The sequence below is a fragment of the Quercus robur genome, chromosome 3 (assembly GCF_932294415.1).
Source record: "Quercus robur chromosome 3, dhQueRobu3.1, whole genome shotgun sequence".
Taxonomy (NCBI): Eukaryota; Viridiplantae; Streptophyta; class Magnoliopsida; order Fagales; family Fagaceae; genus Quercus; species Quercus robur.
This window is the reverse complement of record NC_065536.1, coordinates 65598857-65670945: the sequence shown is the minus strand read 5'-3', so window position 1 is coordinate 65670945 and position 72089 is coordinate 65598857. Positions and strand designations below refer to the sequence as shown.

At 33.4% G+C, this 72089-nt stretch overlaps 4 protein-coding genes across 6 annotated transcripts in view; 2 read left to right on the top strand and 2 right to left on the bottom strand.

Moving 5' to 3' along the window:
• The first annotated feature begins 32946 nt into the window (after positions 1–32946).
• LOC126718944 (uncharacterized) lies at positions 32947–43843 on the top strand. Of its 3 annotated transcripts, none has more exons than XM_050421363.1 (16): positions 32947–33118; positions 33706–34169; positions 35053–35130; positions 35485–35540; positions 36417–36536; positions 36652–36722; positions 37856–37949; positions 38127–38348; positions 40152–40403; positions 40962–41070; positions 41295–41362; positions 41518–41559; positions 42470–42539; positions 42622–42696; positions 42808–42899; positions 43471–43843. In XM_050421363.1, the coding sequence occupies exons 2-16, from the start codon at positions 33855–33857 to the stop codon at positions 43544–43546; spliced, it is 1740 nt and encodes a 579-aa protein (XP_050277320.1). In that variant the 5' UTR covers positions 32947–33118; positions 33706–33854; the 3' UTR covers positions 43547–43843. The 3 variants fall into 3 exon arrangements, with proteins under 3 accessions (XP_050277320.1, XP_050277322.1, XP_050277321.1); XM_050421364.1 differs by having other exon boundaries at positions 32966–33226; XM_050421365.1 differs by lacking the exon at positions 41518–41559.
• A 5271-nt stretch (positions 43844–49114) lies between these two features.
• On the bottom strand, positions 49115–50230 carry LOC126719955 (uncharacterized). The gene has a single exon (XM_050422451.1). It carries the CDS (start codon positions 50228–50230, stop codon positions 49115–49117), a length of 1116 nt encoding a protein of 371 aa, XP_050278408.1.
• Positions 50231–50263: 33 nt separating this feature from the next.
• On the bottom strand, positions 50264–56728 carry LOC126719954 (uncharacterized). The gene is made up of 3 exons (XM_050422450.1): positions 56680–56728; positions 51620–53388; positions 50264–51538 (listed from the first exon to the last, which is right to left on the bottom strand). The coding sequence occupies exons 1-3, from the start codon at positions 56726–56728 to the stop codon at positions 50264–50266; spliced, it is 3093 nt and encodes a 1030-aa protein (XP_050278407.1).
• A 14334-nt stretch (positions 56729–71062) lies between these two features.
• Positions 71063–72089, top strand: part of LOC126718943 (clp protease adapter protein ClpF, chloroplastic) — a 4560-nt gene continuing 3533 nt past the window's right edge. The window contains exon 1 of the mRNA XM_050421362.1: positions 71063–71213. The gene's annotated coding sequence lies outside the window, so the exon portion shown is untranslated. The remainder of the gene's footprint in view (positions 71214–72089) is intronic.

Here is a 72089-nt window from a genome sequence, read left to right as displayed (position 1 = left end):
TGCCAAACAAACTTTTTTTTTAGAATTGAGATGGGTCCCACCATTTTTGAAAATTGAGTTATGAAAACTGAGAATTGAATGATGAGAATTGCCAATCCAAACAGCCCCTAAACTTCACAAAGTCCAACATCGTAGGCAATTGTATGAAAGCATACTTTTGCCAGTGCATGAAAATGGTGTGAAAAAGCTTTTCATGAGAGGTGTTTGACCTGTTTTTTTTTTTTTATGTTTTTATGTTAAAATGTGTTTTTCTAACGCCAAGGGAAAAGGTTGATAAAGGTTGTCCAATGAAAACCACATTAAGTGGACAGAGTAACAATTTTCAAACCACATATAGCAAAATCAAAACAAAAAAACAAGCCTAACCACATATATCTTAAGTCTAATTTTCCTTTTTTAATAAAAAAATATTAAATATTAAATTATTTATTAATAGTGTGTTTTTTTCTTTTTCATAACAAATAGGATGGAGGGATTCCATTCAAAAACATATTCTCCCTTTGGGTGAGACCAACTTGAGCCACATGGCTTTTAGCATCAATAAAGCCAATTAATAGAACTTTGTTAGAAACTTTAGTATCCATTTGAAAATATCTTATTTAGTTTTTTATTAAAAGTGTGCTAAAATATACTTATTCTTTAAAAATGTGAAGAAGAAAAAAAAAAGTTGTATATAAAAACTAAAAAACTAAAAACTAACTTATAAACTGGCCCTAAACACAAAGTTGTGAGCCACATCGTCATGTAATCCAGACAACAGATAGGTCCACACAGTGTCCTAGCCCAGATAGGTCCATCACAATAATAGCTGGCTCTAGTACTACATGCGTGACTAGCGCATCACCATCCCCTTCGTCGCATGAAAGAAACAAAACGAGTACAACAATTCATGCAGCAGTACCATCTTTATAATGGTCCATTTGTCCAGAAAAATAAACATCTTCACAATCTGCAAATCCATCCTTTACACAAAGATCCAAGTAACTCTGAAAAGGTTTAATCTAACTGTTAAAAGAGAACAATTAAAGAGCAGAAAAAACATTCTATGTTGTTCTTTTCTCAAATACACTTTGGGACCAGAAGCAGATTACAAATGAAAGATAAAATGAAGAAAATCCAGTCATAGGATGAAACATTCTACATATATGTTAATTTGGATAAGACTCTTGGATAGGTTGGTTCAGATCAATATAAAACATGACGAGTCTTAGAATCTGAGAAAAGAAATCAACATGACCTGCTCCATTCATGATAAGAATCTGACCAGAATATTGGAAAACCAGTCAGAGCTACTAGTCTCACAAACTACCACTCGAGGCACTTCACAATCCCCATCTGCCCAATTGGAAGAGTATAAGAGCAGAAATGATAAAAATATATCATCCACATACAGACCATACCATTGGACTTGAATTTTATGTATTAAATATGTTCCAGTCATGGTCAGTCGGTAGATTTTCCTTTTCTTCTCAAGCCTCTTGAGGATGTCTAGGAAAGGAGGTCTTCGGTTCATGTCATGGGCCCAACATTGCTCTGTTAATCTAAAACCATTGAATATGAAAAGAGATTAGCAATATGATTGTTCAAGTTCTAGTGTGCATATCTAGGATAATATTTACAAAAGTTTTTTATTCATTTAGCAATAGTGATTTTCTTCTAAACAATAACAGAGTATCCAATTGTAAATCAGCATCCTAGTGCATGTTGAACAACATGACATGGTTTTGGTTGAATAGATTACATAAATGCTGACAGTTAATCCTGTTTCTAACCCCCACAACCCTCCAGGCAGGGTGAAGAACATTAGATTCCAATCTGCCAAATTGGTTATCTCATGGTCATTAGTTATATTACCTTCATAAAATAATTATCTACGCCAAATGAGAGATCAAAGAGGCGCAGTTCATACAAATAGACGTCAAGAGAAAAGAATGAGCAATTGCACATAGCTGAAACACATATGGCAAATTGGGATTGAGAAAACAAGGACAGTAAGAGATGAAAGCAATCGGGACTTAGTGACAGTACCAATACAACACAAGATCAGCTACAACGGTTTTCTCAAGCAACAAAATCAGCCGATGGACCAATTAGAAGAGATTGGTTGTGTTGATGGTGTTGCAGGAACAACAGGGAGATGAAAAAGAACACGAGACAAGGCTGTAAGGAAGACAAGACAGCTGACAATTTTTTTTTTGGGCAAAAAAGTGGCTGATAATTTAAACAGTTCATGTACCAAAGACCACAGGAAAAGAGGAAATGCTTGTACCTAGACAGAATAGAATGACAACAACAATTTGTGCAGCTAAAAATTAGTTTGGGTAAAGCTTTGTTGAGTCAACTTATTAATGATTATACAGCTGAGAAATCTTAGATTCATTTATTAGGAAAAAAAAAACACGATTCATAGTTGGGCCGTGCATGCACGACAAGAGAAGCAACTTTGTGGTTGATAAAATTTTTACAACAAACTTAATCTCTCAGTTCAGGGACATATCCTTTTGAGCGAAATGTAGGCCTGTTTCCCTCACATATTTTGCTGCTTCATAAGGCTCAAGGTTTGCAAGTGGTGGGTCCCCTTCAAGCATCTGGATTAGTTGGGAACATTATGAATTAGAACTAATTTTCAAGTACTTTGAGATCTTATCTCAAATGCTTACAAAAGCAAGCATTACCTCATAAAGTATCATTGCGAAAGAGAAGACATCAACCTTCTTGTCATATCTCCGGTGCTTGAAAACTTCAGGAGCCATATACCGGTCTTTTGTTTCATTTCCACGCCCATAAGAAGGGAAAAAATAATTAAGTTTTCAGTATTATAAATCGTATTTCAATATACAGAAGTTATCAGAGACACTCACAACTTCCAGTCTCTCCAGTCATTTTGTAAACGTCATGAGTATTCTGAACCTTGATGAGCTTGCTTAAGGTCCGTGAAAACTGAAAACTTAAACTAAAAACTGAAAAATAATTAAGTTTTCAGTATTATAAATCGTATTTCAATATACAGAAGTTATCAGAGACACTCACAACTTCCAGTCTCTCCAGTCATTTTGTAAACGTCATGAGTATTCTGAACCTTGATGAGCTTGCTTAAGGTCCGTGAAAACTGAAAATTTAAACTAAAAACTGAAAAATACTGTAGCAAAATAATTTTTAAATATGTAAATAGTATCGTGGGACCTATTTTTAATGAAAAAGTTGCTAAAAAGTGTATTTTGTGGGATCCATAAACAGTGCATCAAAACATTGTTCACAAAAGAAAAGTCAAAAAGTGACGGCTTGACAAAAAAAAAATAATAAATAATTTCTGAAACGTAAACGTGAGTCTGGGAAGCGCAAAACGCGCTTCCCAAACGCACTCTTAGTCCAAAATCTCCAACTTTTAAATGGTCTGCACTGGAATTGACCAGAAGAACATTCCTGAAATTTATAAACATATTCCATCAGGTAAAATAAATTGAAGGTACAGAGGCCAGCTACATGTTCTTGATGATGAAAACCAGAACAAAAGAAATAAAATCTAACCATTTCAATTGGGGAAAACAGCATTTCATCCTATAAAGATTAATAATCTCCTAATTACAAGGATATGTTAGTATACTGATTAGAGCATGACATCAGTAGTTACCAGTAAAATATAAAGAAGTTAATATGCCCACCAAAATATGAAACAGAATAAACTCACCTTGGTTTTAGGTCCCGGTGAATTATGACGTTTGGCTCATTGTGAAGATAAGCCATGCCTCTGCCCACATAAGATATTAGAAATCAGATTAGCATAACAATTGAACTCACTTGAGTTTGCAAATTCTTTTTTTTTTTTTAAATAACAAACGATAGATTGAGTTTGTTAATTGATCTTTGGTGATGTGTTTATTTGGTCTTCATTGGGTTATGCCACATAAGGTAGTTGAGTTGTTTGAGTCTTGGCAAGGAAAATTCAGGCAACGTCACAATATAGATCTTTGGAGACTTGTGCCGCATTGCGTGATGTGATGTATTTGGAGAGAAATGAGTGCTAGGAGCTTTGAGGGTTGTGAGCAATCCTTGCTAGAGATTAAGTCTTTTTTCTTACATACTCTCCTTGCTTGGAGTGTGGCTTTATCGCATTTTTCTTGTTTTTCCCTTCCTGTTTTACTTGATCATTGTAATTCTGATTCTTGATTTTTGCCCCCACAGTACATCTCCAATGTACTTGGGTTGGCTATTTTTTCTTAATAAAAATTTTTCATTACCTATCCAAAAAAAAAAATTAACGTAATAGAGGGTTATGCAAATGCCATTGATTTATATATATATATATATATATATATATATATATATATAAACTCAAACTGCGGATTCAGCAGTATGCAATTAATTCATTTTAATTGATGCAAAAATTAACCAATGGAGCCTAATCTTGATTCCTGAGGTAATACACAAACAGATGTCCAAAAGAAAAGGATGATCTAAGCAGAAGCAGAATTCCAATCAATGCAACTGATACACATGCACATGTGCGTGCGTGCGCATGCATGTATAATTTTTTTCCACATTTCTCCCCTTGCCTTTAGTTGATGAGGATCCATAGCAGCCCAATTAATTGTGATTAACAAATGTAGCTTTGGATATCTATCTCTCTGTACAAAATTAGTTTATAAAACCTCAAAAAAAAGAGTGAAACTTAAATGAACTTTTCTACTTAAGTACAACAATTATTTACAAACACAGATGCAATAGTTGTTGGGTGTACACGTGTGAGTGAAGTCTCACATTGAATAATGATGAGAAGAATGAGTAGTTAATATAATATAATAGAGCTCATACCCATTGGGTTCAAGCCTTTTAAGTAAAGTGTCTCTATATTTTATATTAAATACTCAAGAAGTCTCCCTAAGGTGTTTATCTCCCCAAAAATAACCAACAATCAATAATGATGGGGTTCAGGCATGGCATTCTTCCAGAAGTAGTTAGAACTTGAAGTACCTGGCAATGTCCAATTCAAAGTTGATAGCTGTTGAAGGACTAAGTGAACCTTTTTCCTTGAGTTACTGATGGAGATCACCCTAAAACAGCAGATGAATGCAACAAATAAGGAAGGTGTCTCTACAAGTACATTCTTTAAATCGCTAGCAAGAACTTCAAACCGCACAATTATAATTTTATGACCCTAACCCTTTTTTTTTATCTTTTAAAAAAAAAAAAAAAAAAAAAAAAAAAAAAAAAGCATTTATAGACCCCTCATTTTTTTTGATACAAGATAAAATTCTACTCTAGCCTAATCTAAGTGTATATGTGTGTGAAACTCCCTCCTGGAGATTTGAACCCCGGCCCTTGCCCCCCACAGCTCACAAGCACTTATACCTGTGGAGTGACCATCGCACCAAGGGTGTGCGGTGGTATTTATAGACCCCTCATAAGTACTCGGTAATTAACATCAGGGGATTCTTCTCCGTGACAGCTCCAAGAAATTGGACCATATTAGGGGGACGAAGCTTCACTAGAAAATTAACCTCATGCTTGAAGTCCTGACTCCTGACTGAATCAGGAAAGCAAAGAACAGGTAAGCAATTTACATTTTTGATAAACAAGAAACTGGATCAGAAAGAAAAATTGATTATAGGAAACAAGGAAGGATTAATTGTTTTCTTAAAGTGAAGGTCCATTTTAATTTCAATACAGTCACTCTGGAAAAGAATGCTGAGTGAATCATTTAAAAAAAAAAATCTTTTTGGTCCAATTAAAATATAAACCTCATCCTTTACTTTGGTTTTGATCACATTTCCCATTAGATTAGTTCATAAAATGAGCCATAAGTACAAACTAAGCCCTAATCGACTGATACATGGATCCTTTTACACCACTTGGTCCTATCTAGGGCCATATCCCTAGCTACCTCTTGAAGAATCACGTCTTACCTTAAAACTTTGTCACTAGCTGGGAACTACCCAGCTCATATATAAATAAGATTCATGTTCATAACAATGCCTATCAACCTACCAAACCCTCCTTCTTTACCCAGGCTTGAGATTGGCTATGCGAAAGGATATAATAATAGAGTACGACATTGGTGGAGTTAGGACATAATATATAAACCACAAAAAAAAAAAAAGGAAAATAATATACTATTTATTGAAAACAATCAACTTATACTGTTGTAAATAAAAAGGCAAACAAATAGCAGAACCCCTAAATGGAATTTCATAAGAAAATGTATCTTATATCACCAATCTGTCATCTGAAAGTGATGGAAGAATGCGTTTGACAGCTACAGGTGTTCCACACCAACAGGCTTTTAAAATCTAACCAAAAGACCCCTGCCAGCATCAGCTATCATCAGTGAAAGTACATCTAATACACACCAAGTTCTGTGTGTTGATATCCAGGTTTAAAGCAGCATATGAATTATTTAAGTTGCAAACTAAATTAAAGAACTAAAAGGCACCACAGACCCACAGCATGAAACAAATAAGGGAAATTACTGAGTAAGGATGGAACTATATAAGCATAAAGAAACTACCCACTCTTACAATCAAAGCTACATTATATTTTATTTCGGTGAAGATAATCATCTCAGCACTTTACCTAGCCAGGGGAAATAAAATACAAGTATAGGGCATAGGTGGCATCTTGTAATGGGGAATGAAAGCATGTGATAAGAAGTAACATGATCCCTAAAAAAAAGTAATAAATTATCCATTAATTCTTTCATAGGAACTCCTGAAGATAACCTAGTATGGGTTTTTTTTTTAATTTTTTTTTTGTATTGGTTCCAAATGACTTCCATTTTGGCCCTGCAGAACACTTGAACTTAGAGCTCGCACAAGAAAACAAAACACAAAATCCACAAGATATAAAAGAGTCTTCATGCAGTATTCAGGCATACCTAGCTTTATTATGCCAAATGGAAGGAATTTGATGCTAAAGCATTTAGCACAAACAAGAGATAGGCAGATAGCATTTCCATTTTGAAGCAAACTGGTAATATATGACTTGTAAACTGTTTCCATATCTATAAGAAAACACAAATTCATGCAGCCAACAAAGAGTTCAATGAAAAACAAGATTTAATTCTAAAAGATTCAAGAATTGTGGTCTAGTTTCAATGTGGCGCCTTCTTGGCTCCTTTCATAACCTAATTTAGTTATTATTGAGTCTTAATATTAAGTTTATTTAGGTTAGAAAGCTGTTGCTTTTCTTCAGTTTTAATATAATATGTGCAATCTGGTAATCTCAAGATTTTCTGGAATGGGTTGTAATGGGCTGTATCCAAGGCCCATAAGTCCTATTTTATATTTTGAGTCCTTTTTTCTAACAGTTGTAGAAATTCTTAATTACTTTTCCTTGTTATTGGGAGTTTTACTGTTTATAGGAAAATTTTATTCAGGATTTCCTAGTCTTTCCGGGAACAGGTTCTGCAAAAACCTATATGTAGGCCTCTATGTCAATAACTTTAAAATAAAGAGATTAAAGTCAATAAAATTTCAGCAGCTTATTTAAATTTTGAGTGATTGCTATACCTTACACATGTTAGAATACAATAGAATACCTTAGACACGTTATCCATCTTGTGATCAAGAATTAGTTAAACATACAAAAAAAGTAGCCTCATGAGAGCTTAGTACACCATATATTTCATAGGTAGCACCCCCTAGGTGTTTTCAATAATACAAGTTTCAGAAGCAGCTAGGAACTCAAAGTGCGAGCAAGACTACAAATCAACCATGATGTTTAGGGGTTCAAATCCACCATTAGATATTATTACATGCTCATTCTGAAAAAAAAAAAAAAAAAACAAAAGACTCATTCCATCCAAAGTTAAATATTGTGAACCCAGTGCCCAGGCAGAGTCGCTTTCAAAATCCCAAAGGCTACATGCCAATTTAGCCTAAAGTCAGCTTGATTAGCAGGTATAATAAGTGATACACCAAACTCTAAGTTCTTTTTCCACTCTTTTTTCCTTTTTTGGTTAAAGGGATATCACATGTTAACTTCTCTCTTCTTAGATGGCCGAGAGTAGAAGGGGGAGATTTGCTGTAGCAGCTGCCATGGCTGCAAAGTAAAGGCAGTTGCTAGGTTATGGTAGGTAATTCAAAGATCTTTTCTTTCAATTTTCATTGATAAATTTGATTCCCACTTATCAACCCCCAGAAAATGTCTAATATCCTAGTAATCATACTTCAATTTGTTGAAATATGTACGATGATGGCCAAGAGCCTTGTAGTTCAACCGATACCTCTTAATGTTTCAGCAGAGATGTCCTAAGTTCATATCCCCCTCCCCAATTGTAAAATATTGAGTTATCAAAAAGAAAATGGAAAAAAATAAATAAATTTACGATGATGTCATATCACATTACATGGGGTCAATTGAAGATAAAATCCCTAAAACTTATGACTTCAGTTTATCCTTGATGGCAAACAAAATGCAACAACAGAACAATAGTTTCCAGTGATGCACCTCAAAAGAAACCACTGCTAAAAAGTTACCCAATAAGATGTTGTCTGAGTTTCTCTAACTGAAGAGCAGTAGTCTCTGAAAACATAAAGTGTCAACTAGTTCCTTAAGAAGCAGAGTTTTTTTTTATCACTCAACAACCAGACAATATAAAAGAGGCCCTTGGTAAGCATCTCTTAGAACCTTACTTAAACAGTTACACCATTTTAATAACAGTGATAGACATTCAAACTCTTATTCAAAGTCCAGGTTAAAGAAAGATAGTGAGTGAATTCCCATGTTTTTTCTTTTCCAATTATTCCATAAAATAACAAGTCCCCATTTCTTTTATTGAAAGCAAATACCAACTATTTTCTTTAAGAAGACTTTATTATCACGTTATCATTTTCTAGTTCGAATCGTAAGTGAAGAAGGCCATGTATATTATCTTATATAATGGTCAGTGATATAACAGAATGAAAAGCATCTTCTATTACAATATTGATAAAAACAGATTCATCTCTTGTATTAATGAATTCTGAACTAAACCCTAGTACCAATACACAAGGGTCAACAGATTATTAACATTCGGAAGATACATTCTAGTAAATGTGGTTTTTATTTATTTATTTATTTATTTATTTATTGGCAAGTTATACAAGCACCTAGTGGATTTCAAACTCTCTAACTTACCCTCCAACTATTCTAATTGGAGAAGTACCAATTGAGCCAAAATTAATTGACTCTACCAGGCGCAGTTTTTAAGAAGCAATCCACTATATCAACTAGGATTTTACTAACGGATTAGGGCATCCATAAATAAACCATTTTAGGAAATTTTTATGGGAAATTGAAAATGCTGTAAAAAAAAAAAAAAAAATCAGTTACTTTTTCAAATTCTCATAAAAAGTTTCCTAAAATGGTTGATTAATGGATTCCCTAAGGGCACCCATTAACCAAACCCTAGTAATTGTAGACTCAACAACTCAATGAGATAGGACTAGAAAAAGAAGCTGACTAACCATTTGCAAGCAGATGACATTAAATAATGAAAGGAAAGACATGAAGACAAAAATTAAAGCCAGAGCCAGAGACTTACATAAGATAAGCCACCGTATGATTTTAACAACTCGATCATGCTATACTTTTTAGCTCCCTCAGCATCGGCTAAAGTCTGTCACAAGAGAAACTCCAAATAGTTATTAGCTGATTACAGTTCTACATTAAATTTAAGCCCCCCAAAAAAAAAAATTAAAATAAAAAATGACTTTTACTTCTAATGCATATCGAAACATTACATTTGAACTGCAAGATTTACTACCCTTTTTATTTAATTATAGTGCACTCGCAATATCCCTCCTAAGCTTCAAAACCAAGCAATGTACCCCTTAACCCCGGCCCTTACTTCCACACCTCACAAACTCTTATACTTTTAGAGTAACCATCACATTAAAGATATGCGGTGGTATAAAACCGAAAAATTGTTCATAACTTCTCACAATGTGACCGAATATAATTGATGAAGTAAAAATTGTGATTCTATGCACAAGTGATGGCTAACCATTCATAATTTACCACGTTAAAATGGTAAAATAATGACATCGTCTATCAGCAAGTACTCCATTTTGCTTGTAACAGTGACATGCAGATGGGAAAAGAATTGAAGCATAAATAACGGAATTATCCCACTTAAAATTATCGCTAAACCAAAATACTGACTCGAACATTGCAATCCAAGAGTTCTTCAAGGTGTGCGGTTGTCAACAGTTTTCTCTTTAATTTATTAATTTATTTTTGTTTATGATTTTTAAAGCCTTCGGTTGTCAACAGTTTTCTCCTTAATTTATTAATTTATTTTTGTTTATGATTTTTAAAGCCTTCCTTTTTGTAAAATGTAGAATTACATTTTAAGCAATTTTCAATAAACAAATTTTTAGCAAAAAATTTCATCCAAAGTCCAAACAGACACGATGTTACCATGTCATTCACCTTGATATTTAGAGGCTCAAATATGAAATTCTAAATAAAACATTTTGCTGTATTCTTTATTCATATAAATATATATATATATATATATTAAATTCAGATCTTGTATTAAAGAATCAAAAGGGTAATCCATCTTGGCCAATCATTTTTTTAAATTCTCCTTTCTTTTCGTTTCCACACAATTTTTCAACCTTTTTTTAAAATTTTCTGGGAAAATCAGACTTAAGATACATAGGGTTAGGTCTCTTTTCTTTTACATTTTGGTGTTAAAATGTGTTTTTTTAATGGCAAGTGGAGAGAGGGGTAATGGCTCTCTAACAGAGACTACTTCAAGCGGATAAAATGACAATTTTCAAACCATAAATAACAAAGTCAAAACAGACGTAGCTACAAGTAGGTTAAGTCTAATTTCCCGTAAGTTATAATATCTTTAACCAATTAGCTCTCAGTTCCGAGCCAACGTTTACACACACTTTAAATTTGCTTTGGAGAACTAGGTTACTAGGATGCCAACTAAAAAGCTTGTGTTACACGACTGTGAAACAAAGTGTGTTTCTTAACTTTTAGAACTCTGTAGCAACAACAAGACATCATAAAGATCAACCACCAAGAGTCCCTCACAAAATTAAATATCAATTATTGTTAATGACCAAAAGTTCCATGGATCTTCTATTTTATATTTTATATATAAATATAGATATATATATATAGATATATATATATATATATATATATATATATATATAAACTAACTGACGTGAGTCCATTATTAAGTTATCTTTTATTTTATTTTTTTCAAATAATATGTTAATACTTATCACATGGTAAGGAAAGAGCAAACTAATTTATACAATCAAATTATAAAATAAAATAAAAAAAGAAAGATATATGTAGTTTTTTTTTTTTTTTTAATAATACGGACCAAGAAATACCAGCCCATTCCTGAGTTGCAAGCCCACTCTTTGAATGGTCTCGGCCTATCTCAACCCACTTAATCAAGCCAAGATAGGCCTCGCCGAACATTTAGCCTATGTATCCCATGATATGTTGTGAACAAGAGATAATGCCTTGGGGAAATCTATCTGTCAAGTAACAACTGACATCAGGCACAAGTTTCTAGGAAATCATATCAACTGTAAGAGGTAGGTCCCCTCTAGTCATGAATATGGTGCAGAGGGACCCACTGACATGGGGAAAATCCCTTCATCATGATAACCCCACTAAGGGGAGGCTATAAATAAGGGAGAAGAGGCAGGAATTAGGGGTTGGGAAAATTTCAGAAGTGTGACACAAGTGTAGTGACGAAAAATATATCCTAGAAAGAAGGAAATCTTGTTCGGATCTTAGGGAAAGACCTCGGCTGTCTAGTAAACATCTTAAGGAAATATTTTATTCTCGTTTTTCTTCTTATTATTCTTCAGATTCAAGAATCAGTTTAACTGTAGCAATTCTCGGTTTTCCCGATTGAACCATCAATTTTCGATTTTCCTTGATTTTTCTTCAATTTTGGTTTTTAATGATAATCAAACTGGATTGGTATCTAATTCCTAGTTGAACCAGCAGATCTAGTCTAGTTTATAAAAACCATGATATAGACTTGTAACAATAAATTTACTTACTTGTAACAACCTACCACTAATGATAAAAATATGGGAAATGTTAACCAGGGTATCGGTTTAAGAGCTATTTTTCGAAACATTTTATTGAAAAAATGATAAAACAATAAATTTTGTTAACAGCTTTTTTATATCTCCCATAAAAGTTGTGCCAAAACTTTGCTATTATGGTTTATTAACAATTACCCTAAGAGCATCCGTTAACATGACCTTAAAAACATTGTAGACAAAACATTTTCCAATAGAAAGGTGGGCCCAGCAGAAATACAATCCATCGTTTTTATCAATTCTTCCCTTCCATCGTTGTAACCAAACAGCAAAAATAGGATCCTTTCCTATCTAATCCTTTCTCTTCTCCCCCGTATCCAAACAAAGTGTAACTAATTTCCCTTCTTTCTTCTTTTAAAAAAAAAAAAAAAACCTAATTTCCCTTCGCATCATTCATCAATTAGCAGGCACCCAATAGGGCCAATTCCGTTCTACCTACCTGCACTGTAATGTAAGTCACTTATCATGCTACTGTTGAGTCCCTATCATGCTTCCCTACTTGACTTATCATTCTTCACTATAATTAGTTATTACCTACTGCACTTATCATCTCTACTTATTATTCTTCACAATTATTTCCCAAACACTAAAGGTTAAAAGATGAAGTTAACCATTAAATGGCGAAGGTAAACTGAGTAAAATCCAGCACTGCATTGACCAAATCATGCTAACATCCGCTCTGGCTTGTACCACCTTATACCTCCATGAATTCTTTCGTCCCAGACCTTGCAATCGAACCCAAATTGTTCACCAAATCTATAACTAATAATAATAATAATAATAATAATAATAATCCCAAATTTTCCCTCACATGTAGTAGGTAAACATTATCTGGTTTTGTTTTTAATTAGTGAAGTGTTTGATTTAAATTCCAAGAGATTGGAGCTCTCAAGTCTGAAATCTCAATAGAGCCAAATCCAGCAAGTGTGGCTGGATCTAGCCCCGTCCAACCTAAACCCGACGAAATCGATCTCGAATACCTTCAATTCCGCTAGAAAATCCATCGGCTCATGACCTTATTGCCAGAGGACGTGAGATGCTTCATGATGACTCAGGCCATACAATTCCTCCACTCGCATTTACGAAGGATCTCACTCTGGCAACGGCTACAAACCCATGTCCCCTTCACCATCGGCAATCTGACCTTAGCAACAAAAACCCCCCACATAGATTTTGAGATCCTGATTGATTTAGGATTTACCATAATTTGGCGTCTTCCTTAAGCTAGGTTTGGTTTGTTTTGTTTCTTGTTTTTTATTTTTTATTAGTATTATGCTCATGCAATGCACGGCTTAATAAAAATAATTATATATAAATTTTAAAATATATATATTTTGATAATATAATATTTTTACTCGCTCCTCCTAAGAAAAAAAATTCTAGAGCCGCCACTGGATACAATTATTTAAAAATAAATAAAAATCAATATTTATTACAAAACATAAATATTATGTCTTGGAAAATAACCATAATGTATCATTTTTATAAGATTAAACAAAAGCACATTACTTATGTTTCTACTTTCTACCAATTTATTTCCACAAAACAATTGACAGGCATTCACAAACATGAGGGTAGGCATGACCAAATGACTTAAACCAACTAAACATAGGATCTTGTTTTAACATAAAAAGCAAAGACAAAGCTATTACAATTTATCTTTTAAGAACTCCAAAGATCTTATTTTATTTTTCTCTAAAAGAAACTTGTAGAGGTAAAAGAGAAAAGAGACTACATCTCCAAGATCATTTTAATGGTGAAAAGAGCAACACCAACACACAAAGGATTTCATAATTTCCAATATATAAACTTTAGTTTAGTTTTTGTAGCGATAGAGTGAGAGTAATCCTTGTGACAAAGAAAAGACAACTCAAAGTAATACTTTATTTTGTGTTTTTGATAGAACAAACAACATGTACCGAATTGATATAAAATATGGTTGTTAATTGTTACTCCAATGTCACCCACCACAGCAATATAAAGAGAAGTATATAGTTAGCAAATTTGAGAATACTATGTTATCCATTAGAAACTGGTGGTAGAAATAAAAATAGCTATCATTAGAAGCTTAATAACACATTAATAACATAAATCCTTGCAATATGTTATTTTTCAAGAATTAGTAGTTTCTTTTTATGTGAAGAAGTTAGCAGTTACTGCAAATGTTAATGGCCTATCAAAACATTTATGTAAAGTTTTCTTTTTGCTTCTTTCTTTTCATTTTTTTTATTCAAAATGAAAAAAAAAAAAAAAATTGGTATATCATTGATCTAAAAGATATGGTTGTTACCCAACATTACCAACCACAGCAATTCAAAGAGAAATATGGTTGTTACTCCACAAAAAAAAAAAAAAAAAAAAAAAAAAAAAAAAAAAAAAAGAAGAAGAGAGAGAGAGAGAGAGAAATATATAGGTTGCTAATTGGAGAATGTTATGTTGTTCATTAGAGCATTAGCATTGATGGAGGTATATTATTAAATTGCTATTTTTAGCACCACAAATAACAAAAACAAAGCTATATCAATGGTGCCATTGCTAAAAAATTTAACAAACTTACTACAATAAACTGTCATTTTTGGCAGTTTATTGTAGCAACATATGTAATAAAAACGTATCAAAAAAAAATGTAATAAAAAAATGTTTATTCTTCCATCTCTCTTCTCTCATTAAAAAACGATTCTCTCTCTCTCTCTCTCTCTCTCTCTCTCTCTCTCTCTCTCTCTCTCCTTTTTTTTTCTCTTCAGTGCCTCCCTCTTCTCCTTCTCGTCGATGGGTTCGTGGTGGTGGGTCGATGTAGGTTCGTGGGTTTGTTGCTAGGTTGATGTGGGTTCGTTGCTGGGTTTGTGAGTCAGTGAGAAAGTGTTTGGTTTAGCCAAAACCCTAACTCAAAACTCAGTTTCCATCACTCAAATATCAAAATTCATGAGTCCCACCTCAAAATTATGTGTTTGGTATAATTTTTGTTTTTAGTTTTCATAACTTAAAAAATTGAGTTAGAGTCTGTTTGGATACTACTTATTTGCTGAAAACTTAAAACTTATTACTGAAAACACTGTAGCAAAATAATTTTTAAAGGTGTAAATAGTATTGTGGGACCCAAAAATGTAAGGGTATGCATGTTTTGCTGAGTTTGGTAGTCCCATAAACAGTGTCGTGAGACCCCCAAAAAAATGCCTAACGCAACTGAAACGATAGGCAAATGCACACTTAGAGTTATGAAAATTGAAAACAAGTTTTTGGTGTTTTCAAGTTATGAAAACTGACTTTTTACGTGACGTATGCATGTTTTGTGTTTTTTTTCCTTGCTTTATTCATTATACGCTATTATTTAAACATAAATTGGCGAGGTTGATTTGTTATTTTTTATTTTTTAATTGTAATTTTATTTATGGTTTTGAGGGGCTTCAGATTGGAGGCGATGTTGCATCAAGGCCCTTTCCATTGTCAATTATCTTTTGCAGTTCTATTGGGTATATGTATTTGATAAAAACTATTTTGCTACTTAGTGAAACTTCTCTTTTCTTTCCCTCTATCTTGCCTAAATTTGGTACTTGAATATAAATAGTTACATCTTTACAATGTAATTCTTGAGATGTTGAGTTCCTTATTATTTGATAAAGAAATAAAAATAGTGTAACCCAAAACTCCACAGCAAATCAGAGGAATTTATTGTACTCTTTCATTGTAAAGATTCATACAGAGGATTGTACTCACATATATACAAATCAAATACAAATTGATTATTTGTTACACTATTTCGTGATCGTGTGATTTATCTTTTACACTATGTTCCAAGGAAACTCCGTCGAACTTCTCAATTAGTCGCGTAGCCATCTGAAAGTAAGGAATCAAACCCTCATGTTTAACTTCATAGTGTGTCAAAAGTTGATTAATTACCAACTTGGAATCGCCATAGACTTCTAAGTATGAGATCTTCATATCGAGGGCCATTTGGAGGCCGGCAATAAGGGCTTGATACTCAGCAACGTTGTTTGAACATGGTTCACTAAGCACAAAGGCCAATGGTAGCACTTGTTTCTGTGGCGACACGAAAACAACCCCGCACCAGATTCTTCTTGTCGCGCGGCCCCAACAAAGAACATCATCCAAGATGGGAGGACTTTAGTGTTCAATACATCTTCATCTGGAAAATCATCTGAGAGCTCCCAATCAACAGGAATAGGATGATCAGCAAGGAAATTTGCTAGTGTTTGCCCCTTGATGGCCTTTTGGGGCACATACACGATTTCAAACTCTTGAAAGGCCACAGCCCATTTTGCCAACCGACCAGACATGATTGCCCTAGACAAGACGTATTTTACTGGATCTATCTTTGCAACCAAGTGTATTACATGTGCTTACATGTAATACCTTAATTTTTGAATGGAGAAGAAAAGCGCAAGACACATCTTCTCTATTGGAGAATACCACAATTCTACCCCAGTTAGCTTTCGACTAAGGTAATACAATGCTTTCTCTTTCTCTTCTTCATTTTTCTGAGCTAAGAGGGCCCCAAGTGATTGTTCTTGTGCAGCGATGTAGAGCACTAAAGGTTTTCCTGGCATAGGCACTCCTAAGACAAGTGGGTTAAGCAGATACCTTTTAATGCTTTCAAACGCATTCCTGTAAACCTCATTCCATTCAAAGGTGGCATCTTTCCTCATCAATCGACTGAATGGTTGACACCGTCCTGCTATATTCGATATGAAACGTCGAATGTATGCAAGATGGCCTTGTAAGCTTCGGAGCTCTCATAAGTTCTTTGGTTTGGGCATCCTTTGGATAGCGTCTATTTTGGATTGATCCACTTCGATACCTCGATGTCGAACAATAAAGCCTAGAAACTTCCTAGACGTGACGCCAAACGCGCATTTAAGAGGGTTCATTCTGAGTTGATATTTCCTTAGTCGATTAAATACAATACGCAAGTCCCGCAAATGATCCCCTCTTTTCTTTGTCTTAACAACTAGATCGTCAACATAACATTGAACAATTTTGTGGAGTATGTCATCGAAAATTTGTTGCATTGCACGTTGATATGTTGCGCCAGCATTCTTGAGCCCAAAAGGCATCACCCTATAACAGTAGATCCCCTTTGGAGTTCGAAAAGCAGTGAGCTCTTCATCCTCGGGTGCCATTCAAATTTGGTTGTGTCCTGATGAGCCATCCATGAATGATACTACTTCATGACCAATAGTCGGATCAACCATAAGCTCTGTATTTGAAAGTGGGAAGTCATCCTTTGGGCACGCTCTATTCAAGTCCTGAAAATTAACACAAACTCAAATTTTTCCATTTTTCTTTTTGACAGGGACAATGTTTGCAATCCACTTTGGGAATTGTACTTCCCTGATGAATCCTGCCTGCTCGAGTTTGTTAACTTCTGCCTCAATTTGTGGGAGGAGTTCGAGTCGAAAGCGGCGTTGGGCCTGCTTAATTGGGCGCACTCCTTGCTTTATTGCTACCAGTGAACTACAATTATTGGGTCTAAATCTGGCATCTCCTTGTATGTCCAGGCAAACACATCTTTGTACTCCATTAAAAGCTCAAAGTATTTGCTTTCTTCATCCGGTGTCAAAAGCGAACTCACGTAGATTGGGCGAGGTTCCTTGTCAATCCCTAAGTTTAATTCTTTAAGCTCATCTACAATTGCTTGCCCCCCGTCTTCTATTGCCCGAGGGGCTTCATTTGGTTCATCATCTGATGCGTCTGATTCGAAATCGGTTTCCGCTATCACGTGGCAAGAAGGAAGGACTAGTGTCTCGTGATCCTCCTCCCCATCGTCAACTTGCTTCTCGAGCTCTCGTGTGTGCACAATAGTCCGCCACTTTACTTTAAGGGAGTTTCCTGTACTAACTTCTACAATCAACTCATGTTTCATGCGCAAAGGGATAAGGCTGTAGGCTTCAGTGCCATTTCTCTTTTGTAGGCCACTTTTCCCTTCCTTGGGTTATGGGGTGTTAGTTGAGCTACTTGTAGACCCAAGCCTATCAAATGCCGACCTACGTGTACATAAGGTTCCTTCCTTTGTAGGGAGAGAAATGCTTAATCTATAAAATACTGACTTTCGAGGAGCAGATGTTCCTAGACGGTCAAATACAGAAGATCTTGACACGGGCTTCGGCTTCCCCTCCTCCTCAACTTCAAAGGTGATGTGTTGTGATGTTGCCTTTTTTCCTTTCCCTTTGGCCGAGATTCGAACTGGCTCTTGTGACAAATACCTTAACCCGATTATAGGAATCTCGATCGCATAGCCTTGTTGCTTCAATTTGCTTTGGGTCGAGTTATGCCCATGTGACTTCTCTTCCACGTAATCTGAATAAAGTTGCCCTAATTGTGGAGGGTTTTTGAAATCGTAGCCTGATTTTTCCAAGAGTTTATACGCTTTAGGGTCAAAACCCTCTTCTGTTCTTTTGACTGGCAACGAATCTTCTTTAACAAGGTTATGCGTGGCTCTAGTGAAACCCATGAGTGGGGGTTTTGTTGAAGTCACTTGGTCTAACTTTGGTAATGGCAAGGTGAAATCACTTTTAAGGATAGCGATATCTTCCTCTTGAAGAGGCTTTTTGCACTTATCCTTAGTCTCCATCATCAACCTAAATGGGGATTGCCCTTCCTTCCGTTTAGATGCGGGTACATATCGTAAGACCATGGGTGCCTCTTTCTTCTCTTCACGAAACTTCTGTCTCACTTCAAAGTTAGGTTGGGGACCTTCCGTGAGGGGCTCGCCTCCTTCCATACATTTTGCCTTCTTCTTTTCCATTAACTCTTCTTGTGGTACATTGGAAGTTGTGTCGCAATCAAAGTAAAACTTGGCGTCTGCAAAGTGAGATTCTGCCGCTGTAAATGGTTGCAAATCTGCTATCACCACTTTTATTTGCTTGTCGTTGCAATACTTGAAGCATTGATGTAATGTGGAAGGTACAACACCATTCCCATGAATCCACGGTCGTCCTAACAACAAGTTATAAGAAGTCTTTGAATCGATCACATGGAAGAGAGGTCTTGCTTTCAACTCATCAACAATCACATCTAACCAAATCATGCCGATTGCCCTTTGACCTTCTTGGTTGAAGCCTTGGATGACGAGTCGACTTTTTGATAACTCTTTCACGGATATGCCTAGACGTCTCATTGTTCCTTTAGGCATTATGTTGACGGCAGACCCGTCGTCTATGAGGATGCGGCTTACTCTTTCCCCTTATGTGTAACCTGAGACAAAAAGTGGTCAATTGTGTGGTTTGGAGCCCAATAGAAGATCCTCATCGGCGAACGTCATCTTGTTGTGGCAGTGAGCACATAAAGCAACCGCTTCTTCTGAGGCATGGGTTTCACTTCCCTCTTCCTTGGTTACTTTGGTTTCTTCAAGGTTCACTTTTCCTCCTTTTCAGCGAGGTCTTCTTGGTCATTAGCATCATGGCAAGAGACCATGTAAGTGGTTGTCATTAGGCCCTCTGTAAGAAAGCCTCTAGGGAAAAACTCATGCTGCGTGACCGACAGGGGACCTTCATTTTGCAATAACTCATTCAAACGACCTCCCTTTCTTTGTTTCTTCAGACCATTTGCTCCCTTTCCCTTGGGAGCAACTTTTGAATCGCTTGCTTTAAGCTCCTTTTTCTTGTAAGGAACATGGGGTTTTGGGTTACGTTATTTTCAAAGTCTCTTGTAGGTCACAAAAGTCCAACCCTCTTCGTCGCCCACCAATTCGTCGTCAACTCTATCATCATCTTGAGGGCTGAAGCATGACATACACATAGGCTCAAGTGTTCCAAATTGGATGTGCTTGTAATAGGCCTTTGATGTTGATGGCAAGGTGGACCGCACTTCCGTTGGAGTTGGTGACTTCACAGAAATTGGGGATCCAATAGCGAACATAGCATGATTTGCCTCAGCAGTTTCATCTAGGTCTAAAAGAATTTTACCCTCCTTTGCAAGCCTTAGGATAAGGTCTTTCAAAAAATAAATAAATAAATAAATTTCCACAGGGTGACTCACAACTTGATGGTATACGCAGTATTTTGGGTAGTTGGTACGCCCCATTTCCTTCAAACGCTTGCATTCTGGAAGCTTTATCATATTCTTCTCTAATAAGTCCTCGAGCATGCCTTGGACATCAGCATCTGGAAAAGGATATGTCTTTTCTTCCATCTCTTTCAAAGTCAATCGATGTTTTTCCCGCTCTTGCATTGGACCGACCCTTTTCTCCATTTTCTTATTCTCTTTACTGGAGATCTTCATAGGCTCCACAGCAATGGCCATAGATTCCTTAACCGTGGATCTGGAAGACTTATCCCCCTTCCTCGTATCTTTCTTCTCTTTATGCTGCATATCAACAGGTAAGCCCTTTTCTCCATGGCTAGACAGGCTACGCTCCATGTCATGGGCTCAGGTAGCAAGTTCTTCAAAGGTGTGAGGTTTGATTCCTTGGAGGATGTAAAGCAACCCCCAGTGCATACCTTGGATGCACATCGCCACTCCTGAAGACTCAGAAAGGCGATCTTTGCAGTCGAGACTCAATGAGCGCCAATGATTGATGTAGTCTACCACTGGTTCATCTTTCCATTGTTTCGTGTTGGTTAATTCCAGTATACTTACGCTACGTCGGGTACTATAGAAACGGTTCAAGAATTCCCTTTCCATTTGCTCCCAGCTATCAATGAACTTGGGCTCAAGATCCGTGTACTAATCAAAGGCATTTCCTCGAAGAGTACGCACAAATTGCTTCTTGAGCAAGTCCCCATCCGTACCAGCGTTATTGCAAGTCTCGATGAAATGAGCGATATGTTGCTTCGGATTCCCTTTCCCATTGAATTGTTGAAACTTAGGAGGTTGATAACCCGCAGGCATCTATAACATGTCAATCCTCTTGGTGTATGGTTTTGAATACATCAGAGAGTTTTGTGGTGCCCCACCATATTGAGCTCGAATGGTGTTCGTTATCATGTCCTGTAACTGCTGGACCGATAGAGATGAAATTGAGGTAGAGCTCCCTTATGGACCATCAGCCTTCTTTGGAGAAGATGTATGAGCTCCTTGGGATGTAAGCTGATGCATGTGAGAATGACCTTTGTTGGACTCCCCTCGATTTTGAACCTCAAGCTTGTTCATAAGTGTGGCAATTTGAAGGTCTTTCTCCTCCACGATCTTGGTAAGCTTGGCTATGGCATGTCCCATTTCAGCAATCTTTTTGTCAATGGTGGCACTCTTCGTCACCATGGCCGCCATGGCTATTGTACGAGAAGAATTCTCCAAGAAGATAGATGAAGTAACTTCTTGGGGGGATCCTTGGGAAGAACCTAACTGTGAAGCAGTACTCGACTCAGCACCTGATGCAGAATAGTGATATTCACTCCCTATCGTTGAGTCCTCTGGAGTGAATGCTGAATCTCCCCTCCTAGAGGAAGTGTGCTTGCTTGTCCTCAAAGTGCTCAAGGAGATCACAGTCTTTGGCTGGGCTAGGGCACTTATAAGTTTGGTCACAGGAGCCTTTCCCTCAACTTCTTGTGATGTGATGAGCCTTATTGCCTTAGCTTTGTTTCGGGTCATGGGACCTATGGAAGTACTGTTGCTTGTTGACCCTCCAATGCTTTTGGTAGCATTCTTAGGCGTCTGAGACTTCTTCGAGGCCATTGATCTTGGTAGATTGGAGACTTGAAGATTTCTAGGATGGAGAAAGAGATGAGAGACAGAGAGGTCCCACTGGGTGTGCCAGAAATTTGTACACACAATTTTTTGTAAAAGAAGAATCACACGATCACGAAATAGTGTAACAAAGTATCAATTGTATTGATTTGTATATATGTGAGTACAATCCTATGTATGACTCTTTATAATGAAAGAATACAATAAAACTCCTATAATTCGATCTCCAAGTAACTTTACGATCCAAAGGGCTATGAAGTTTGATCTTGAATTGTACTTTGATGTCTCCGAGTTGGATGTGTGATTGGATGTACTTGAGTTTTGATTTGAAGTTGAGGGCCGTTGACTTGATCTCGAACTTAATTGAAGGAAAATCTCTACTTTGATTTAAGGAAGTAGAAATGAGCTTTGATTTTGAGGGAGCAAAGGTGCTCTTTTGGACTTAGAGGTGACTCTCTATTTTGGCAGAGTGTCAGTAGGGTTTTTCTTTCTAAGTTTCTCCTTTCTCATATGAGAAGCCCCTATTTATAGGCAACTCAATCATATTTAATTTGGAATTTTCTCTCAGCATTTATTGAGAGTTAATTATGGATTTAATTTAGTCTCCCATTTAATAAGAACTTTCCATATAGGTCTTTTCTTCTGACATTGCCATATGGCTTTCTTATTTGATGTTGCCACATGGCTTGATTTCATTTGCTGATCCTCTACCTCATCAATTGGAGATTAATTCGATCACAAACATTTTATCATGAACAATTGGACGGTTGTGAATACATCATAAAATTTTGAAGTCTACAGTGGTCTATCGCCCAGAGGAGTGTTCCAGGAAGTTCTGTTGGCTCAGATAAGCATTGTAGAGACAAAGGACAAAAGGGAATCCAAAAATATCTAAAGGGAAAGCTGCTACCACCGCATTAAATGCTCTGCTACTAATTCTCTGGCCGCATTAATGTGGAGGTGATACCTGAATAGTGGTTATCAGTCTTACAGCTATTACACCAGACTTATGGAAGGTGCTGATGGGACAAGTATCAACACTGGTCATCTGGCATGCACGTGGAGGACGAAGACGAAAGGAGAAGAGAGTATAAAAGAAAGAGGAGGCAATGGGAGAAAGGGATCAAAAAATCAAAGGGGAAACATTGTAGCAATCAGTAACAAATCTTGTAATCAAACCTAAGGGCAATATATAAGAACAGATATCTTCGGACTTTGCCGAGGATGATTATCTTTAGCATAAACCTATCTATTTTCCATTCTCTTGTCATTTGAATCTATTTTAGTGTTTTTCTGATTTATTAAAACCCAGTTTTCCAACCCACTCTCTACAAATTCATTATTTTGGGCTTTTTGAGCATGAGTTCATCCACCTTTTGGGTTAAGAACTCAAATCTAGTCCTTACAATTATTATTATTATTATTATTCCAACTAAAAATAATTTCTTATATAGAGTTCATATAAATTCATTTAATATAAAATAACCAATGCACAACTATAGATAATTAATATATGCATTTACTTTATTGGCTAATTCAATGAACTAATACTTTGGAGTTCAATTCTCACCTATATCAAAAACTGATTGGTATCTTGGTCTAATGATAAAGAGTTATCATCAGAAGCAGACACTATAGGTTGAAACTCTTTAAAAAAAAATGAACTAATACTTTGAAATAAATTCAAACTTTATTGAAGTAGAAGCCTAATTAAAGAGAATCTCCTTCCTAAAAAAAAGGAATCTCAAGAAATGCACCACATGGCACAACCTCATGTTCTCTAACATGAAGTTTATATATATATATATATATATATATATATATATATATATAAAATTTAAACCTATGACATACATCCACTTCATAATGTTTGTTCTCATTATAAGGCTAAGATGCTAATTGATTGAATCTCATATATCTTATTCGACAATAAAAAATTTTACTAGTTAAACCAACTTGAACCCAATGAAACATATTTATAATGAAATCATGCAATCATTAATCTTTCTTGAACACATACCTTTAATTGGTTGAAGTTTTGATGAATCCTTAGTTGATTGACAATTATTGTAGCATCAACTATCTCATCTATGAGTCAAAACAAATAAGGGAAAGAACCACTTTATATGATTATTTAAAGGATAAATTACATATTTGGTCTCTATCATTTACACTAGATTTCAATTTAGTCTCTAACTTTTCAATTGTGTCAATTTAGTTCTTAACCTTTCAGTGCCGTGTCAATTTAATTTTTGCCGTTATCTCTTGAATGAAAAAGTCTAATGTGTCAAACGGCCTAAATATAAATATAAAAAAAAATATTAAAATTGCCACATCAACTAATGGGTCATTGGGTTTGTTCACTTTTTTTAACTCCGCTCCATCGTCTTCTTCATTTTGTATTTTTCATTGATATAAAAAGCTATGTGACTACTAAGAATTATGGATGCCCATCTTATCTTCACAAATCAATTATAACTTATATCCCTCAACCCTTGTGCTTTGGTTTCACTTCCTTTCACCAAGAAAAACTCTCCCACATCAAATTCTCATTGACCCTTTTGCACCAAAACTCAGAATGACTAATCTTTTCCTTCATATCTCACCAGCATTACAAATGGCCTCATTTCCCCCATTCACCAAGCAACCCTTTTCCCCACACAAAACCTTCATCTTCCTCACATTGAGCTAACGAGTGTGCTACAGATTTTGCCTCACAGCATGAATGCGACATTGAAAACCAATTAAATCTTACAAGGAGGCCCTACATGTTTAGAAGGATGTGACCGAGCTGAAGATGTTATTTATGGTTAAACACTATTTAGATGCCAATCTATATTATATGTTTGAAAAATAATAAATATACTACAATTTTTACTACATAAAGCTTGCAAATTGATGAGACAACGAATGTTTTTTTTTTTTTTTTTTTTTTTTGAGAAACAAACTAATTGCTAAATACACACACTTTAATTATAGTTTCTCACCAAGCTCAAACACATTACTTAACTCAAAGTATCACTACAAAAAAGGCCTAACTCTTGTAGTTAGGGGTGTGTAGCCAACCCGCGGACTCGCCAAAACCGACTCAACCCGACCCGATCTAACTCAACCCGTCAGGTTGAGTTGGTTTTTAGGGCATGGTGGGTTGGGTTGGGTTACAAAAAAGTTTTTGATAGCTGGTTGGGTTGGGTTCGGGTCATAAAATTCCAAACCCGACCCGACCCACCCATATATTTAATATATATTTAAAATATATATTATATAATTAATAAATTTTTTTAAATAACCAGCTCTTCCTTCTATCTTATATAAAAAGCCAATATTAATGTATATTAGTTCATATATTAATGTATAACTGAGTTGGAATATTAGTTCATATATTGATGTATATTTTGTTTATCAACTCAGTTGGCAAGTGTGATAAATTTTTTTTTTTGCTCAATTTAATAATAATAGTAGTAATAAATAAATAAAATTGTTAAACTCATGGGTTCAACTTGACCCAACCCGACCCATGTGGGTTGGGTTGAATTTTCTTTTTAACCCACCATGGTAGGTTGGGTCAAAAAATTCCCTTAACTTGAACCAACTCAACCCATGCATTCATGGTGTTCCTAAGAACACTCTAACCTGAAAAGAAAAGAAAAAAAAATGTAATAATTAAAAAAAAAAATTTATTTGTTTACCCTCTAAAAAAAATTAGAAACACCCTCAATCAAAATTAGGAACACCCTCAAATAAAATAAAAAAAATTATTTGTTCCATTTTCAAGCAAAAAAAAAAGAAAAAAAGAAGAAGAGTGTTTCGGCCAGTAACTGGATACCGAAGCGAAACAAAAGTTTTGATTTCTTTGCAAATTTTTGGGAAACAAGAGGGTTGAAAAGAAGTAGAGTAAGAAGAAGAGGTTTTGTAAAACCAGATTTAGCAGACGTTGTTGCTGCAGAACACCATTGCTGCTACATTTGCTTCTTCTTCTTCTCGGTCTCGCTCTCATCAACACATCTGTCAAGCCTCTTCTCTTTTTTCCATTTCACTTTTTGGTTTTCACCCCACGTGAATTTCTGATGGAAATTTAAATTGAGATGGGAAGTGAGAGGACTTTGTCTTTATCTTCACTCTTTACCCCCCACATGGTCATGTGACCAAGTGAAAAGACAAATGGGTTAAAGCTTTAGACAGATAGCCATGAGGCAAGCTTTCAGCCTTTCACTCAGGTGATTCAAGTCCTCGTAAATGGTTCCCTCTGTACCATTCTCACATCAATGTACTTATATTCACCTATTGTAATAAAGGTTCCATATTTTCATATATATATATATATATATATATATATATATATATATTATTGGTTTTTTAAGTTTTGAAATCATAGATTACCATTATTATTATTATTGATTGATTGACTGATTGAATAGGTTACATATGTATTCTAAAAATAAAAATATATAAAATGTAAATTTATCATTTTAAATAATTATATATATATATATATATATATAACAGTAATTTCGAAACGGTACACCAGTATTAACTGGTATCGAAATATTTCACTTCTTTGACTAAACCGAAATGGCTTCCGGTACGGTATTAACTCCCTTGATATACATATATACACTCTTATTGTACTATTTTTGGTTGTTGTTTTTCATTATTTAATTACATATTTATGTTTTAATATTCTAAAACAATAGTTGTTATGTAATAACTAAATGATTTGAGTGTCAAAAAAGAAAAACTAAATGATTTTTTTTATTTGGAGTTTACTTATTTGGATCAATAATTTTATGTTGTATAAGAAAATATAAATATTTTTTTTTTAATTTTTTTTAGAAACCCTGAAACACCCTGAAACGATACATCAAAATAGATCGGTACCGAAATATTCCGTTTCACTAAACAAACCGAAGCAAGGTCCAAAACAGTATTCATAACATTGCTTTCAAGCAAAAAGAAAAAGCTAAAAAAAAAAATGAACTAAAATCTAAAAAAGAAAAAATTGTAACAGAGAATCTGAAGAAAAAAAAAATTGTAACAGAGCAAGCCCACCTAAGAACACCTTGAGAAAAATTCCTGGAGCCACCACTACCCATGCACACCCTACTTGTAGTAGTAAAGTGGAGCTTTAAGCAATGGAAAAGAGTAACACTCAAGTGATGATGAGACAATGAATGTGATTAGTAGAATTCAACCACCTTATAAATGAATATTGAATTGTCTCTTTGTTATTGGTGACACTAACACATTAGTTTGTAAGCACAAAAACATGTAGTAACCACAACACTCCTATGTATATTTTGCATTCACTAGTTATAGTCCATTGGCCCTAATGCAAATAACGTGTACTTGGCCTTCACATGTGCAATGACAATGGTGTATGCAAGGTTGTCAAAATCAAGATTCTACGTAGGATCGTGGGAGATAGGTAGGATCGTGAATCATAGGATCGAATCGTAAATTGTAAAATTCTACCTATTTTCAGATTTTAAGCAAAAAATCTATTGATAGTGACTTTGTATGTTATATAATCACTTAAAATATGAATCCATCCATTAAAAAAAAAATTGCATCATAAAATGTAATTTGCACGCACTACATCGTTCTTATGTCATTCTAACAAAACAAAATATATTTAACTTTTGACATAATGTATCTAAAAAGTTCAATACATGTTTAATTAGCAACTAAGTACCAAAATATCATCTACACATATGGAAAATGTTTTCCAAATTCTAAGTTCCAAATCCAAAATAAGTTAGGCTAGTTAGCATATAAAAACTAGCTAATTACAAATTTACAATATGTAATCCAAAAGAGAATTCTCAATCTAAAGTTAAACTAGCTAATTACAAATATGAAATCCAAAAGAGAATTTTCATTCCAAGGTTCTTCTAATCTAATCACTATCATTGTCATATCCCATTTCATCATCTATATCCTTCCTAGTATCAACATCCAAAACGTTAAACTTAAGTACTACAGGTTTTTTTGAGATTTTATGTTGACATAGGGGTAAATTTGGGACTTCAATTCATTATTGGGCTTCTGATAACCCATTGGGCTTGTGGGTTTAGGTGGATTATCTTACCCAAATGAATCCCACTTAAAAAAAAAAAAAAAAAAAAAGAATAAAAGAAGCCAAATGGTAGGATCAGTAGGATCCCATACGATCCTATACGATCCTACACGATCCTACATACGATCCTACACGATTCTACATACGATCCTACCATTTTTACGATCCTGCTACGATTTTAAACTTTTTGGTGAGGTGGGATCGTAAAATCGTGCAATTTTACGATCTGGATCGAAATTTTGACAACCATGGGTGTATGCCTACATGGGCTTCATGAATAAAGAAATCTGGGTCAATTTAATGGAGTAAAAAATTTGAATCCATCTTCAATGGACTCAATTTTGTGAGTGGCTACCATGTTAGTCAATGGGTAGCCTTTTTAACTAATTCATCAAGGGCTCCTTTTTCTTTTTCTTTTTTAATGATAAGACGTGTAATTTTATTTAAACGAAGATAAATTCAATACATCGTGAACTAAAACTGACTTAATGAATATCGAATTTTCCTCTACTCAAGTTACACAAGAAAATAGATCCCTAGCAATTAATTGAAATAACGCTCGCCGCTACTATGGTAATCACTTTTGCTTTATTTTCCTCTAGCTACTAAGATATTTCACGTTTACTTTATTTTACCTACTAAGAGTAGAATTGGCCTAGATTAGTTTATTTTCAATCAATTCTACTCTACTCCCCCACCATTCTCCCTCAATCCAAACGAGCCCTTAATTAGTTGTTATTTTGATGAACTCTTAGTTTATTGATAACATGTATACTATCATTGGCATAAATTATCTTATCTGATACTATGTTAAATTATCGATTCTCCTAAAAACTTAAACCGTTAGGAAATTATGAATTTAATTATTTAACCATATTCTAATAATGACTTGTATCTTATTGCTTATCGTCTCGCTACATTTAGCTTCAACATTCAATTATTATTTTGACTATACTTCCCATAGATCAACTCTGTATCTCAATTATTGTCTCTTCCCTTTTGTTTATCTATTTATTTATTCTCATGCAAAGGTCTTCTCCTTTTCTCCTGGGAATTAGCTGAAAATGAAGATTTCGTCCATATATAGATTCCTCTAATTCAAGGAGATGCAAGTGCTGAAAATGAAGATTTCGTCCATATAAGATTCCCTCTAACTCAAGGAGATGCAAGTGCCATGCATGATGCTTTAACCAATCTTGTGAGTCGGGAGGAGAAATAATTCAGGCCTTGGGACTAGTTTGGACTTTGGAGGGCACAAGGCAGAAATTTTTATTTTGCTTGTTCACCTTTCTCATTAGCTCGATCTGTGACACAACGTGTACACATGTTTGATTTGGTAATTCATAGTTGTGCTTTCCATTCTGGGCAACAGAAATTGCATCATTTACTTCTAAAGTCTTCCTAACAATTGTCGAGGCAGTCCTAGCTAATATCCAATGACCATGGTGATTTCTAATTATTCCTTTCAGGGGCATATCCACTAAGAATGGTGGGGGCCATAGCTCCCCAAACTTTTTCAATTTTATAAAAGATTTCAAAAAATATACCATTAGCCTCCCAAACTTTTTAAATGTTAGATTTTTACCCCTTAAATTTACCTAAAATTTTCAAAAGAAATATGGTTAACTCTCCAAACTCTTTATATTTCTTGTATGACATTATTAAATTAGTTCAATTTTATGGAGTAGTTGTTATTATTTTGGTCCCATTCATAAAATTTTAGTTTCGCCCCTAATTCCTCTAGCCGTTCATTTACTAAGTAATTGTTATGACTGTTGCTGCTATCTTAGATCCAAGATATAAGATGAAGTTATTGGAGTTTTATTATCCTAACATTTATGGTGATAATTCTGATTTGGAGATTGAAAAAATTAAGAATCTTTATTATGATTTGCTTGCTGAGTATGGAGATATAGATGAGCCCTCTGTAGATAATGAAGTTCTCATATTCCTGTAAGTACTTCAAGCCCTGTGGCACAAATGAAGTTTAGGTTGAGTGGGGCTATGTCATCTTTTGATTTGTTTGTGAACAATAGTTCAAGTAGTTCAAAGAAACATGGAGTGCTAGAATGGAATTTGATCATTTCATTGATGAGGGAGTGTTGAAGAGGAGTGAAGGTTTTGATATTTTGGGATGGTGGAAAAGTAATGGTCTCAAGTATTCTACTTTACAAAGGATTGCAATAAATATTTTAGCCATTCTTGTCACAACTGTTACTTCAGAATCTGCTTTTAGCACTAGTGGGAGACTTTTAAGTCCACACCATAGTAGGCTACATCCCAAGACTATAAAGGCAATGATGTGTGCTCAGAATTGGTTATGGAGTGAAATCAACGGTTAACAATTGTCTAATTTCTATTTATAAAATCAAAATTGCATTTTTATATTTGCTAGTTACAATTTGATGAAGTTTATTCCATTTTTTAATTCATTGTTGTTGTAGGTTCAACTATGTCTGGAGATTGTACACTTCAATCAATTCTTGATGATAGGGAGCCTAATGAAGAAGATGGGAGTTGTGTCACAATTGTGGAGGATTAGACATTTTGTAATAATTTAGTTGGATTAATTTGTTGGTTTGTAATTATTCTAAGCCTTTTTAGCCTTTTGTAATTTCTTAGCCTTTTTAATTTGTTGGTTTGTGGAGGATAAGACATTTTGTAATTTCTTAGCCTTTTTAATTTCTTAGACTCGTGGGATTTATTTTGTAACTCTTTAATTTCTTGAACTTGTTGGACTTGTGATACTTATTTCTTGGACTTGTTTGATTTATTTTATTTTTATGTTTAGCTGGTGATTTTAGCTATGATTTTGTTGATTAATGATTAAATGGTTATCTTAGCATGGTGATTTATTGATTTAAAATCTTAGTTATGATTTATTGATTTATAGATATATAATTAACAGGTGATTTATTGATTTATGATTAACCTATGATTTGGATTGATTTGGCTGCCGTATAACGTGGCCTAAATGTCAAATTTTGGCATTTGGGTCACGTTACATCGCTTGAATGGGCTTGAATCTAGGCAAAACATCTTAATGGGCTTCAATTTTTTTTGGTTGGGCCATGATTTGGGCCCAAATCTGGTTGGACTAAACGGGATCTGACGAGGTGGGTCTGGATCCCGGGAAAAAAATCCGTTTAATAATCGAGCTGAGTTCGGGTCGCGAATCCAAGCCCACGAGTCGGATCCAGTTTTGCAAAACCTCGGCCCAAACCTGAGCCCATTGCTATTCCTAATTAACCTGATTGCCTAGGAGCTCCCGTTTTGTTATTTCTGCACTTTATTAGATACAGACACGTGAAAATCATGATGCTTGATGGTACCAGTCAAACAAAGTAGCCACTAAATATCTCCTAATTGACTAATTGTACCAACTTTTGTCAGCCAACAAAATTTTTTTTTTCCCACTTTTGTCAAGTAATACTGCATTTTATACGATATTATGTTATTACTTATTAGTGATATAATTTTATTATATGAGCTGCAAAAAACATCCATAATATTGAGAAATTATAAAGCATCCATGGTAGATTATTTCACTAAAGAACTCTCATTTGTTTAAAATTATTCAGTCAACTTATGATAAAAAAAAAATTGTTAAATTGTTGATTCTATGAGGACCACATAATTTCTCTATATTTTTTTTCTTCAAAAATTAAATTTAAAAAGAATTCAGATGGGAAAGAATTAAATTTTTCTGGGCATGCAGTATGAATGAGAGCCACGCAATATAGTATATGAATAAACCATAGCCATTTCACATGACAAGTGTATGTACCTAATAGGCTAATAATAATATACATGCGGCATCACTTGTCTTTACATTATCATTACGTTGTCTTTTAAGATATTATTAATATGACATACTTTCTTAGTGCTCCTTAAATCTACCATAGACTTGTTATTAATTTTTTTAATTACTTAGTCACTTTCATTTTTAATTACTTAGTTGCTTAGTCACTTTAATTACTTAGCCACTCTCATTTATACAATCTCAACTAAAGAGAAATTTAAATAAATCCAAAATCATTTGTGAATAAGGGATTGATGTTAATTGGAAAAACAGTTTTAGGAATGAAACATATAATATAGTATAAGCTTTAAATCTCAATTCTCAATAACTTTTTTATTTAAATTTAATTTTTTTTTAAATAAAAATCATCGGTAACTACTAAGTACTAACTACTGAGGAAATTTCTCTCAAAAAAAAAAAAAAAAAGAACTACGGAGGAAATTAAGAATAGTTATTATAACTGGAAAAAAAAAATTTTAAAAAACCTATAAACAAGCCCAATACACAAAAAAGTATTCACTTCCATATTTAGGATATCTAAATGATGATGTTAAAAAGGGATATTCTGAAGAACATGACGAATTCATGAAAATTCAGTTTGGATTTTTATTGAAACATTCAAATTATATTTAGCGAAAATAGCATTTTTTTTTCTCAGTTGAAACATTATTTTATACATATATATATATATACATTTATATATATATATATATATATTTTTGTTAGGGGAAGAGGGAAAAGTAGCAGAGAAAGGGAAGACTTATAATACTAGTAATTTCAAAAGGACTTAACTCTTCAAGGTACTAGCAAGGTTTATAAACACCAACTCACTTTTTTCTTACCAATGTATATAAATATTACTTAAAATAAAACAATTTCACAAAATTTGTGATGGATGAGATATTATTCTTATATGGGCCCATTACTAATATTATTTTATTGTGCCATTTCAAAATCATTATAAAACATCTTGTGTGGGTTTGGGAAGTAGTTATAAGCTAGTTTTTTTTTTTTTTTTTGTTTATTTTATGTGCTATTTGTGATTTTTATACTACTTTTTATCTCAACTTTATTTTATATAATCTAACCATCAGTTTTAAAAAAAAAAAAAAAAAAAAAAATAATTTTAGCCATTTGTCTCACATTATATAAAAAAATAAGTCATTAAAAATAAGCAATTTCCAATTGGACACAAATCTATCACTAAATTTATTGAAAAAGATAAAAAGGTTAAATTTTAATGAATTCAAAGAAAAAATCAAGGGGCAGTAGTGAAATTTCCAAGTCAAACAATCACAAAAAGACAAAAAAGATATATAATAAGCTAATTTTCCAAGCAATTTCGTGACCAAAATGATCATTTCCTTTTGCAAGCTCATCATCCCAGCAAACATAGTTGTACAAATATATTACATTACAAAATTACATACTATTTCTCACCCACCCATCCAAAAATTGTTTTATAAATAAATTAATTTATAAAAAAAAAAAAAAAAATCTGTGTGATTCCCAAACTCACAATCACAGGTACTTTCTCTCTCTTTATCTCTCTCTCTCTCTCTCTCTCTCTCTCTTCCAAATCGAATGTTAGGGTTTCGTTCTTTAATTTTTCAATTTTCGCGGAAAATTTTACAGGTTAGTGTTCGAAGCTCAAATTTTAATTATCCGTGTTTGGTTGCTAGGAAAACTGTGGAATACAAAAGGAAGCGAAATTTTTAAATTTTTTTTTAATTTTAAAACTTAGTGTTCAATGTAATTAAATCCAATTACACTAGGCTTTAATTTTTGTTTTAATTATATGAATTTGATATTCAAAATTTTGTTTTTACTGCATTTTTTCAGCTGATGAATCAGATTCTGAGTGATCCATTATTTTTTTCTGCTTCTTGATCAGCTCAAAAAAAAAAAAAAAAAAATTGGGGATTTATGTGAATTATAGTTATATGTAATGAGCATTGATGAGAATTATGGTGATTTCATTATAATATAGTTTAATTTGTATGTATATGATTAAAAGTTTCTATTTTTTATTTTATTTTTAATTGTTCTTGATGAATTTGTGTTTATGTGGTGATTGTGATTATGGTATATGCATCTATTTGTGTTGATTTCAGGGGAATTCTGTGAGTAGTTTGGGTTTGCACCCAATAAAATAGTTCATGCGGCTGTTTTTGGAGAGGTGTGGTGTGTGATAGTGTTTGTGGAACTGGGTTTGAGAAATCCAATAATAAGGGAGGTGGGACTGTAATTGAGAGTTCTAAAAATGTACCGGACTGTGGCTACAGCCACAACCCGGGGTGGTGTACCAATGGATAGTGGGGAGACTGTTGTTAGCTTGGATCAAGTCCCGCGGTGGAAGGACGCAGAGCAAAGGTCTTCTTTGGAGTTTGAGATTGAAGATCCTTCATTTTCAAATTCGTACTTTCCTGATCCATTGACATCTCCGGGGAAGGATAGTGGTAGCAATGCGATGGTGTCAAGGTTTCCTGTTGATCATGAGGTTAATTCAAAGATATATCTTTGGAGGGGGAATCCATGGAATCTTGAGGTTGATGCTGTTGTGAACTCGACAAATGAGGTGAGCACTTAATACTTTGTAGTCTGGCCTTTTGCAAAATAACTTTATGGAAAAACAACATAAATTTCTGCACTTTGGGAATGAAAGTCTTGAATCTGTTACTTTCACACTAAATGTGACATGTGGACATGCTTTTTGTGGTTATATATTGATGAGGAAACAACTCAAATGAATTAGCAGGCTTGGGCTTGTGTGTATGTGCTATAAAAGGCTTTAAGCTTGGAATGAGGCTTGAATTCTGAACCCCGATGAGATAAAACAATGGGTCCAATAATTTTCATTGGAACTGTTATGTAAGATAATTCAAATTTGGTCCTTTGCTGGGTTGCCTTTGGATCTTCTACTTGATTCTGTCTTCTGAACTTGCTTCTATTGAAATATTTTGGAAAATGCAAATGATTTATACTGCTACTACACCTGATGTTAAAGACTTTGGGGTATGAAAAATATCATGTTTCTTTTTAATTAATGTATGGATGGACCAGATTTTTGGCAGAAAATGGTTTAGCTTCTGATTGACATGAGGAACTTTAGCATCTAGAAGGTGCTGGAGCTGCCACCTTAGGGTTAAAAATTTCTTACATAAGGAGTGATTAGAATATTTTCTTGAATCTCCATGTAAGTTTCACAAAGGGTGCTCATCAATACATGAGGAGCTTGCCATGGCAGTATGGTTCCTCTGTAAATTTCCTTCCGGTGGAGAAGTTTAGGATTTGTGAAAATTGGTTTGAGTTTTTAACTCTACACATCCTAGGCGGCATGGTTGTTCTCTATTAAAGCACAACATTAGGCATGCCTGCATTGGACAACTAATAAGATTCACCATGCATATAATATGTATTAATACCTAATCCTGTATGTTTTACAATTGGATTGTTAACAGAACCTGGATGAAGCACACAGCAGCCCTGGTCTGCATGCTGCAGCTGGACCTGGTCTTGCAGAAGAATGTGCTACACTGGTATGGACGTTGTTTCTTTAGCCTGGTTTTTATCTAGAAATCTTTCAGTAGATATGGTCTTGAGGCATTATTGCATGATGCTTCATAGTTTGACATGACAGTATGTACATATGGTTTTACAATGGAGGTTTAAAAGAAAGCAAATAGTCAGGATGTACCATGACATTGTCAAAACTGTAACTCATCCAAAAAAAATTGTCAAAACCATAGATTTCCCTGCATTATTTTGGGGTGAAGCAAGGTTCTCCCCCTCCCCTCTCTCTTAAATGAAGGTCTTCTGATTGGTGAAACACTTTGCTGGTGATAAGAAATGTCAACAGTAGACTCAACTGATAAATCTTTGTTTCTTGACAGGGTGGATGCCGAACTGGGATGGCAAAAGTTACTAGTGCATATGACCTTCCTGCTAGGTGGGCATATTGGTGCATTTCTTTTTCTATAATTTGTCAAAAATGAAGAAAGCTGAAACATATGCAATTTCAGAAGCTTATTTCTGTACCCTGTTGCACTTCGCATATGTTTCCTACTGCCTAGGAGATCAGAGACAATAATGATGTGCTATGATATTTAACTCAACATTGTAATACTTATGGCACACCTTTTTTAAAAAAAATTAAAAAATAAATAAAAGAAGAAGAAATCATTCAGCTTGCCTTCATTGTCGCAGTTTATCTTCTAGTTAACAGGGTCTGAAGCATAAATTTCTGTGCATGTTGCTAGTGATTGTCTGTTACTTACCAGATTTGGTTGATGAATAAATAAGGTCTCTTTGGTAAAATAATTAGTATTTTTCATTGTCCAAGTGAAATTATTGTGAGAACTTCTTAGGTTTGGTTCTTGCATCAATCAATTTTGCGTTGATACCTCACGAGTAAACCTATCAGTTTTGGGGATTTATCATAATGTACATGTTGCATGTTGGTTGGGATTCAGTATCCATAATCTTGTATTTATCTATTTACTTTTAAGTTATATCTGTCATTTTGAATTTTGTAAGTGTTACATGTGTCATTTTAAGGCTTTGTTGTTGTGTTGTTGTTACATGTGTCATTTTGCCAATGAGTTTTAGCTTATATGACACTTCCTCCTCCCACAACAATGGGTGGAGGTTGAGGTCATGGGTTCAAAACCAGCTACGTGTGTGTGTAACTTAACAGTTAAAAAAAGTGTCACATGTGTCATTTTGATGCACTGTCTCTAAATATCCAAACTCATTCTTTATTCTCAACTATATTTATGAATGTTTAAAAAAATTGAATCCCATGTTTCTTTGTATATCTTTCCAGAAGGATTATCCATACCGTTGGTCCCAAGTATGCGGTGAAATACCATACTGCTGCAGAGAATGCTCTTAGTCATTGCTACCGCTCTTGCCTAGAACTTCTCATTGAAAATGGGCTTAAAAGGTGGTTTAGTAGCAGATGCTACATCTTTTTTTTTGTTCTAGTTTGCTCATCTCTTGTGCTTTTCCTGTAGTTCTGTAAATCTGGAACTTATTTTGCTTGACATATATGAATGCAGCATTGCTATGGGCTGTATATATACAGAGGCTAAAAACTATCCTCGTGAACCAGCTGCTCATGTGGCTATAAGTGAGATATTTTCCTACTTGTTACAGTTCTTCAATTGATTGTTGTGATGTTTTCCACAAACTGTCAAAATACTTAGTGTATGTCAGCGCTGCCCATGTAAAATTGTAAATTGAACCTTTATGTGGGGTTTATGTACAAATTTATCATCATAAATGCCACCAGCAATAAACAGACAGCCATCAATGCAAACAATCAAAAAAGCTAAGGTTATGTTTGGTAACAGTTTTTGTTTTCTATTTTCAAAGACTTGTTTTTGGGAATATAAAGAAAAAGCAATTTTCTTGTATTTTTTAAATCAAAAACATGTTTGGTTAGTTGAAATTAAAAAGATAGTTTTTTGAAGAAAAAAAATGGAAAATACTAAAATATGTTGTTACTAGGATTTGAGCTCTAATGCTAACCCATTAAATGAGACAGATTCATTAAATTAAACACGTGTTTTCATTAACTTTTAAAAATTAGAAACTGAAAACAGCCTTTTGCATGTTTTCAGTTTCCTTCACAAATTGAGTTTTGAAAACAGTTTTTGTTTTCTGTCCATTTTGGGTTACCAAACAAGTTTTTAGTCTAAAAAATAGAAAATTGTTTTTAAAAACAGAAAATAAGGGAAAAAACAGTTACCAAACATACCCTAAAATTCTGTTCTTATCGTGGAAAACTTTAAAAAATTAAATTAAATTAAAAAAGAAGAAGAAGAAGAAAAATGGAAAGTTTGTGGCATGGTCCAACTTATGAAGTCCCAAAATTGATTTCTTACTCTTTTTTTTCTTTTTCTTTTTTCTTGTGGTGGAGCCTCCAGTTTTCTTCAATAGCTCCAATCAGTGTTTTTTTCCTTTTAAGTGGTGGCCTCACTCAATCCAATGGATTGGAAAATTCTAAAATTCAAATGCTTTAGCTGATACAACAGAGGCAGTGAAATGCTGTGAAATTACAAGGAGCAGAATTAATAAGTGGTATTCGTGTGATGTACATGCTATCATGACTCTTATTGGCGTGAGTGTGAAGGAGATAATTTTTTGAATGCATCTAAGCATCATGTGAATGTTTATGAATTATTACATAACTGGCTGTTTTTGGAGGGTTAAATATTTCTAGTTTGTTCTTTCCATTTCACCTTTTGTTTACTCTTTCAGGAACTGTCCGGCGGCTTCTTGAGAAGCAGAAAGATAAAGTGGCAGCTGTTGTTTTTTGTACTACCACTGCAACCGATACTGAAATATATAAGAGGTATATGAATGCTGCAGTTAAAATATCTAGCCTTTTAGATGCAAAGTGTGTTTCTATTTGATCAAATGGTATGATTTATCAGTTAAATTTTACAATTTCCTATTAATGTTGTGACAACTTGTTTTAACGACTGTGTAGGCTTTAAGCATCATCGCTGATCACATTTTTCCAATGTAGGTTGCTTCCACTCTACTTTCCTAGAGATAAACATGAGGAGGAGATGGCCATCTCGAAGCTTCCAGCAGATGTTGGGGATGAGAATGGTGAGACAATTATAGATGAACGTAAAATCAGAATAAAGCCTTTGCCAAAGAAGACTGTTCCGAAATCTCCCCAATCTTCTCAAGCTCCCCAAGCTCCAGATGCTCTTCCTGTTAGTGATGTTGGGTTGGTACGAAGGTCAGTGAAGTTTAATACATCTAAGAAAATTAAATGCCACTATGAATGGTCTTACTGGTTGATTGTTTTATTGTAATCATTATATAGAAGAGTTGGAATGGGTACGGTCCAATGTTGTTGATACCATTCTGTACCAGCCACTAAACTGGTTCAAATATCCCCTAAAACATATGGGACAAAATACCCTAAATCATTATGTGTGTGTGTATTGAATTATAAAAATAGCAGTAACCCCGAAACTGTACATTGGTATTAACCTATACCGAAATATTTCATTCTTCTAACCAAACCTAAATGGTCTCCTAAATGATATTGACAACTTGAAAACAGCCACTATGAAGTTATATAACAAATGTGCCAATGAGCTCTAGCTCATATGGCAACTTCTCTCCTTGTTAGAGGAATGTGAAGGGAGAGGTTGTGGATTCAAGAGTCAAGACTTACCATACCAATAAGAAAAAAAAGTTATATAATACACGTGCATCTTTTACATTCACATTTCTCTTTCTAGTTTGCTACACTTCATTGCTACTTTACAATTGAATTTTGGATAAATAGCCTTAAAATGACTTTTAGTAAATGGTAATCTAGTACTAGTATGCTAATGGTTAGGATTGCTTAAAAAGCATTCTGGTTATTATGAGTAAACGTTTAGTACGAGATCGCTTCACACCTCGCGGTGCTTACAACTCTCGCCTATCGAAGTTCTATTCAAAAACCTCGTCCGAGAACTTGTATAGAGAAGGATTTCCCACAGCGCAGCAGTTCTTCCATACCAACTTAGCTGCCACAACCTGAGTTGTTTCTTGGGGGTTACAATTGTTTTTTATTTGTTTCATGTAGCTACACAGCACAATTGGTCACTTTAAATTTGTTGAGGGAAATTGGTATCGTTGCTGTATATTGGCACAGCATTTCATACAATTCTTATTTGATTCCTGCATTTCTTTGTGGTTGTATGTATTCTTTCATTGTGGATGTTATAGAACTCTACAATAATATTGTTCCAGCCTTTTACATCCAATGGCTATTGATAAATGGTTACTAAGAAAAGCTGGGAAATCCAATATTAACTTGCACAAATAAAACCCAAACTTCAACAAGCCTACTTGCTTTTCTACTTCTTTGAGTCCGCTATAATTGACATCTTAGTAATGATACTTCTCAAAGAAATTAAAGCAGTTTAAGAAAGCATAGTAAAAGTATCAAGAAAGGTTGCGTTTTCATATAAACAGAAGCCTTGGGGAAAATATTGACAGTGGATGGGAATATGTTGAGAGACTGTTACTCCATTGTCCAATGGCACTGTGCTTGATATGTTGGAGTTTTGGCAAGGAAGACTATAGGAGAATATTTAGAATTGAGAGTACTAATCATATATCAAACATTCTTTGTTGAGGTCCTTGTGTGATTGGATGTCCGTATTGGGCAGCATTCCCCCATTGTCTTTTATTGGTTTCTTAGCTTTTGAACATGAGATTGTAATTCTTTAGGAGTGGTTTGGTACACATTCTGTGTATGTGAACCTTCTTTCTTTTAAATAAAATTATTTCTATTTTAAAAAAGAAAGAAAGCATAGTGTACATTGTAGAAGAATGTTAACTGGACAAATTTTTAAAACAGTTCTTCATCTATGATAACCTCTGTTACCTTTTGTTTCTGCCTATATCTGTTGCTATTGATGCACACATTTGCTCTCCTTTTGTGTTTATCATTTTATTGTTCCTTTTGTAATGGAACTATTACTGGATTTTAGTTTTCAACATTCAAATACTTCACTGGATGAATGTGTTATTTTTATAGGAATTCATCACATTTGGATTCATACCTGGATCCTGCCTTCATGTCATTAATCAAAGATCCAGATCAGAGACGCAAGGAACAATGGGAGAAAACTGCTCAAGCACAACGGGGTTGGAATTGTGCAAGAATGCTTGGATTTGGTGACCTCGGAGCACCTCCATTATCTGTTGCTGAAGAATACTCACTTCATTCTAGATACCTTGCTAAAGCAAATTCTCTTAATCTTTCTGAAATTGCAGAGATGAAGATTGTGTAAGCATCCGTACTTCATATTCTTCTACTGCTTACCTGCCTACTATAGATTTTAATTGTTTATATAAATTAATCAATATGTTTTCCCATTAATATGCAATTCTCAATATTTAAGATGTCTAGGTTGGTTTAACTAGTGCATGTTCTTGAGTCTTCAAGTTTGTGATTTCTTTGCCACCTTAGCAGCTGCAGATATAGTGATCTCTTTGGACCTAGATTCTCCCATTGCCTATTTTGTATGTACAATTTCAGTGATTATCTTAGAAACCTTTTGAGAAACCCACGTTTACAACTTCATAAGGAATGTGCTTTTGTTCATCAGAACACTGTGATGCTGATATGTGGTTACAGAATAAAGTTTAAAACTAAGTGTGTGGTGAGATCTACACATGATAGAATTTTAATTTTCATTTTTATGCAACAGCACTCTATCTAGCAGTTTTCTGATATCCCCACTTGGATAACCTCAGAGAGTGTTTCTTGTTTAGAGACATTATTATGTGTTGAAATTGATGGTGCTGGTTGGCATTTAACATCAGTTCTTTATTTTTATATCAGCTATCGTGGTGGGGTAGACAGTGAGGGTCGTCCTGTGATGGTGGTTGTGGGGGCACATTTCCTGCTGCGATGTCTCGATTTGGAACGATTTGTGCTCTATGTCATAAAGGTAATTTGGTTACAGCTTTAACTCGCATTAATTATTGTCTGCAGAAATATTTTTGCATAGCAGTTGGTAGTTAGATTCATCAGTTTCAGAATTTCTGCTCCTTGATATTGGAAAATGCATACAACTGTTTGTGAATAGTCATGTTATAATCTTCTAAATTTTTTGTCCTTCTATGAGTATTGTCTGTTGTAACTAAGATCATCATCTTTATTATCAAATGTCAGGAGTTCGAGCCCGTGATACAGAAGCCTTATACTATTGTATACTTCCACTCTGCTGCATCTTTACACCCGTAAGTGTTAAATGACAAACTTGTAAAATGCATGACTTTTAACCAGCCCTCTGAGTTGCCTTGGTGGTTAGTAGCGTCTGTTGCTATCCCAAGTTCAACAGTTCAAAGGATGGTAGAAAATGCATGACTTGTATTTTTTTTTTTCATTGTCCCAGTTCCATTGATGGCTATTGGGCCTATGAGCAACAGGAAGAGAGGTACCTTCTGCCATCCCATAAAATCCCCTTCTTTAGTGAAGGTGCGATTTGATCAATGTCTCTTGCATAAGTCTAAGAGACTTAACCTACTAAATTAGGTGGCACCTTCATAACTTCAATTGTCTTCCTCTCTGCAAATTATGCCTAGCTTGTTTGCTAAGAGTAGTTAAATATTTATTGAGGAATGGGATTTCATGTTTTTATCCAACAGATTTCAGGTATATCAAGGTTAACTGTTACACTATAAAATTGTTGCTAGCTAAAGTACCCCTTGTCTTATGTGATTTATGCCACAGATGGCCAGTATAAGTGGTATGATTTTTGCTGTGAGTGCGAGAGCTCGCCAGTTCGATTCTCACAACTCCCCCATTTCTTTAGTTTTTTCTCTTTACTATTATTGATGAATTAATACTTAAAAGAAAAAAAAAATGGTGCTGGAAGAAGTAAAACTTGTGGTAAATATTGTAGCATGTTTATTATCCATACAAAGAGGGGGAAGAAGAGGGACATTGACAGTTTTAGGCATTTAGATGGTTACTTGGAACATCTAAATTTATATTCATCTAAGATGGTTGATGTTTAATGGTAACTGTTGAGTGATAACCTTCAGTCATGGAGGGACTTTTGAACGTAAGAATGATTCACCTTCTCACATACTAAAGAAGACAAACAGTGACTTTTCTTTTGGAAGATTGAATAAGAATATTGAGGCATTGCAGGAGAACCAAAAAAACTAGTTATTTTAAAAGGAAGATGCTTTTTTTGAGCTCTTCTATATGGTTCTTAGTCTAAATGGAACTGGTATAGGGAATCTGGGTAGGTTTTATGCTGTATATGTGAAGTTCCTTCTTCTGAAAGTAATCTAATTTTGCTGATTCTATACATTATGCATGTTACTTTCAATTAACAGTCAACCAGACTTGGGATGGATGAGAAGATTACAACAGATACTAGGTCGGAAACACCAGCGCAACCTGCATGTATGCACCACTGAATTATTTGGTCTTGTTTGGAGCAATATATTTACCATCTCACTCTGATATCTTGATCTGCTTTGTATAGGCAATATATGTTCTTCACCCAACGTTTGGACTTAAGGCTGCAATATTTGCTCTCCAATTACTTGTAGATAATGTGGTATGTCTAAAACTTATTCTCAATTGATCAAATATTAGAACCCGAACCAACTTATGGGTCGCTAGTGTGCTCTTTTTATTTATTTATTTCTTATGTGGGAACCCCTTTTAGGTGTGGAAGAAAGTGGTATATGTTGATCGACTTTTGCAGCTGTTCAGATATGTTCCCCGTGAGCAGTTGACAATCCCTGACTTTGTATTTCAGTTGAGTGTTCTTTTTCTCTTTTTCCTCCATTTTTTTCTTGATTAATCGAAAAGAATTGGGCAAAACTTAGGTATAGTTTCTTTTGTGCTGTACTGTAGGTTCCCCCAATTAAATTTAAACACATTGTTGCATTGACCGATGCAAAGCAAATGGTGTTATCATACTCAATCACAATTAAATTCAATACCCTTTTTACTTGTTAAAAAAAAAAAAATCAATACACTTTTGTGTTTGAGTTTAATTAGGGAACCTAAGATATAGACCTAATGAAGTGTACCTAAGTTTTACCCCTTAAAATTTCATGCTTTTTGATTATGGCGATAGAAAGCAATTTGACTCTTTGGCAGACAACACTCATGATACATAGGGATTGTCCATTCATTTATATTTTACCAGTGTGCAAACCACTGGCTCATGATAGATGGCTGGTTTAACATTCCTTTCCTGTATCAGTTTTGTTGCATCTGTTTCATCTTGCATACCATTTCTGGTCTACAATGATAATAACAAATATGCAAATCCAACAAATCATATATTTGATTTTAATGTTTCAATGACACGGTCTACCAGGCATGATTTAGAAGTGAATGGAGGCAAGGGTCTCATTGTGGACCCGAGAACAAAATATGTGTATCATCGACCCTAGTCACCAGTTGCATGAGGTGATAAAAGCAGGTCCACAATTGCGATTTTGGAATTTGTTTCTCTTCTAATAAATGTGCTAGGTGGGGTGATTAAATTTGTCATTAAATCTGTAAAAAGAGTATATATCTCAATTTTTTTATTTTATTTTTTGAAGCAGTTTTTTCTTTGTCTTATAATGGAAATAAAGTTATTTCCTTTTTGTATTATCTTGGATGAGTTAAAAAAAATTCAAGATGTATGAGGGTCATGAAAGTAGGATGCTTGTGTTTGTATTGATATTGAAAAATTCTTTACTTTATTTGTTTAGCTTTTACAATTATTGAATTCACATTCCGCAAATATTTGGTTTGGTTAACTTTGCATCCACCACCTGATATCTAAAGGGGATTGCAAGCTACAAGGCATTCACTCAAGCCTGTGAATTCACACCCTGCAAGAATTTTATCTGATTACAAGAATTGACCATCAATACTCTGATGGCCACCTGATCTCTTGAAATTTGAAGTACAATCCTTAATCAGAAGAGGTCATATTGCATGAGATTAATTGTTCGGATCGTGGAAATAAAAAATAGAATATACCAAAATTTATCTACCTCTGTACTATGAAAGTTCCAATGTTGGCAAGTCCATGGTTATTTTATTTTCCCGATGGTGGTAGTGTTATCTTTTAGGCAATGAGATCTAGAAATTGAATAAAGCACAAGTTAAAGATAATCTGAAACACAAATCATTTTGATAGTAATTCCATGTAATATACGAATGGATTTGCAATGTCCCGAAAAGTAATGAGACTGGGGATTTAGATTAAAGAGCTTAGCCAATGATATAGCTGCAACTCAATTTTATTTTTTGAGATGGCATTTGTAACAATTCCCTTATCCAAAATATTTTTTGGGCTTTTTGATTTCCTTATTAATTGATTTTGGATTCCTTGTCTTAGAATTAAACAATCTCTGTTAGTTGAGTAAAGAATGTCAATAGGCCACACCACAAAACGTAATTGTTAGAATTATTTTTGTAACCTTTCTCTATTCACTTCTGTCTTGAACATTACTTCGTATTATTGTTGTGAATGTATTTAACAATAATGGGTTTATGAAAAATTAAAATAGAAAAATAAATAATCATATATAGAACACAAAGATTTATGTGATGTAGCCTTAGACCTACATTCATGGGTTGTCAAATGGAAATAAAACTTAATTCTTAAAATAATTTTTGTTACTCTTTCTCTTCTCTACAATCCAATTGATCAAGATGCACAATAAAGATTGTATCCATACGATTTTGCACTTCTGAGCAAATATGATCTGTTTCATTATTCTAAATGGTTATTCTATGCTAGATAATGAATAACTTGTTATTCTTAACTCTTTGGTTCAAGAATTTCTATATAACTTAAGTGAAACAATCAAAGCTCTTTCCATTCTTTTAGTAACTGATTTATGTATAGGATTCAAATAGAAAATAAAAGAAACAATCACATACAAATTATAAAGATTTGCGTGGTTCAACCTTAGGCCTACAACCATGGGTGAAGTCAAGGAGGATGTTTCACTATCAAAAGGGGGAGATTACAAAGGTAGCACAAAGGGTCAGATACTATGGATTAAGTGTTATTTCTTCTAAATCTAAATTAGTGTAAAAGTCCAATGAGTATTTGTCTATTTGACTTGACAGAAAGGGTTATATCTTCTTTTTTTTTACTATGTCTTCTTAATCGACAAATTACAGAATCTCCAATCTGTGGCATAATAATAACTAGTCGCTAAACCGTGCGATGCACGGGAAAGTTACGAATTTTTTCCAAATGATGTGACATTAGGTTTTGGAATTTAGCATTGATTCTCTGGTAGCACATTCTTAATTTTCAATTTCATTTATTTGATGTCTTCTACTAAATATTGAATGCATTCATTATATTTAAAAAACGTTGAAGTTTAGATATTGTTTTTGAATTCCTCTTGATTTTAAAGACACAACTATTGAATCTGAACAACATACCAATGCAAATATTAATCACTTAAAATTCAAATAAATTATTTAAACATGATAAGTTACAATTCAAATTAAGTCTCATGAGTTTTTTAAATGTAAAGAGAATACTACAATATTTATAAATGAAATGTATATAGACAAACAGTTAACGCTATGGTAAAAGAAATCCTCAAATAACTAAATATAAGAGTTTAATTCCTCTATGTTTCAATTTAAAACCAAATTGTGCATAAAAGCAACAAAATTTCCTTTGTTCCAATACGTCTTTAGTATCAAAATCACAAATTCTTTAAAACCAAATTGTGTATAAAAGCAAAAAAATTTCCTTTGTTCCAATACGTCTCTAGTATCAAAATCACAAATTCATTAAAACCAAATTGTGCATAGAAAATCTTAGAGATAGAAAGACAACTTTAAAGTGTTTTTTGTATCTTCTTCCTTTGTTGCTTTGTAGTAGTCCCTGAATATGCCCTTTTGTTTTCCTTGAGTACAGATGTTGGTGTGAGCTGCACATTGGTTTGAACATCAAGTTTTTGAAATGTTGTACAATCACCATCTTCTTCAATTGATAAGTTGTTGCTACATTCATTTGAAGTATCACTGATGTAAACCTAGCAATAGAACAGGTTGAGGAATGTATTACAACATATACATCTTAAATATCATATTTGTAATTTTGCTAAATTAAATAATACTTACTTCTGTCATTTTATCAAGCTGAATTGCTTTGTCAGTTTCTTCAAAAGAGTCAAAAAGTTTCTTGATAGTGAAGAATTCCCATCCATAGTTGAGATTATAGTTATTTAGTTGTATTTGGAAAACAAATTGTTTTCCTTTAAGATTTTCTATTTGCACAGGAAGGATGACTTCATCGGGCTCCTAACAAAAGTAACACTTTTCAAATTGTACACTGAAATAAAGTAGTAAATATTAAATACTAATTTTATATTCGACTTTCTCACCTCTAAAGATTTATTCAAAAGGTCTTTGGTTGATATGTTGAGTAATTTTTCTGCTTCTGAATCAAATAAAATGAATGTGGCCATTTCTGAGCTATCTTTAACCTTTAATTGAATTCTATACCTGATAAAAGAAATGACATATATAACGTTAATATCATATTATTTGTTGTGTATTTTAATATAAAAAGTAAACATTTTCATTTTGTGTACCTTGGGATTGGGAAGCATGCCTTTTTGTTGCAATTGTCGCACCATAAAAATTCATCTTTTGAGTTTACCTTTCTACGACATACTTCGCAAGAGATAAAGTACCAACCATGATGATCTATGTCAATGTTTATAATCTTTCCTTCACAAGTAAAGATCGTTTCCTAGAAATTGAATTTAATATGAATCAATTTATAATTTTATAGTTAAATTTTGTAAAAGCAAGTCTAAAATATATAAAGCAATGTTAAGGACACAATGTTATTGTTGAAGGTATATTTTTTTCTGACCTTATTATCAGAGTCCCACATAACTTCTTTTATTTTAGTTATGGTTCTTCTGTTGATGTTCATCTCTTCTTCAATTGATACTTGTGGTTTGAATTGCTTGGGCATTTGTACTATTGGTTGGTTATTTTCCACCAGCCTATTATATTATATAAAGATATTAGACATCGTATTGTAGACTGTAAATATATTAAAAATGTGAATCCAAAACAAAGCACTTACTGATCTTTGAATTCAGCAGTCTCAGGAATGTCCAAATCAATATAAACTCTTGTTCCACTTGTTGACGATAAGTTATACTCTCCTGGAATGCATAGGATTCATTAGGAAAAAAAGTACATTGAAGTTTCAATGAAATGATTACTGTAATCAGTGAGAGGTCTAGATTAGAGGGCATAGTATGTTGTAGACATGTACAATACAGAGGTAAATAATCCAACTTTGCCATGGTAGATAGATGCTAAAGATAATGACACTTGAGAAAATGTTTGTCACATTTTGAAAACCAATGGATCCTAAAAACCATGCTCTTGAAACGGATTAAAAAAAAGGAAAAGAAAAATATCTTTCAACAATGAAAAATGTAAAGGAAGGGAATGAATCTCCCAACAGTAAGTGATGAATACCTTTTTAATTCTTATACATTGAAATGATTTTTCTCTGCTCAATAATTTAGAGACAATTATCTTGATTCATTGGATGCTTACATAATAATTTAGCCAAAATACTTTGTATTTCAAACAATTGGATGATTTCTTATGTAGTTCAGAAGATGGTTATAAAGAGAATTAGAAAAGAGAAATGAACTTGCCTTTAAAAGTCTTGACAGTCAAACATGTAGCTATTATGACAAAAGGGCCTGGATTTTCAGTAAAGAAGCTCTCCTCAACTTCATTTGCAACTGATCCCCAAAGTGTAAGCTTCATTTCATGTCCTCTGTCAAAAATTTTCAATGTTACAGTGTAAGTTCATATAATATAAGTGCATGTATTAGTTTATCAAAAATAAATAAAGAAATAAAAAGTGCTTGTATTGAAAATAATTTCTTTTTTTTTTAAAAAAAAAAGACATACTCTATAGTCATGACATTTATGTTTCTCATCAAGACATTTGATCCTTTGATGCAAGGTTGCTCAATCGGTCGAACACCAATCACATTTGCAATGATATCTAGGCATTAAAAAGATGTGGATGTAATTATTTTCATATATAACAATAATATAATACATAATTATTAATAAATTTAATATAACGCATAATATATATAGAGATACCTGATAGCTGGACATGTTTATTAACGTGTTCATGTATTTTATTGTAGTCAACAAATTCGAATTTATGACGCGGTATATCAACATCAACCTCCTTTATTTCCTTAATGCTAGTTTTCAATGTGAACATGATCTTGATGTCATTGTCTACTGGTCTATACAATGCATTGCCATCAACCACTTGAAAATAAGAGAGTTCATAAAATTTTCCTTCTTGCAGAAGAGGCTTGAACTTTTTAGCAATATTATTTTTAATGATTGCATGTATTGAATTATTCTGCAAGTAAAGTGCATCAGTTTTATATAGATAGAGTTCATGGTATATATAATGATCAAACAATATTAAAAGCTATAGAAGAAAAACAAACCTGCTCATCGATTAAAATCATATCTAAACTAATAATATCATTATTTTTTGAGTTGATTGCATACCACATCCTTGATATTCTGACCTTGACTTTCCAATTTTCTTTGTGTTTGTCTATACAAAGCTGATTAAGGAGAGAATATTGCATCATCGTGGATCCCTACCTGCATAGATTAATAAATTTGAAAGTTTATAAAAATTCTCAACTCGATTTAGATACTGCATAGAATAAAACAAAACAAAGCAATATAACAAAGACATCAAAAAGTAATTAGCTTATTAAAGATAGAAAATAGTAATTAGCTTGTATTCAATTATGTTATAGACATGAAATTTAACAAAACAGTAAGCATATACGAAGTGCATAAATCAATTTGGAGAAGATAAACAGAAAAAAAAAAAATATATATATATATATATATATATATATATATATATATGAAATTATGTTACCTTTATTAGTTGGTTTCTTGAGTCAAAGATTGGTAAAAACTTCTTTATACACAATATTTTTTGTTTCAGACTTTTTCTCAGTGTCATCGTTAATGATGAGGAATTTTAGGCCATTTCTGCTTGTAACTCTAGACACTGCAACGTACAATTGCCCATGACTAAAAACAGGTTTTGGCAAATACACTCCAACATGTTTCAATGATTGTCCTTGGCTTTTATTTATAGTCATTGCAAAGCACACTGAAATTGGAAATTGTCGTCTCTTTAAAACGAATGGCCATTTTGAATCACTTGGAGATAATGTTATTCTAGGAATGAACACACGTTTGCCTATATTAGTGCCAGTTATGATTTCTGCTTCTATCACCCATGTAGCCAATCTTGTTATTATGAGTCTTGTTCCATTACAAAGACCTTCATTTTGATTCAAGTTTCTAAGCAACATTACAGGCAAACCTATTTTTAATGTCAGTTTATGGTTTGGCAATCCTGGAAATCTCAACGTGTTCAAAAATTCAACAGTATATAGGAGATCTTGGTCAGGAACATTTGAAGAAGCCTTGCATATAGAATCTGAACTTAGATATTCATGAACTTCTCCATTTAAGGATGACACAATATAGTCATTTAGTTCTTCTACAACTTCATTTGTAGGGGCAAGAATTGCCCTATCCTGTAGGTAACTTGGATCTGTGTATTTATTTTCCAAACCTGGATATGTGCTGTCAATAATATGTTGCATTGGATTCTCTGAAGGTTGGATAATCAAATCACTTGGAATTGAAATGTTGTAATCCCCATCTCCTTCTCCCAATTCACCATTACCTATTTTAAGAATCCACTCACTAAAGTCCTTTATAGATGATGTTTCTATTCCACTCATACCGTTCTGTAGAAGCCTCATATTTGTTTGGAGTTTAAAGACATTACAATCATTCCATAGATATGACTTGCTAATTGAGGATTGGACTATATCTTCTCGTCTTCCCTTTCTTACAACTGGAAGTATTTGTCGAAAATCACCCCCTAGAACTACAACTTTACCACCAAAAGGTTTTTCAGCATTTTGAGGATCTTCAATTTGTAGTATATCTCGTAACGTGCGATCAACAGCTTCAAAACAATTCCTATGTGCCATCGGTGCTTCATCCCAAAGTATTATACTTGTTTTTTAGAGAAGTTCCGCTGCTTGTGTTCTTTGCTTTATGTCACAGGTAGAGTCATCATTTACATTAATTGGGATATGAAATCTTGAGTGAGCAGTCCTTCCACCAGGAAGCAACAAAGCAGCAATTCCTGAAGACGCAACAGCAAGAGCAATTTTGCCTTTTGATCTTATACCAGACAGGATGGTTCTATAAAGATACGTTTTACCCATTCCACCATGTCCATAGACAAAAAACATTCCCCCTCTTTCAGTAGCAACAGCTTCCATTATAGAATTGTAGATTATTCTTTGTTCATTGTTTAGGCCAGAAATTAGGATCTCATGTTCTCTTTTCAGACTTGATACATCATACAACATTTCTTCTTGAATAAGTCTATTCCCATTCTGAATAAGATCCATATTTGGCTGGGGCATTTGTGGATAATCTCTAGGTGATCTTCCATATTGTTGGAGGATTTGTTCGATTTCATACAATCCATAATTTCTCAATTGGTCATCTGATAAAACTAGTTCTTGGAATTGGAGGATACGCCTTTGCCTATTTAGTATATCTTCTGTAATCAGTTTCCAGTTGGATTCCCAAAGACTTAATGGATCAGCTACCTCACAAAACAATAGCATTGTAACAAATAGTTGACGCAATTGTTGCCCACTGGCCCAATTCGAAGCTTCAATTAGGGAATCATGCCATTCTTTGTCGTCATCAAGAAGTCCAAGTGCATAACAGGCTTCCTTATAAGTTGGATAAGTAACATCATTTATAGTCTTTAATTCTTTAAAGTTTCTTGGACCTTTGACAATGTTAAGCAACATTCTCAAATAAAACCTTTCACCACTTGAAGGATGTGCGTAGTACACTCTTCCAATACAATATTTAGATTTCCTTCTTTGCCATTGCTTATCATTACTATGCCATACCCATTTTGTAGGAAATTCAGCATAAGTCAACTCTCGAGCATCTTCAAAAGCCTCATTTGTTTTCATCCATTCTGTAAACTTTGTTTCTTCAATACCAGGTATATTTAAAACATTATCCAAGCTTGTATTTTCCGGATAAATGATGGGATGTTCGTCTTCCAAATGAAAATTTAATCTTTCAACAGGTGGATATCGAAACTGAATTGGAAATTCAAATATTCTCCAACATGATTCAGAAGCTGAAATATATCTACAATCTAAGTATGCTTTTGTCTCATCAACAACAATTTCGGTCTCTTGTCCATCACTCCCAATATTTGGCAAATTCTCTTCTACAACAACTGTTGCTCTATCTGATCCCTTGTTTATATATTTAAACAAATATTTGATCGATCAAGATCTATTACACCATTCTACATTCAAATGGGATTGGTATTTCACCAAAAGATCTACATTATAAGGTACAACATATCGGTTATCCAAAAGAATTCCGTTCTTCTCTATTGTTTTTCCATCATTTCTCCTTCTATATACTGGAAAGCCTTCTTCATCAATTGTTGTTTCTTCATAAAATCTTTTCGGAAAATGTTTTGTACATTTACCATTCATCATGCACGGTGATTTCGGATTTGCAGATCCACATGGCCCATGCATCATAAATTTTTTTACAGCTTCATTAGCAACAGGATCGTCATCTAGATCTGGTATCTTAGCCATAATGATACCATCAATGTCTGTTGGACTTGGACACTTATCCTTTGGATCCAAGAATAGAAGAATATGTGCATGTGGGAGTCCTATTTTTTGGAATTCAATTGTATACACAATAGCAATAACTCTTCCAAAATGAGATTTATGCCTCAAATCATGTAATAGTTCATCTAATTTTAGCTTAAAAACCCTTGCTACAATATCTGGCCGATCCTCATATTTCAGGCCTTCTATAAATTCTAAGGAATGATTGATTTCTGACCATTTTGGATTGCAAGTAAATGTAAGAAATAAATCTGGGTAACTTGCCCATCTACATATCGCCATTGCATCTTGATAATTTTGAACCATGTACCTTGGACTTCCAGTAAATGAGGATGGTAGGACTATTCGTTTGCCTACGGTAATGGGATCTGTATCACCACGAAGAACGGCATCTTTCAAACCATAGTACAGCTCTGACCTCGATTTTTTTTGATTGAATCTAACCCATTGTAGTCTTTCTTCTTCGATAGAAGTGTATGCATCCACTATAAATTGTTGAAAAAGCCTCCTACCAAGCAACAATGTCTTGCCCTCATGAAAGCGTTGTTGAAGCCTATAAGCATAGTATTCTCTCATTGTTATTGATTCCCTTTTTCTAGAATTGCTCCCATTCAAATTCCTATAAGGTATACCAAGCATATACCCATCCTCACCATACGGAAAAAGTAATAGATATTGCAATGCCATAAAGCTTGGATGAGTTCCGTTTATATGTTGCAATCCTAAACTTCGATTCTCAACAATAATATCTCTATCAGAACTTTCAATATTAAAATCTCCAACAATAAGAGCAGCTATCTCAGACGTTACAGGTAAGTCATATTGCCTTTCACCAGAATTACGACTTCGTATTAAACGAATTCTGACATTATGTATATCTGATTCATCAAATCTGTCCCTGACCATTCTAAAACATTTAACCAATTGGTTACACTGATCTAACATTTCCATCAACCCAGTAACAATATCTGGATCCACATAATTTCTATCATCTTCACGTATAACTGCATCAATTCTATTTTTAACTTCATTATCAGTTTCATAAATATAAAGCTGTGCATACTTAGGTTTTTGGCCATGGACAGGAAGAAGTGATCCAATTCTATGATGAGTTTGACCATTTACACGGAACACATATGGACCAGAACCATTATTCACTGATCTATCAACATTACCCCCCAAAGAAGTGAAAGCAAAGAGAGAGTTGTAGATTCTTATCCCTAGTTGAAAGTTTATTGATCTCTCATCACTATTAATATTGAGTAAGTTTCCAAGAAAGGGTGGAGGTTCTTTCAATAGAGGGAGTTGAACTCTTCCTTCAGAACAGCACAAACTAAACTTTGGTTTTGTAGGCGTTTTTGACTTTACAGTTCTCTCTTCATACCAAAGTTGAGCTCCACAATGCTCACATACTATTGTTGGAGGTCCTAAATCCAATGGTTCCGTAAATTTTCCTATGACAACAAAAACAAAAATTCACTTTTTCTTCCTAATTTTAGAACTTTTTTGGGGGAACTAAAAAATGTAACACTTACGTTGTTTTCTGCTTTCATCATTAATGCTATATTGTCTACGTCGAATACTCCTTTCAAATGGCTCGTCATCTCTTGTTCTTGTTTGGCCTAGGTTACATACTAATTATTAGGTTACATACTAATTATGAGTTTTTTAAAGAAAAATATTTTTTTAATATGTCAATATCATACCCCTTCTATTTCTCTTTTCAAATAAAATTAATCTTCATCTCAATCTTGCATAGAAAGCAGAGTCCATGCTTGGGGAATAAACTAAAAGGAAAACATTCACAAAATTTTAACTCATAAATATAACTATATAGCAAAAACATATATTACAAATTAACAGTTACATGTTATAGAAAGGTGAAAAATTGAAGAAAAATATAGCATGCACATATTAACTTCAGAATTAAAAAAACATTAAGATATGATTATTTGATAAAATGTTCAATTTCTCTCTACAAACATATTACCAATAAATATACAATAAACAGTACAGAATAAAAGAAATACTGGTAAATACCTGACTTTCCCGGTCTTGTGGTTGTATTACCAAATAAGCAAGATATCAAAATTCTAAATCCCTACCTGCAAAACCAATAGAAGACAATGATAAAAGCAGATTTAAAACAGCAACCATATGAACACTATTTAGGAATTCTATCAAACTCTTGTGAGAAGCCAATAACAAGAACATATGTACAACCAACAAACATCATTATTATGTACACATATATACAGCCAACAAAAAAAAAAAAAAAAAAAAAAAACTCTTGACACACACAATGATAGTACTTAAGAGGGGGAAAAGCTGGAAAGGAAAGTACAAATGAAAAAAGACGCTTGCTTAAATTTAGCATCATCAATGTGCTCTTAAAGTAGCAGCAAAGCTGGAAAGGAAAGTACAAATGAAAAAAGACGCTTGCTTAAATTTAGCATCATCAATGTGCTCTTAAAGTAGCAGCAAACATTTACTTAAGAGGGGAAAAAACTGGGAAGCACAATCCCTGAGGTATATATTTGTCTCTCCCTATGTATCTTCCATTACTATGTGCAATAGCCTTCAGCCTAGTATGGTTTAGGATAAAATCAGAATGTGGCATTCAAGACTTCAAAGGGAAATTTAAAAGGTGTTTACAGCTCCCAAAAATGTATCCTACAATTAGTATACTTTCTCCTTGACTGATAGAATTAACAGAGATTATTCAACTAGTACACCACATAGTAAGAACAACACACAAGCAGGAGAGATATTCAACTATTTCTATTGAATTTGCAAATACATTTATTGTGTCACAAAAATCTGTCATCAGAACATCTAAATTCAGGAAAAGAAGAATTAATTTCAAAACAAAAAACATAAATAAAATAAAATAAAAGAAGAAGATGAAAGAAAAAAACAAAGGTGATTTATGAATAGCATACTTGATTATCAAAAGCAAATTCCTAAATTCAAATTAAATGGTTGCATGTTCTCTAACTCAAATTCCTATATCACAATTGCAAATAATTATATAAAATTGATACAAACTATGCATAGACAATCAGTAAGCTTTTTTTTTTTCTTTTTTTAAAAAGTACCAAGCGTGAGAAAGTAGAGACAATCAATACCTGCCATAGAGACTACAAACGGAGAAGAGAGAGAAATAGTAGCATGAGAGGAGCAGGCCTCAGCCAAAAAACATCATTATTATGTACACATATATACAGCCAACAAAAAAAAAAAAAAAAAAAAAAAAAAAAAAAAAAACTCTTGACACACAAATATTTGGTACTACAAAAGATGCAACCAAATTTGTGAATTAAATTATCTCATTGAATTAAATTATCTCATTCATGACATGGATCGAAAACTTTTACTATATTGGTTTCATTATGAATGCATGAAAGGATAATGCCCGTATGAGAAACATCAAGCCACCCCATGACCAGGAAAAAATGCGACTTTACTTTGTTTCAGGTATGGCACATGGGAATAAAAGAACTGAGAACTAAAACATCACATTGACTTCCACGCAACAATGAAAGCAAAGTCTGGATATGAAAAGTTTGTGATTATGGCTTATATTCTAGATATTGAGGAGCCACTAAGAACCTAACACACATCAAGCTAATGTTTTAAAACAGAGGTTTGCTTGGTAGAAAGCATAAAAATATTCTAAATGCATTTCAACTCAGAGACTCACTTGAATTCCTCCCTTAATTTTATCCACGTCAAGCCCAAGTTAATGGTTGAATAATCATTCCCAACAAAACTCAGCCAATTTAAGAAGAAAAAAAAAATTCTTTTTAATATTAAACTAACCATTCAAGAAATTCTCAATTTTCAGATCAATCAAAATAAATCCCAGTATCTATTACTATGAAAAGTTTTATCTTAGGTTCAGTGCTGCAAACAGCATCAGTGTCTCATAACAAATGCCCCATTATGTTAATAAAGAGTACCCAACCAAGTTAAAGTACCATTCAGATTTCCATGAAGCAAAAATCTTCAGAAAGATCAAATTGAACAAAACTCAGCCAATTTAAGAAGAAAAAAAAAAATTCTTTTTAATATTAAACTAACCATTCAAGAAATTCTCAATTTTCAGATCAATCAAAATAAATCCCAGTATCTGTTACTATGAAAAGTTTTATCTTAGGTTCAGTGCTGCAAACAGCATCAGTGTCTCATAACAAATGCCCCATTATGTTAATAAAGAGTACCCAACCAAGTTAAAGTACCATTCAGATTTCCATGAAGCAAAAATCTTCAGAAAGATCAAATTGAACAATTTCAAAGACTACAATTTGCCTACACAAATCAATGTGTTTCTAACCTGTCACCCTAAGCACTAAAAACCTTTACAAATTTCCATTAAGTTCAGTCCCGTGGCTCAGTTTCCACACAAAAACAATTCAATCACTAAAAATAAGGATTATTAACACAAAAACATATAACTAAAATTCAAAAAAAAGTTAAATTGATTATCTAAGTGTGTGCACAAAAACTACAATTCTATAATTAGCTCAGTTTCCACACAAATTGAATAGCCGTGAAAAAAAAAAAAAAAAAAAAAAAAAAAAAAAAAAAAAAAAAAAAAAAAAACATACCTACAAATTGAATAGCCGTGAAAAAAAAAAAAAGCATCGTGAAAGTTTTATATGTATAGAGTTATAGAGTCCTAATCTATATAGAGTTCGGATTCAGAAAAAAAATATATATATTATAGGTTTATAAGATAATACCTTTGGGCCGGTCTCGATGGGCTGGGTCGGTTGCATTGCCGACCGGCATAGTTGTTGGGCCATGGGCTGGGGAAGAGTGGAAATTGAGCGATGGGCTGGGGAAGAGTGGAAATTGAGCGAATTGGATTTGGGTATGGTGGGATCTGTGGCCATGGGCTTGCCGTGGAAAGGCAGAGGCAGAGGATCGGTCTGTTGGGTCGGATTGGTATCGGGCTGTTGGGTGTTGCCGTGGAAAGGGAGAGGCAGAGGATCGGTCTATTGGGTCGGATCGGTGGGTCTTGCCGTGGAAAAAAAATGACAAAGAATCGGAGAAGGCATGTCCGGTATCGTGAAAGGATCGTTGGGTCTTGCCATCGAAAAGAAATAGCAGAGAATCGGAGAAGGCAGGTCCGGTATCGTGAAAGGGAAAGCTATTCCTGTGGTTATGGAGGTCCGATATCGTGAGTCTTGCTGTGGAAAAGAAATGGCAGAGAATCGGAGAAGGCAGGGCCGGTATCGTGAAAGGGAAAGCTACCGGTATCGTGAAAGGATCGTTGGGTCTTGCCGTGGGTCTTGCCGTGGAAAAGAAATGGCAGAGAATCGGAGAAGCCAGGGTCTGGTATGGTGAAAGGGAAAGCTATTCGTGTGTGGAGGGGCAAAGAATCGGAGAAGCCAGGTCCGGTCAGGTGAAAGGGAAAGCTATTCGTGTGTGGAGGTCCAGTATCGGGAAAGCTATTCGTGTAATTGGTAATTGTTTTTTTGTTTTATTATTTGGTAATTGTTTTTTTTTTTTTTTTAATGATGTGCTGACGTGGAAAATTGTGGAAGCTTCAAAAGCTTCGGTTTTATATATATATATATATATATATATATAGATAATAATAATAATTAATAGTTAGAATCCAAAAAACAAGACCCAAAAAACAAATTAAAATAAAATAAAATAAAAAAGAAAGAACACGCATGAGACACAAATAAAGAAAAAGACAAACAAGGTCAAGAACTTAACCTTAAACTAAATAATAGTCTATCTAGAAAATAATATGGGAAAAAAAGTGGGGAAAAAAGATATATGAGACACAAATAAAAAGGAAGAAAAAAGACAATCAATAACTTTTGCCCTGTCTTGGGTTGTACCTAGATCGATCCCAGATTTGATTTTTGGTTGGTGGAATTGGTTGGGGAAGCACTCGTCTCAAATATGGAATTTAGTTCCGTTGTGCATCTTTTGGTGTATTTGGAAGGAACGGAATTGGCGGACTTTTGAGGATTTGAATAGTTCCGGTGATCAGATGCTTGCTTCTTTTAGTGGGACTCTTTTTGATTGGTCTCGAGCTTGGGGACTCACGACTAGTGATTCTCTCCCTTCTTTCATTATCTCTGTTTCTCTTTGTAATTAATCTGTGGATTGGTTTTCTTTTTTGCTTTTTCTTTTTTTTCCTTCTTGTATTTTCTAGGTTTGCTCTATGTTCTTCATGCATAGAGTAGCCATTCGTATATATAACATTCTTACTTATCAAAAAAAGAAAAAGAAAAAAGGCAATCAATATGTCAAGTATGTAACCTTAAACCAAACCCAAATGTTCTAAAAAAAAAAGAAAAAAAAAAAAAAGAAACAAGATTGGAGATGGTTAGTATATCAAGTGAAGGTCTGATACCACTTGTTGGGGAGTTAACATATTAGGGAAACTCCAATAAAATATTTAAATAGCATTTAGGGATACCAATCTATATATCTATATACTACTAAAAGCTGAAGCATGGCATTTAATGTTGCTACACTCACGTTGAGCCACATCAGCAGTCATATCATTATTTTTTATTTCCAATTTTTTTATATAATTTTAAAAAAAAATTCTCATTTAAGGTGACTTAAAATTCCATTATTTAAAAATTAAAATATCTTTTAACCATTATTTTTATTATTAATTTTCCAAAACTCTCACTCCCTTTTACCTCTTCATCTCCCCACTACTTTCTACTTTAATATCATTATTTCTTTACCTTTTTATTTTCCCTTATTTTGACTTTTCTTATTCTCAACATCTTACTATAAATTTGACATTTTCTTTTTCATTATATGCATAGTTTTCTCACACAAAAAAGGTTAATTCTCTCTCTCTCTCTCTCTCTCTCTCTCTCTCTCTCTCTCTCTCTCTCTCTCTCAATTTGTTTTTCCTTTTTTGTTTGATTTTTTTATTTTTATTGCATCAATTCTTTAGGTTGATGAATTTTTGTGTTAATTAGAATTCTACTTTAGGTTAATGCAATTTAGTTTTGTGTCTTAAGTTGTTATCTTTTATATTCTCTTTGATTAAATATTATCCTACTGCATTATATATACATATAGTATGTAATAATATAATGTTCTTATATTACATAGAATGACTTGGATAATTTGAATTTTATTGCTATATATTTTATTTTTACTCTTTTTTCCTCTCATCTTATTTTATTCAATTATTCAACATTTAAATCCAATCACATCCTCTATACTATTAAATTATGCAGCACAAATCAAGAAAAAGGCTAGACACAAACTTGCCTTCCTTACCATACATTGGGGGAATTAAAATATTTGTGTGATAAAGGGTCATATAATTTATAATTTAGATAGCGCCCTTTGAATGTGTCTAGGCCCATAGATTGAGCAATTTGTAGACTTAAAAGGCTATTGAAAATGAACTTTTTGAATCAAGTCTAAAAAAATATGAACTACCATATATTATTTAGATAAAATCTTTTATCATAGATACATTAATATTTTTTTTGCCACAAATTTAAATCACGCAAACTTAATAATTTTATATTATATGTTAGCATTGTCTTTGCTTCTTCTTCTTCTTCTTCTTCTTCTTCTCAAAAATATTATGTATCATCTTTAAAGGATGCCAAGTTGCCAACAATATTGATCTCATGGGAATAGTTACATAAAATATTGAGAAAAAAATGTTTTATATTACAATCTACTAAAAATGTTTTTTTAAATATTTAAATTTTTCTATTTTTCATATCACTGATGTGTTTTACAACTATCACATGTGTTAACTTAAGTCTTAATATTCTTAAGTTGTTTCAGCAGAAAGAAAAAAAAAAGTTGCCACAAAAGAGTTTATGTAAAGTTTTTTGCAAAATGAAATATTTGTTTTGTAAGGCAACCAAACTTAATAATTTGCAAATGATGGAACTATTCGCAAAAATATTTGCATAGTTATATAGTTCCAGGCTTCCAGCTAAAGCAATTGTGTATACTTTTAGTCTGCAAAAAACACACATCTACAAATGATTAAACGTTCATTTTGGGTAGATTTTAATTGATCTTTTAGTCTTCAAATTTTATTTTCTATCCTTCCATTTTCCTTCTCAACCAAACAAAAAAGTTTTCTATCTTTCCACTTTTCTACCATTCCAACTAAACACTAATGAGAAAAATTAAAATATTTTCTATTCTCCTACATTTTCATCCTCTCCCCATTTCTATCCTCCCACTTTTCAACTCCTCCAATCAAACAGACCCTTAATTTGCTCATCTACACGTTAGAGGATATGCATCATAATTGAAGAATGAAAATACGATGTCTACAAACACACAAAAAAAAAATTTACAATATTTTTCACAACTATTAATGTGATATTGTGACTCAAATAGCATCATTTTTACATATCATGCCACTTATACAACTTTTATTAGTATCAATCATAACATACTTGTTAGGTATACATATATAAATGAAAGTTACACTTAAAAGATAAAAAATAAAGTATTTAATATGAAATAATCTGGCCTAGCCTTGTAACCTTAAAATTTTGAATTAAGTGGCATATATATACCATATATTAAAGATTCTTGTAAAATAAAGTTAATATAAAAACAAGAAAAAGAAATATTATAGCAAAATTATATCTAAATTACTTCTTCTCTTTAGTGGTCATTCATGATTCACCACATCATACTATTTCTAATATTGAGTGCATGTCTCTTCTTGCTCTCTCTCAATATTTCTCCTTTTTATTTGTTTTATAGAGGAAAAAAGAAAAGAAAAAAAGAGGACAGATAGCTTGCAATTATGGTCCGTTTAGATTGAGAGAAAGGGAGGGAGAGTAGAGTAGAGTAGAATTGGCTCAAAATTAGCCTATTTTCAGCCAACTCTATTTTACTTCCCTTTACTCCCCCATTCTACCCCCTCAATCCTAACTAACATTGCATCTATTTGTTTATACTTTCCCTCCTTCTCCCACAATTAGGCATAACTGCATAAGAGCAAGAAATATTTTCTTTACCAAGGGACAACTTGGATAAAATAATAGTAATAAAAAAAGGGACAACTTAGATCCCCCGGCAAGTCACCCACATGGCCACATGGAAAAAGAGAGATTTTGACAGTTTCTTTCTTTTTTTCTTTTTTTTCTTTTTGAGAAGAAAATTTTATCATTGATATTATTTCAAAACATTAATATATTTTACAAAGCAATCAAAGAGATTAGGAGGAATAGACTTTATCCAAACTAACAAATGAAAAGAAATTCTCGCTCTTTGAACTAAGACATGAGCTAAAATATAAAGAGAAGTTCTGTAGCATAAAACGTGTTTTTGATAATATGCACAAAGATGTATGCAGCATCTTATTACTCTTGTACAAACGGAGTCATTTCAAAATGCCAAATTTTGGAATTCGTGGAGTCGTGGACATAAAATACAATACAAGACAAGCTCATAAAAGCTGGGAGTGATGGATTTAATGCATGGCCTATAAACATAGCATCCGGTTCCAAAAATTTTGGGTTGAACTGAACACAAGCAAATTAGTGAGCTCAAAAGATTATCATGCCTTAAAAATGTTTTTTAACCCAACTAGTATCTACTCAAAAAAAAAAAAAAAAAAAAAAAACTCCAACTAGTATATTTGTTTTCGGTTGGGTTTAGAGGTTATAGAGGGTAAAATTTGGATTGAGAGTCTTGTGCCCATTATTGTTTAGCCTGACGTGAATTTAGGCTGCATTGGTTGATTTGAGTCTTAATCAGGGATTGTACAAACCGGACTTGGGGTGCATTTTTTAACATTGTTTCGATTTTCAAATAAGGTGAAATTATGAAAGACAACTTTAGCTAGTTGTAGGCCTATGCATTGCACAATTTTGGCCATGAAATGATAAAATATATAATTTTATTGAGAAATAATGAATATAAATTGAATAGAAGCCATACACGTGGTAATTAGACAAAGTATTGTAGAAACATGACTTTCTTCGCATAGTTTGTGGGGCCTACCACTGGCGTAAGAGGTATTTTCCTTTGAGGAATCATCCTCCAACGCCTCTTCCACCATTGGTTAATTAAATTTATTTGGAGCAGAAGGGTTTGTTCACATGACCAAGGATACTTTGACCAAGTATATTTGTCAGCTCTTTTTACTGTACCATCAAATCCTGTTTACAGGAATTTTTATACAACCCAGATGGTATAAATTCATTGCCTCCCAAATTGATAATCAACGATATTTTATACCCCCACGGTTGATAGGTCCCATAAACCGCGGGAGAGGAAAACCATTCTCCTTTGAGGTGGATGATTTTCCTTTGAGGGTCACATCCATTCCGGGGTGAAATGGCCTACCATGGTTTTCCTTTGAGGGTCACATTCATTCCGGTGCATTCCGGGGTGAAGAAATGGCCCACCATGGTTTTCCTTTGAGGGTCACATCCATTCCGATGCGGTGAAGAAATGGCCCACCATGGTTTTGATGCGGTGAAGAAATGGCTTTTCCTTTGAGGGTCACATCCATTCCGATGAGGTGAAGAAATGGCCCACCATGGTTTTGATGCGGTGAAGAAATGGCTTTTCCTTTGAGGGTCACATCCATTCCGATGAGGTGAAGAAATGGCCCACCATGGTTTTCCTTTGAGGGTCACATCCATGGTGGGTCATTTCTTCACCGGAGTGGATGTGACCCTCAAAGAAAAACCATGGTAGGCCATTTCACCCTGGAATGGATGTGACCCTCAAAGAAAAATCATCCACCTCAAAGGACTATATAATATAACTAATAAGCACACAAGCCTATATCACCACAACCCAAAAGAGCTCCCTTCTGACTCCTTTTGAGCACACTAAGCTAGCATAACATGACTTCTCTCCCTTCCACTCTATCGTCCTCTTTGTCTTCTCCCCCGAACGGGTAACAATAGCTGAATATATCTTTTATTAACATTTCTTTTCAAATTTTGTTTTTGCTGCTTCCAGTATTGATATAATTAATTAGTTTCCTCTTGTTACTGCAGGGAAGAAATGCCGTTGCTTTTGGACGCTAAACTTGCTGCTCAAGTACTGAGCTTGATCATCCTCATCATCGCTCTCATCCTTGCACTACGCAAGTTTACAACTAACAACACTGGTGGTGGTACCCAAACACTTCCTGGCGGCGACAGCGCTACCATCAGCAGCGGCCAAGACAATATCCAACTCGTAGCTCTGAACGTCTCCCCAGCCTGATGAGACTGCAATATACTATATTGCCATGTAGGCTTCATCGTTACAGCTTGTTTTGGAGAAAATCACCTTCATGCTTTAAGTTGGTTAGTTAATTAGTTTGAATTACGTGAAATAAACTCTGTACGAGGCTTGCAGTTTGCCTCTTGTTCTGTATTATTTTCATATTTTGATTGATTAATGAAAAGAAAAGGTGATCTTACTGCAAACCTTCCTGGTTGTGTATATTTCTCATTGTTTCTGTACATGTCATGTACTGGATTTACTCCAAAACTTGCTTCTTTTGGTTTTTTGGTGCGGAGAAACGTGCTGAATTCATTCTTAATTCATTTTTTATTAATTAGATTTTTTTTTCCTCTTTAAAAAAAGTGTGGATTTGGGCATTTTCTTTCTGTTGACCGTTTGGGAAGTTTTTATACCGGAAATTGATTTGGGCCTCCAAATCCTTTACTTCCATTTTGGGCTCTCAAAAAATCAAAATAAAGATATGGATTTGGATGGATCTATATGAAAGCCCCAAATCAGCATGGGAAGGAGAGTCCAAATCAAACAAACAAACCAAAAAAAACATGGAAAGGAGAGGTCACTTTTTTAAATTTTCATTTTTGGCATGGTTCTAAGTTGTTTCCCTAATTGCCAATCAGCGATTATGATTTATGCATATCCAATTGCTCTTTCGGATAATTATTAGAGAGAAAACAAAAATTGATCTTTGGGATGATTTTTTTTTTTTTTTTTTTTTGATAGGCTCTTTGGGATGATGGGTTGTCTTTTGGTTATGTTTGCCTTGTCCATTTGGCATCTACTCTTGTCTTTAATTACTTTTTGGGATGATGGAGTAATGTTATTATATGCTTAAACTATTTTATAACATTCTTACAAATAGTTGGTGTGGCAAATTTTTATCGTTTCTTATTTAAGCCCACTAATAACATCATATTTTTACTTATTAATAACCAACTACTGCATCAACAATTTATAAAATAGTTTGACTTTAGATTTTTCTTAATTATGCCGTATGAACGAGTCCTTACCAAATGCCAAATTTGGGTGGTGGACTTAAAATAAAATATAATACAAGTGCATAAAAGTTGGGAAGTGATGGATTTAATGCGTGTCTTAAAAACAGATAATCCAATTCCAAAATTTTGGGTTGAACTAAAGGTCTGTTTGGATAAAACTTATTTTACTGAAACTGAAAACACTGTAGCAAAATAATTTTTAAATATGTGAATAGTGCCGTGGGATCCATTTTTAATGAAAAAGTGGTTGAAAAGTGGAGTTTGTGGGTCTCGTAAATAGTGCATGGGTGCACTGTTCATGGGAGAAAAGTCAAAATCTACTACTGAAATGAAAAAAAAAAAAAAAAAAAAAAAAAAAAAAAAAAAAAGAAGAAGATAGAGAGAGAATGCAGACGCTCAACGTGGATTCAAACCCCACCTGAATATAAGAAGATTCATAAGCCCAAAAAATTATCATGTCTTATAAATTATTTTTTAACCCAACTAGTATGTATGTTTTCGGTTAGGTGTAGAGGTTATAGAGGGTAGAATTTGGATTGAGAGTCTTGTACCAATTATTGTTGAGCCTGACGTGAACTTAGGCTGGATTGGGTCTTAATCAGGGATTGTACAAACTAGGCCAAGGGGGGCAATTTTTAACATTGTTCGATTTTCAAAATTATTTGAAATTATGAAAGACAACTTTAACTGATTGAAAGCCATGCATTGAACGATTTTGGCCATGAAATGATGAATTATAGTATAATTTTAGATAATAAGAAAGCAACGACCAACAAAGAGAATATTACAGAAGAACCTATCACATAAACAATCAGGAACAATATAAATCACATAAGCTCAACACATGTAGATAACAACAATGGCGGAACCAGGAATTTATACATGGGGTCATATATAAATTTTTTTTTGTGTGTGTATAAAATATAAAATAGTAATCTACAATACTTCATTACTGAATATGTATAAACAAAAGTATATTTAATTAACATTAAACAATCATTCAAATGTCAATACATAAAAAAATATATATTATAAACAACAACCAAATACATGTGTATATATTGTTTATAATATATTGTTATATTAATTATTATAATAATAAATAATATATTATAAGGAATTTAAAAAAGAAAGCAATGAAAAGAAAAGAAAAATTAAAACAAAAATATACAAATACCTGGAAAGTGTTAAAAACTTATGGGTCAACTAGTCTAAGGGGCATAGATAGAGCATTGTACACTACAATCACATCATCATTTTTTGTTTCCAATTTTTTTAATATATTTTTTAAAACATTTTCTCATTTAAGGTGACTTAAAAATTTCATTTTTTAAAAAATTAAAATATCTTTTAACCATTATTTTCATTATTAATTTTCCAAAACTCTCCCTCCCTTTTACCTCTTCATCTCCCCATTACTTTCTACTTTAATATCATTATTTCTCTACCTTTTTATCTTCCTTTATTTTGACTCTTCTTATTCTCAACATCTTACTATAAATTTGACATTTTCTTTTTCATTATATGCATAGTTTTCTCAAACAAAAAAGGTTACTTCTCTCTCTCTCTCTCTCTCTCTCTCTCTCTCTCAATTTGTTTTTCATTTTTTGTTTGATTTTTTTTTTATTGCATCAATTATTTAGATTGATGAATTTTTGTGTTAATTAGAATTCTACTTTAGGTTAATGCAATTTAGTTTTGTGTTTTAAGTTGTTATCTTTTATATTCTCTTTGATTAAATATTATCCTACTGCATTATATATATATATATATATATATATATATATATATACATATAGTATATAATAATATAATGTTCTTATATTACATAAAATGACTTGGATAATTTGAATTTTATTGCTATATATTTTATTTTTACTCTTTTTTCCTCTCATCTAATTTTATTCAACATTTAAATCCAATCACATCCTCCATACTATTAAATTATGTAGCACGAATCAAGAAAAAGGCTAGACACAAACTTGCCTTCCTTACCATACATTGGGGGAATTAAAATATTTGTGTGATAAAGGGTCATATAATTTATAAGTTAGATAGCACCCTTTAAATGTGTCTAGGCCCATAGATTGAGCAATTTGTAGACTTTTTTTTTTTTTTTTTTTTTTTTTGAGAAATAGCAATTTGTAGACTTAAAAGGCTATTGAGAATGAACTTGTTGAATCAAGTCTAAAAAAATATGAACTACTATATATTATTTAGATAAAAACTTTTATCATAGATACATTAATAGTTTTTTTGGCCACAAATTTAAATCATGCAAACTTAATAATTTTATATTATGTGTTAGCATCGTCTTTGCTTCTTCTTCTTCTTCTTCTTCTCAAAAATATTATGTATCATCTTTAAAGGATGCCAAGTTGCCAACAATATTGATCTTATGGGAATAGTTACATAAAATATTGAGAAAAAAATGTTTTATATTACAATCTACTAAAAATGTTTTTTTAAATATTTAAATATTTCTATTTTTCATATCACTGATGTGTTTTACAACTATCACATGTGTTAACTTAAGTCTTAATATTCTTAAGTTGTTTTAACAAAAAGAAAAAAAAAATTGTCACAAAAGAGTTCATGTAAAGTTTTTTGCAAAATGAAATATTTGTTTTGTAAGGCCACCAAACTTAATAATTTGCAAATGATGGAACTATTCGCAACAATATTTGCATAGTTATATAGTTTCAGGCTTCCAGTTAAAGCAATTGTGTATACATTTAGTCTTCAAAAAACACACATCTACCATTGATTAGAAGTTCATCTTAGGTAGATTTTAATTGATCTTTTAGTCTTCAAATTATATTCTCTATCCTTCCATTTTCCTTCTTAACCAAACAAAAAAGTTTTATATCTTTCCACTTTTCTACCATTCCAACTAAACACAAATGAGGAAAATTAAAAATTTTTCTATAATTTTACATATAATTTTGCATTTATATATTCATCTACTTTAATTTAGATACTTATAATTTAATAATGAAATCTATAAACAAGATAATTAAAACAATCATATTTCTACAATTCAAAAAGTCGCAATTTCTTTTTTCAAAAAAAAAGCCTTTTACATTTCCTAGGAATTATTTTTAATTTTTTTTTTATAAAACCTTTGACATACCACTAACCTAACCACATCATACAATACATTAAAAAAATTTAAGGCTCATTATTACTTCTGTTAATATATTATGGATATCTTAATTGATTGCGATCAAACTAGAGAAATGCCTTTCATATTTCCTTGAAAATTTAGAAGGAAAAAAAAAGGGAAAACCTTTGACATACCACTAACATAACTACATTTATAACTATTTAAGCTATCCATGATATCTATTTCTTATTGATAACCATAAAATTTACAACTAGGAAGGGAACATACAAAGTAATGAAGAATAAATGAAGGAAGAAAAAAAATAAATGAAATCAAAAATCAATTAATAACCATTATTTAGAAAATAAAAATGTGGTCAGGAGGAGTAAGACATAAAATAGAGATGGTTATACAGAAGACATTGAAAACTTTATAGTGCAATAAAATCAACCATTACTTTCACTTAATTAAATCAATAATCAACAATTAAATATAATAATACAAAATTTAAACTTAAAACTAATCAAACTCTTTTTTTTTTTTTTAGAGAAACACACACACACACACATATATAGGGGAAGGGGGATGAGATAAGGGAATATACTCATACGCCAACACCAAAACTGCATGCAAAACTAATCAAACTCTAACTAGGGAAATTATATATATATATATATATATATATATATATATATATATATATATATATAAAATCATAATCTTCATACACCATAACTTAAAAAAATTTAATGAATTGTATTAAAAAAAAATTTAATGAATAGTCTTACCTCTTATTTAATGTTTATGTTATGCAAATCATCAACCAATAAATATATGATAATGGTAAAAAACATTATAGACAAGATTATGAAAATATATATAAATATATATATATATATATATATATATATTGTAGGGACACGATTTTTAACGATCCAAGGATGACGTTGGGCTCGTATGTAAAGGGCCCGAACAATATGATTTGTAGAGAGTGGGTTTGGAAAGGCCTGCTCTTGGGCGCTGGGCATCGGTCTGGTCCTGGTTGCACGAGAGCTCATACAGAGATAGGTTTGGACTGTATAGCTAAGCCTTGCATCGATGTAATTTGAAAGGTTTGACTCCTCGGAATTAGTCCGAGGAGCATTACATTCTCAACATTCTTCCTCCTTTTTCCTCCCCCCTCCTTTTTAGCTCTCTTTCCCTTTTATACTAGTATTCACTTCCCGTTCTTCATCTACGTGTCGGTTTTTCCTTGTTTGGGGTAATTACTCGTCCTATCAATCCATACGTCAGAGTGGTTGGGAAAAGTTGGATAGCATGGTATGGAGTATGGGCTTGTCAGGCGCTGGGCTCCACATCATGGCGTTGGCAGTTTTCTCCCTTGTACTGCTCTTGTACTGAGTTTGTCCTTTTCTTCAGGCGTTTTTATGAGATGTTGGACGTGAGGTCATCCTTGGCCATATCCTTGGGCCTTCTAGGAGCTTCATTGCGCGTCCTCGGCGGTTGGGCTTTATTGGCCAGGGCTTTGGGCCCTTAACACAAAGTGGGCTGGGACCTCAGATTTCGAGCCCCACATATATATATATATATATATATATATATATATATATATATTTTGGGATACAATTATGAAAAATATGATAAAACTATTTTTTTTTAAAGCTCTTTATAAAGTATAGAGACTAAAATAGTATTTTATCTAAAAAATTATCATACACAACGCGCTGGTCTACAACTAGTTAATTTAAAAGCTAAACTCTATGAGTTTGGGCCCAAGTATGATATATTAACAAATGTGAGACTTCACTCTCACTTATATTAACAAAAAAGAAAAAGAGACAATGAGAATAACACACTCATCTCAAGAAATTCAATTCACCTAACTAGCAATACTTTTATCTTATGTGTGAGCGTGAATGACAATTGTGTGTCACTTTACATGATTCAAGTAATTAAATGAGGAGCACTATACAAGCAAATAATTAGTATTGTACACAATATTTATTCATAATGTCTTTCTCAGTTATAAATAGCACACATACTCAATATATTTTACTTCTTCTTGTTACTTTATCATTTGAAATAGTGGAAATGCTTTAGCCCATGTTGTAGCTAAATGTGCTACTTCTCTCAAATCCTTTTTCTGTTGTAATAAGAACTCCCTGCCTAAGTCTGTTCAGAGTGTATGGAGGAAGAATATAGTTTTAGTTTGTGCATAATGAAATTGGTGTTTAACAAATAAAAAAATCATTTGAAATAGTGGAAGAAACCAAAGATTAATAATAAAAAGTGGTAGTGCCCTTCTTAAACTTACTCCCATAATAAGAAATAAAGTAAATATTTAATATAGTTTTGACTTGTCATGATATGGGATGGTGAGTGAGAGTTGAGCTTCATAAGAGGAGGAGATTGCATCAGTAGAGGAGGCTACAAAGGTGAAGGCAGATGAGGCGATGGGGGCGGAGAAGGAGGTGAAGATGACAGAGGAGGGCTACAGTAGTAGTTAAGGATGCTATAGAGGAGAAAGAAACCTATGTGGCAGGCCGTCCAGTCGATTGAATAATCCTACATAAATGATTGCGTGTTCTTCTTTAGTTTGTAGATTTGAAAGTAGTCATTTTATTGTGGGCATTTTGAAATATAAATCTATTTTTTCAAAATATCTTTGATGCCACAATAAGTGAGTGATGAAGCCTACAAATACACAATTTTAATTGCATCTCTTCCTTTTAAAGGAGTGATAAGTGAAGAACTCAGTAAGCGACGACACTGCTACTGATCAAGCCCCACAATATGTATAAGTGTGTCTTTCACTTCTAAAAATCCTTGATAATGTAAAGTTATTGACACCATATTGTTATACTCTACTTTGAACACAATGATGGACAAGTTTCGTTGCAGTCATCAGTCATACCAAACTCAATACACTCTCAATACACTCAGCACAAGCGTTCTCCGCCATCTGCAAGACTCCGAATTAGTTTAAATCAAGAATTAAATAAAATAGGTAGAATTAGAAATTTGACCTTAGGGGGAAAATGTAATTTTGAAAAACTTGGGAGCAAAAATTTGATTTGGAAAAAGTTTAGGGGTCCTTTTGACTTTGAGTGGGCTGCAAAACATTCCTTCGATCTTGTGAACTCTCATTCACCATGTGATATCTAAGTAGATTGCAAGCTACAACACTTTGAGAGAGAGATATATATTGATAGAAACATTGTTATAGTTTGATTGCAAGCCACATACAAACTTAGACAATATAAGTCTCATATTCATGACATTGTTCATATGAGCACATTATTATGTTAGTGTTAGAGTTTGATTTGCTTAATCAAGCCTAAACTTATACTTGAATTTGACTCATTTACTAAATAGACGAGCATAAACAACTTTTTCTTTTTTGAGTCAAGCCTGAAATATTTATGAATTGCCCGATTTATTTAGAGTCCTAGATTTTAATCTATATGGAAAATCTCCTCTCCATTTGCTCTAAGTATCAAACTATCTCCTAATTACCCTCATTTACTATGATCTCTAAATATTATCATGTCAAATCAAAATTCTTCAATCACTTCATGGACACCCCTTTCGTAATACTATTAGGCCTTTTCCATCTCTAATCGTCCTACCCAAATTTTTAAGGCAGCCCATATTTCTAGGCAAAATGGTAGATGAACCAGGCCCATGGGCTCCTCTTGCATCAATAAATTTATTTATTTTTCCATCAAAATAAATATTTAAAAAAAAAAATACCGCAGGTAGGCAATTTACATCCCACGTGTCAAATCTCTACCCACCAAAAAAAAAAAAAAACTCTTATCAATTTTTGTTTTCTGTACTAGTTGCAATAGTGTGCAAAATTTTTGTGAGGACAAGACAAAACCTGGGTCTTTTCTCGGTTTGCCAGCCTTTTCAAGCTTCTCCGGTGACCATCATTCCAGTGACTTCTCCAATCATTACTTAAATATCGATACTTTCTTGATTTATTTAGTTGTCTCGATTCATGAATCCAATTTACTATGATTTTTTTTTTTTTTTTTTTTGGTTTTCATAATTTCCAAATTCTAGTTCTTTTCCATGTTTGTTTGTCTTAGCAGCAAGACAATGAATGAATTCCAGGATTTAACCTTTGAAAAATGTATTTGAGGAGGGGCAGTAAAACCCACAAAGATTTTATGCAAATAAAGTGTTCTATCATATATACTTAGCTTATACTTACCCACAAACAAAAAATGAACTATATATGTGATTAGCTTATACTTAGCTACCCACAAACAAAAAGTGAACTATATATGTGATTAGCTTATACTTAGCTTATTTTTGGGCTTGTGTTCTTTTTTTGGCTATACATATATATACACGCACAAGAAGGTAAGGGCTTTGGGGTCTACACAATGAGGGAAGATGTATATATCTGATGCATAATAAGATAATTATTGGTATATTTCTCTTACAAGAGAAGAATGTGTCATTTGAGTTTGTTCTTGTTGGCATGTATAGATTTTTATAAATTATATAATTAGACTTGTTGGGTAGTTTTGTAATATGGGATGCATTATGTATATGATGTTATATATTGCAAGTAGATTGGGTGACAAGGTAACTGGACATGCCTTATCATTGGGATGGATTAATTTTGATAATGAAAAGTTTGAGCTTTGCTTCAGCTTAGACAATTGGTGCCTTTTTGTATAGTTTGTGACCTAGCTATTAAGTTGAAATAAAAGTGTTTTTCTAAAGATAAAAAATAAAAGAAATGAATAACCCTGTCTTGTTTGTGCATGTAACTTGATCAATATATCAAAGTGAATCTATC

What these genes read in the sequence shown, in the direction of transcription:
- LOC126718944 (XM_050421363.1), top strand. Translation starts at nt 33,855, where the DNA reads ATGTACCGGACTGTGGCTACAGCCACAACCCGGGGTGGTGTACCAATG. An exon ending in GCATATGACCTTCCTGCTAG is followed by an intron (nt 35,541 to 36,416) that starts GTGGGCATATTG and finishes ATATCTTTCCAG; the next exon opens with AAGGATTATCCATACCGTTG. An exon ending in AATTACTTGTAGATAATGTG is followed by an intron (nt 42,697 to 42,807) that starts GTATGTCTAAAA and finishes AACCCCTTTTAG; the next exon opens with GTGTGGAAGAAAGTGGTATA.
- LOC126719955 (XM_050422451.1), bottom strand. Translation starts at nt 50,230, where the DNA reads ATGGCACATAGGAATTGTTTTGAAGCTGTTGATCGCACGTTACGAGAT.
- LOC126719954 (XM_050422450.1), bottom strand. Translation starts at nt 56,728, where the DNA reads ATGCCGGTCGGCAATGCAACCGACCCAGCCCATCGAGACCGGCCCAAA. An exon ending in CCATCGAGACCGGCCCAAAG is followed by an intron (nt 53,389 to 56,679) that starts GTATTATCTTAT and finishes TTGTTGTCATAG; the next exon opens with GAAAATTTACGGAACCATTG. An exon ending in CTTATAATGTAGATCTTTTG is followed by an intron (nt 51,539 to 51,619) that starts GTGAAATACCAA and finishes TATATAAACAAG; the next exon opens with GGATCAGATAGAGCAACAGT.